Source organism: Somniosus microcephalus, chromosome 18 (assembly GCF_052327205.1).
Source record: "Somniosus microcephalus isolate GS21.2 chromosome 18, FLI_Smic_1.0, whole genome shotgun sequence".
Lineage (NCBI taxonomy): Eukaryota > Metazoa > Chordata > Chondrichthyes > Squaliformes > Somniosidae > Somniosus > Somniosus microcephalus.
In genome coordinates, this window is record NC_141004.1 from 61588863 (window position 1) to 61660951 (window position 72089).

Here is a 72089-nt window from a genome sequence, read left to right on the forward strand (position 1 = left end):
ACGGATGTTGCCTGGCCTGCTGAGTTTTTCCAGCATTTTCTGTTGTTATTTTGGATTTCCAGCATCCACTGTATTTTGCTATCATTTACAGGCTCCATGTTGGGGGAAATTTTGTGATTTGGAGGACATAATCCTTGCTAAATATTAATTGTAGTCACATTCCCCTCTCCTCCCATTATGGCTGTGATGATGCACAGCTGGATGGTTCAGTCAACTAGCTTCCGGTGTGCTAAAAAAATCCTGTTTTAACAAGAGAATCACTACTTTGGGTTTTGCAAAACATGTCCCTTTAAGAGATACATTGAATGCAGATCTAACAGTATTACCTTATATAATTTAGAGTGTACTATCCATTGGTTAGTAGTCTGCTGCTGTAAAACAATAACCACAGTGCCAGTCGCATGGTGCCATGTACCTTCACATTGCCCTCCACACTACCCTCTCACCCACGTTAGCTTGCTTTTTAAAAATTCATTTTCTGGATTATGGGTATCACTAGCAAGGCCAGCATTTATTGCCCATCCCCAGTTGCCCTTGAGAAGGTGGTGGTGGTGAGCCACCTTCTTGAACCGTTGCAGTCCACGTGGTGAAGGTACTCCCACAATGCTGTTAGGTGGGATGTTCCAGGATTTTGACCCAGTGATGATGAAGGAATGGCAAGGAATGAATAAGTCAAAGTCAGGATAGCATGTGAGGTGGAGGTGATGGTGTTCCCATGCAACTACTGCCCTTGTCCTTCTAGATGGTGGTGGTCGCAGGTTTGGGATGTGCTGTCAAAGAAGCCTTGTGTTGAATATTAATAATAATCATCCAACCACAGCTTGAATTTAGTTTTATAATAAAATATATACACTGCAGAATATACACAATGCTGCTATGGTCAATAATTCAGTACCAATAATTTGCATAACCATTTCAGCTTTACCCCTGTGACATAGGAACCGACCAAATTACTTGAATTCATTATTGTCCTGTAACTCGCTGCCAAGCACTTACTACCCTCAATGTATCTAACTTGTTTTATCTCATAATACTGCAGCCCTGCAGTGAAAAAAACCTATTGCTAGTATCAAGTATTGTGAGATGGGAGAGCCTGCAGCACAATCCAAATATACAATGGGTAGTTACAGGGTTCAGATCGGCAGTCCTGGGATTTTTGTGGTGATGCATGAGATCTGAACTCATGGCACATTGCTTCTGGCTAAAGTCATGGCTTGAATGCTATTAAACAGATATGTATTTTCCAGTGTAAGAGAGGCCTGGAGAACTGTGGGGCAGAGTTTCAGACTTGGCTCATTAGGGAGATAGGAACATGAGTAGGCCATTCAGCTCCTCGAGCCTGTGCCACTGTGCAACTCACGCGTCCTCGATAACCACGTGTACAGGAAGTGCCTCCAGTTGCTCAAACTCTAGCTCAGAGTTTCTGAGCTTGAGGAGCAGCTGGAGTTACTACAGGGCCTAACGGAGGCTGAGAATTGGATGGAGCACACATTCCAGGAGGTGGTCACCCATAGCTACAGAGAATTCAGGAGGATAGTAAGTGGGTGGCCATCTGGCAGGGTAGGAAGAGGGAGGCAGTGCAGGAATCCTCCAAGAGTGTGGCACTCTCAAATTGGTTTTCAACACTGACGACACCTTGGTGGAGTGCAGTCTAGAGAACAGCGACTGTACTGTAGGGCAAATGACTGTACAGGGGGCCACAACAAAGTGTAGAAATGCAGTGGTCATAGGGAATTCGATAGTCAGGGGCATAGACATGCATTTCTGAAACTGTTGACATCGATCCCACAGAGTGTGTTGCCTCCCTGGTGCCAGGGTAAAGGACATCACTGAGAGGGTGCAGAACATTTTGAGGGGGGAAGGGGAACAGCCAGAAAGTGAGGTCCATGTGGGAACCAATGACGTAGGAAGGAAAAGGGTTGAGGTCCTGCAGTTAGAGTTTCAGGAGCTCGGGAGGAAATTAAAGAGCAGCACCTCAAAGTTAGTAACCTCTGGTTTACTCCCAGTGCCACACGCTAGTGAGTACAGGAATAGTAGGATAAGACAGATTAACGTGTGGCTGGAGAAATAATGCAGGAGGGAGGACTTTAGATTCAGGCGACATTGGGACCAGTTCTGGGGCAGGAGGCACCTGTTCAGGGTGGAGGCCCGGGAAACCCGACTGATAAAGCTGGACCAAAGAAAAAATCTTAGGCACACATCCTCATTAAAATATTTAAATGACGGAACCGCCTCCTGAAATCGGGTTGGTCGCCGGGTCCCGTCCCGCCTCCATTGGGCGGGTTTGAGACAGGTTGGGTGCGGGAGTCACATTTAAAAAATGTTAATTTCCCACCTGACCCAAACTCACCTGTTTTTGGGGGTTAAAATTACTCCCATAGAGTACAAAAGCAAGAAAGTTATCTTAAACTTCTACATCAGGCGTGGCTCAGTGGGTAGCACTCTCGCCTCGGAGTCAGGCGGTTGTGGGTTCATAGTCCCACTCCAGAGACTTGAGCACAAAAATCTAAGCTGATACTCCAGTGCAGTGCTGAGGGAGCGCTGCATTGTCAAAGGTGCCGTCTTTCGGATGAGATGCTCTCTCAGGTGGACGTAAAAGATCCCATGACTCTATTTGGAAGAAGAGCAGGGGAGTTATCCCCGGTGTCCTGACCAATATTTATCCCTCAATCAACATCACTAAAGTGATTAAGACATAAAATATTAAAATATAAGATAGTCACTATTAAATCCAATAAGGAATTCAGGTGGAATGTCTTTACCCGGAGAGTGGTCAGAATGTAGAACTTGTTACCACATGGAGTAGTTGAGGTGAATAGCACAGATACATTTAAGGGGAAGCTAGATAAGTACATGAGGAGAAAGGAATGGAAGGATATGCTGATAAGGTGAGATGAAGTAGGGTGGGTGGAGGCTCGTGTGGAGCATAAACACCAACGTAGACCAGTTGGGCCGAATGGCCTGTTTCTGTGCTTTAGATTTGATGTCATTCTATGATTCATCACCTTCCATCCAACCACTCAGCTCATTGGCATTAGTCACTATCTATAATATGGCGTAGATGCACCAGTACTTTCTGAGCTCTTTAAATATCGTTAAAGTTCTAAATATTCCTACTGTAAATAAGAAACCATAGCTATCTCAATACAAAAGAATGATATTACAGTCCCTGGCAATTAATTGCAGGTGCTTAATCACACAACCCACTAATTGCATTAACATCCAATGTTCTCTTTTCTCACCAATTATTTCCTATGTAACTTTGATTTGCATAATTATTCAATTTATATTGAAACTGTCTATTTGCCCAATAGTTTTGGATTTGATGATATATGCAAATGTATGCAAATGAGCACGGTCACCAATTGCAGCCCGCGTGGATCAAAATTCTCAATGACCTCACGGAAAGGTCAGCTAGCAGAATCCTCCAGCACGGTGAGACAGCAGAACTAAAACTAACAGGATGTTTTGAATCATTTCTCCCATTGTTCCTTACATTCTATTCAAACAAGCAGTCCAAAGGCAGCACGGTGACACCATATGGGGGCCAAAGTTCCGATGGTCCTGCTCCGTCAGCAGAAATGAAGCGGAGCCAAAGTACACTCATGCCTGAAGTCTCTGCCCTGTCCTTACAGCATGCTAGGTTTGGGCCATCAGCCCCTGCAAGGGCACTTCAGCCCATATTTGCCCTTGAAAGGCAGAGCAGCCCAGACTCACTGTGCTCGAGATGCCCAAGGCTGAAATAAAAGCATGTGTTAGCAGTCTTCCGCTCCAAAAGGAGTTGTTTTGGTACTTCAAGAAGGTAATCGATCCTCTCCGGAATTGATTACTTTTCCCCTCTAAAAGTATCGGGCCTTTTCTCAGGCCTTAGCAGACTGAGAGTTCTACTGAGGCCTTTTAACCGTGTAAGGGTTGGAACCCCTGGTAACTCCCCCAGAAAAGTCCCTTTGATCTGGTGGAGGAGGCAGGCGGAAGATCTGCCCTTGGCCCTCCCCCACTGGAAAATGACAGGACCAAAAATGCACCAGGTACAACCTGCTTCTGCCCCCTTTTACTGATGCCTGATTGGGCAATTCGCCCAGGGCCCAATCGAAATTTCCGGCTCTGTATGTTGATGCCCAGTGTTCTGGGTCAGGGTGTGGTCGGACACTGCTCCATAGCCACCATTTTCTACATACTTAGTTACTTACCTCAGCTTTACCATAGTGGAAAGGCGTTGTGAAAAGAACAAGCATGTCACACCAAGAGGGAAGAGAAAGGTTATCAGGATTGCAGCAGCTATGGCAATGATGGAAGCCTGTAGGAGATCAATCACCTGCTCTCTAAGCTGGGAACAGCATATGTCATGTAAAGAATCAAGATAGATCAAAATATCAGATGGAAAATATTTTTAGACAACCAAAAAAAAAGCCCTACAAAATAACAACTCATAGGCAGATTGGCCCTGATTTTAACTCCAGGTGGATTCCCCACTCAGACCTGAGTTAAAATTACAGTCGGGTCTCAATGATGTCATCGGGCCGCAACATGCATCGGTAAAGAAGGACCCCGTTGGCTCTGGGCGCCTGTCCTTGCTGCCCGCTCAGGAGAGCGGGTTAAAACTGCAGATGTTGCGATCATGGAGGCTTTTGGATGGGTAAGAGCCAGGGCAATTTTACCTGCCCACCCGCCAGGTTTCTGCTGAGCGAGTTGGGTTAAAACCATCCCCATTTAATGTAGGATCACAGTGGGAGAACTAACCCCCATTCATTTATAGCAAAATTGTTTCCGGTCTTCTGCTTCAGCATCTTTGTGAGCTACACTAGATTTAAAACACCATTTTATTACTAAATTGCTTGAGGGGACTACAATGTAATTGCAAGACCATGAGGTTTAACTGAGCCACCGGACCATACAAGATGTGCAGCAACAGTCCTTTCAAAATAAGAGGAGCGGACCTCAGTACAGGTTATAGCAGAGTATATCTGTCAGATTCTGAAGAGGATTCCTCCATCATCTTTCCTCAGAGGAGAGACAGCCGCGTGCAAGAGAGTAAATCAGAACTGATGTGAAATATGAAGTCGCAAGTCAGATCAGATAACTTCTCAGAGATGAACAGTTTGGAAGTGGCAAGAATCAAGCCATCCATTGGGAAAAAAATTGGCAATATCCAACAGACGTGGGCAGCACGGTGGCATAGTGGTTAGCACTGTTGCCTCACAGGGCCAGGGACCCGGGTTCGAATCCGGCCTCGGGTGACTGTCTGTGTGGAGTTTGCACATTCTCCCCGTGTTTGCGTGGGTTTTCTCCGGGTGCTCCAGTTTCCTCCCACAGTCCAAAGATGTGCGGGTTAGGTTGATTGGCTATGATAAATTGACCCTTAGTGTTAGGGGGATTAAAATATGTGGGGTTACGGGGATAGGGTGGGATATGTGTCGGTGCAGGCTCGATGGGCCGAAATGGCCTCTATCTGCACTGTGGGGTTTCTGTGATTCTGTGATTCAGCAGATACAATCAAATTGGAAAGCAGACAGACTTGTAGCACCTTATCAAAGCTCACAAGCATCTCAAACATTCAACTGCAATGAATTGCAGTGAAATAGATCAATAACATCATAAGAACAGCAATGAGGTGAATGACCAGCCAACCTGTTTTTGATGGTATTGGTTGAGGAAGGAATCTTGGCCAGGATATCAGGAGAACTCCTGCCTTCCTTTGGATCTTTAAACATCCACTTAAATCATTGGAACAGGCAGCAGGAGGCTAGGTTTGACATCTAATCTAAAGGATGGCACCTCCAAATCTTTCAGTACTGTGCTGAAGAGTCAGCCTAGATTCAATTTGGACACAACTTTGTGTACCATCAGGATCCAGCTGACTGATGTTTGGCCAGAATCTTCAGATGATTCTGTCCAAGTTAAATCAGTTTATTAATTATTACCAACACTACAGAGCCACTGATTATGGGCTGCTTCTCTTCACTACTCCACTGTAGATTCATTCTACACTGGGCTGTTGCACAATGGGAAGATCATTTGATAGATAAGAAAGAAATTGGCAATGGACTTGGACTGTGGGGGTAATATCTGATTGGTGTAAATGAACCATCGCCACAAGAACCAGCCAAGCTGGCATCTCTTTGCAGAAGGCTGAAGGAAAGCCAAAAGATAATGTGTAACTGTTCATTTACTTCAACTGCGAATCTCCTTTAAGCAACTGCATGTCTATTAAACTTAGATTGAATGGAAAAGCTGCAGAGCTTTTCAATAAATTAAACAACAATATCAACCTCCATGTATCACTGACAGCTCTGAGAGCCTTGAAAAAAGGAAGGTTATAATTGCTTAGGAGATAAATGTGAACCTAATCAAGCACCAGAGAACTGTGATGAAAGATTGCATTACCATCAGTTTCAACCATCAGAGTGGACTAACTCCTCACATTTAATCTTATTTGCTCTTTTAAAGGGGCATTGTCTTCAATGCCACATTTTAAAATCCATATCCGAGGAACTGTTTCCATTGGTTACACAGTTCCCCCTTATCCACGATTTGAATGGGGAGTAGCAAATGTTGTACCTGCCCCCCAAGAATGGTTTAAAGAAAGGCATTGAAAATGACATGCCATTGCCCCAACTGCCAGCCATGTTAAAAGTCATGGGAAACCAAAGTGAATGAGAAGCATTTGCACCATTTCAATGGGAACAATCAGCTTTCTGCTCACTGATCTGGCTTCAGAGCAAGACAGCCAATTTTAACGTTATCAGACTCTATGGTCACCTGGTGCAGAGGGCAAGTAGGATTAGCTCTGATCCTGGTGTTGGCTAAATCAGTCGTCCACAAGTCCAGAATGCGAAAGATTATCTGGCAGGGTCTTTCCACCGCTTGCCAATGTCTAGAGCTTTATCAGACACCTTGGTGACTGTGGTATATGGCCAGTGTTCCATGGTTCTCGAGAAGGTTTCCATGATCAGTGGGCACGGCATAGGTTTCGCTGTATTATTGCCCCAAATTAGGTGATTATCATCTGACATTATTAATATTGATTTTAGTTTGGACGAGCCACTTATTTTGTGAAATTAGTGGGACCTTCCTTTTGGGGGTGGGGGGGTGGGAAGGGAGACTTCACACTTACAAATGGGTGGGATCAAGCTTTGGCCAATACCACTAATTTCTGATTTGCACAAAACGAAGATGTTTAAAGGATGACCGAGCCAATATCGTGCACTTTACACTATCGCCAAAGGTCAAAATTATCCCCTCAGTATCCTGGCTACTTCCCTTTTATCAAATACAAAAGCAAAATACTGCGGATGCTGAAAATCTGAAATAAAAACAGAAAATGCTGGAAATACTCAGCAGGTCAGGCAGCATCTGTGGAGAGAGAAACAGAGTTAACGTTTCAGCTCGATGACCTGAAACATTAACTCTGTTTCTCTCTCCACAGATGCTGCCTGATCTGCTGAGTATTTCCAGCATTTTCTGTTTTTATTCCCTTTTATCAAACATTGGTACATGCCGAGGTGACCCTGGAGTTCAGGCACAAATTGCCCACAGGCACCAGAAGCATTCTACGATGAGTGGGCACTGCATGGGATCGATGGCTTCCTTCACTCTGACCTGGGTTTTAATTTAAGTTACTGTATATTTACTGTATGTTTTTAGTTTGGATGGACTAGTCTGGATGTTTATGAAGTCCTCTTCCTTGTTGGGCAGGAGGGGGAAACTTGTAGACACTTACTGGCATTGGGCTTTGTCCAATATTTCTGCCGTGTTAGCAATGTCTCAGTTGGTAGCACTCTTGCCTCTGAGTCAGAAGTTTGTGGGTCCAAGTCCCACTCCAGAGACTTGAGCACATAATTTTTTTTAAATTTGTTTATGGGATGTTAGCGTCACTGGCAAAGCCAGCATTTATTGCCCATCCCTAATTGCCCTTGAGAAGGTGGTGGTGAGCCGCCTTCTTGAACCGTTGCAGTCCGTGTGGTGAAGGTACTCCCACTGTGCTGTTAGGTAGGGAGTTCCAGGATTTTGACCCAGCGACGATGAAGGATCAGCAAAATACTTCCAAGTCAGGATGGTGTGTGACTTGGAGGGGAATTTGGAGGGGTGGTGTTCCCATACACCTGCTGCCCCTGTCCTTCTAGGTGGAAGAGGTCGCGGGTTTGTGAGGTGCTGCTGAAGAAGCCTTGGCGAGTTGCTGCAGTGCATCTTGTAGATGGTACACACTGCAGCCACGGTGTGCCAGTGGTGGAGGGAGTGGATGTTTAAGGTGGTGGATGGGGTGCCAATCAATCGGGCTGCTTTGTCCTGGATGGTGTCGAGCTTCTTGAGTGTTGTTGGAGCTGCAATCATCCAGGCAAGTGGAGAGTATTCCATCAGAATCCTTACTTGTGCCTTGTAGATGGTGGAAAGGCTTTGGGGAGTCAGAAGGTGAGACACTCGCCGCAGAATACCTAGCTTCTGACCTGCTCTTGTTGCCACAGTATTTATGTGGCTGGTCCAGTTAAGTTTGTGGTCAATGGTGATCCCCAGGATGTTGATGGTGGGGGGTTCAGCGATGGTAATGCCATTGAAGGTCATGGGTTAGTGGTTAGACACTCGCTTGTCGGAAATAGTCATTGCCTGGCACTTCTGTGGTGTGAATGTTACCTGCCACTTATGAGCCCAAGCCTGAATGCTGTCCAGGTCTTGTTACACGTGGGCATAGACTGCTTCATTATCTGAGTAGTTGTGAATGGCACTGAACACTGTGCAGTCATCAGCGAACATCCCCATTTCTGACCTTATGTTGGAGGGAAGGACATTGATGAAGCAGCTGAAGATGGTTGGGCCTAGGACTGACACTAATCTAGGCTGACACTCCAGAGCAGTACTGAGGGAGTGCTGCACTGTCGGCGGTGCCGTCTTTCAGATGAGACTTTAAACCGAGGCCCCATCTGCTCTCTCAGGTGGACGTGAAAGATCCCATGGCACTATTCTGACGATGAGCAGGGGAGTTATCCCCGGTGTCCTGGCCAATATTTATCTCTGAATCAACTTCACCAAAAACAAATTATTTGGTCATTATCACATTGCTGTTTGTGGGACCTTGCTGTGAACAAACTGGCTGCCGTGTTCCTTACATTACAACAGTGACTACACTCCAAAAGTACTTCATTGGCTTTAAAGCACTTTGGGACATCCTGACTTCATGAAAGGCACTATATAAATGCAAGTCTTTCTTTCTTTTCTTTTAATTACAGCTCTGTGTAAAACAGGATAATCAATCTCAGTGCCCAGAAATACAGACACTCCTCAATATTTATCACAGTCATAGTAGTAATCAATACCATGTCTAAATATTGCAAAATTATAAAGCTGGCTTTTTGTGAAGTGTTGTTGGATTGGACAGATAAACTCTCTGGAGGATACAAAGATTGGGCCTAGATCAGTGGCTTTTTTTAATCCTGTTGCAACATCCATTCAGTAAATGTGTTTTATTCCATTTTTGTTACTTTTTTTCATCAGTGAACCCGAGAATGTCATGAAAATCGATGTTCTTCTCCTGATTATATTTCCTTCTGTAGTGCAGTCAACTCCACATCTGAAAGACAAGCAGTGACCAAAATACTGCGAGCAAAGTATATATATACTAAACTGGGGAGAGAGATTATCCGTCACCTTCATCATAGAATCAAAGAAGTTTATGACACAGAAGGAGGCCATTCGGCCCATTGTGTCTGTGCCGGAAAATAAAAACACTGTGAAGATAAAAATCACTGAAGATAAAAATGCCTTTGTGGCCAGTATGTCGCTCACCCTCCTTGATATTTTAAGGGTATACGGAGGAAGTACTGCACTGCTGGAGGTGCCATCTTTCGGATGAGATGTTAAACTGAGGTCCCGTCTGCCCTCTCAGGTGGACGTAAAAGATCACACGGCACTATTTCGAAGAAGAACAGGGGGATTCTACCAATATTTATCCCTCAAACAACACTTAAAAACTGATGATCTAGTCATTATCTCATTGCTATTCGTGGGAAGGCCTGAGGTTGTGAAAGGTGCTATATAAATGCAAATCTTTTTTTTAATATAAAGCTGACCTCAGTTACAAATGGTTACATCCTATTTACTACAGTTTAGCAACTTCATTGGTGTACAAGCTCTGTGCCTGATGCAATGGTGTTTGGCACCAACTCCTGGTACTGGAATCATGAGAGTAAAAATTCAATTAAGATCAGTAAACTGGATGAGGTTAGATTACCATAGGATGCATTAGAAGACTATCTTCTGTGATACGGGCAGCCTGTCAGCCCTCCGGAAGATGCATGATAAGAGCAGCATCGCCACATTCACTAGTGCTTAGGCCAGACCTCTACTTTGCAACACAAGAATGACAACAGCTGCTCCTCAAGGTTCTCTATCCATTTAAAAAGCCTGCAGGAAATTGCAGTAGTGAAGCTTTGCGCATTGTTTTTCTCTGTCTGCATTATTCTCGGAGACGGTGCAGATATTCTGGAACGCTGACCTTTCTGTGAAAAGTACAGAACTAATCTAATGAACTCACATCAGTGAAACAGCATCAGGCCATCAGTTGGCTCTGGGCTTGTTTTCTGCTACTCAGGTTCAAACTCTCCAGATGCTAATGCACTCCCAGCAAACACTGGGGTCCATTTTATGGACAACTGTTTTACAGTTGCATCTGATTATTACAGACAGCGCTCAAACTTCCTTGTGAGAAAGCCCATCAGACCACCAGAGTACGGACACTACACAAAATTGTGCAGCAGCAACTGTGACGACGTTCTTGGGAGAATAGTACAGACTTTAAACAATCGCCTTTATCAATATTAAAATACTATTGATAGGACAAGCAAAGCAAGGAAAGATTAAAATGCAGATGTCAGATCAGCTTATACTTCACTGCTGGGGCTGATTTCCAACAGTGATCAGTCTTAGGTTTGTGCACCAGGAGAGTACTTTGGAGCCTGGATGAAACACATCAAGGAATAGGAGGGGCCAGACTCCACCTCACCACTGAGTTCTGAGGCTCAGATGTGCCACAACAGGAAGATGTCAAGGGGAGACCAGATGGCTGCCTAAAGAGAGAGCTATCCACGGGGTTCTCTTGCACAACATCGCGCAGCCTGCTAGCAGGTCGTCTGCCTGTTCCCTCAGTCATAGGGGGTAATGCCCCAAGGAGACCATTAGAGCAGAAAAGTTAAATAGCAACTTTTTTTTTTAACAATTCCACATCAGGGACATTGTAAAATTGAAGACCATCAATGGGAGTAGACCATAGTGAATAAAATGTTCCCAGAAGCACTGTACGTTATGAATTGGTACCAGGGCAATGATTCTCATTAAGATGGTTTCACTTAGCCTAACTATAGAAACTCTTTTCCAGCTTCATTAAATAGATTCTTAAGATATGGCTGCTCAGTTGCTGAAACTGTGTTATTTACGCACAAAAGCAAACATGGCGCCAAATATAATGGCGAGGTCTCTCACAGCTACATGCAAAATGGCACTTCATAGCAATAGTAAGTGTTGAAGGGGACTTCTTTATCTCACGACAAGGCCTACTTGTTCACTGAAGTTTTATTTAACAGAATAAACTGTGACCCTGACCGAAAACTAACCTCACGCAGTTCTTCAGACAAGGACTGCAGTCCTGGAACTGAAGGTTTCCATTAGCTGAATTGGAATTCATATTTTTTTAAATAAAGGTTCACCTAGTTAAGGCACTGGTTCCCATTACACGCTCTTTAACTTAGTAAAGGGTCGGTGTCAACATTTTTCTACTCAGTTGGATGATCTGTGAAAGAGGACATCATTTTTTCACACTGTAACTGGAGTTTAGTATCACGAAACGTTCAGTGCATGCGAGCTACACTTTAGTTTGTTATTATTGCAAATGGTTGGTTTCTAGTTAACAAATAACCCCATCTTCAACTTTTAAGTGGTAAAAGAAATGCAACAAATGTTTGAGAAGGTTGGAGGTTTACAATTTCAGTAAGAATAATTTTCATGGAGGAACTGCAGATTGTTTTAATGCTGTTTTCTGCACTTCAGAGTTCTATTTCAAAGGTAAGCTCTTTAACTTTGTGAAAATCAAAGTGTCTGGTTTTAGCATCAAAACTGGATCTAAAATGGAAGTCTGGCACCTGTTGTTTCTAAAAAAATTGTTTTTTGGCTTTTTTATTGGCGAGGAATAGTTGTCTAATTAAGACTAACATAGACCAAATAACAACTAGTGCGTGCTCCGTAGTAACAGCAATGCAAAGCAGTCAGATGAAGGGTTACATCGGAACCTAGGAACAGGAGTCGGACATTCAGCCCCTCGAGCCTGTTCCGCCATTCAATTAGATCATGGCTGATCGATAAGCTTATAACTGAACTTTACTACAAGACTGTAGTTTTATTTCAGGAGTCACAGGATACTGCGAACCGAGGCTGCTTTGTATTGGTTTAGTGCTGCAGTCATGCAGCCAGCCCCCCGACATACGGGACTTGCACTGCCGGCTGTAACACCAAGCTAAGCTTGCCAATTGGCCAAGAGTGGTGACTGGGAGGACCCCAAAAGGCATTGTCATGGCAGTAATAACAGCTGAACAAAAAGCGTTCAAAATAGTTGTGAATTACCTGAACTACCACTCCCCATATGCTCCCCAAAAAGAGGGTTGAAGCTTTCGAACTCCTGTCCATTTATATTTTTGTAATCCATGTGGAAACATGTGTTTTCTATAATACTGTTAGAACTTTGTTTTCAGATGGAAGTAGGGAAACCCTGGCTGTTTCCTTCCCACCAGCAGATGTTGATTTGATTGATAGTTGCATGCTGTGTACTAAAAATAACAGATCAATACAAATCACATGTCTTGAAGCTCTGCTGCCTTTTCTGGTCTGTGCCTGACTGAATTTCATAACAAAAGTCACAATTTTGCTGACACACCGGTCAATACCGGAATACAACCCTTCAAGATACAAACACTGAAGCATTACAGCACCACATGACAGAAGGGTATTACAGGTTTTCCTCAGCCATTTATCAGGCGACTGATAACATGGCATTTATTGGAAATGTTATTCTAAGGCGCTCAACGTGCCTGTCCGTTTTCTGAACTTCACCCTACAAAGGCTCCTGATAATGATTGCAAAGCAAACATGTTTTAATCAATGCCAAAACTTATTGCCACACAAGTATCGTACAGCCTCCAATACAGCGAGGATAATTTTAGTGTTTCTGCCAAGCGACATTATAATTTAATGTCTCTTGCACATATAACAAGTGCTACATTAAGATTAAACTGTTAACTATAGCAATAATTTGCATTGATGGTTTAGCAAAAACCTCCCTCATGGCTCAATGGATAAATGCACCATAAGATTTGGTACTGAGCCTCGCTGAATTAACTGACTTCAATTGGACAGCAATAGCGGTGATACAATTGAGTTCAGTAAGCCTGGGAAAGAGGTGTGGAAAAGGAAGAGGTCTGGGGAAGCACAGGGGTGGTGGGGGTGTGAAGTTAGCTTGGTTCTTCCTCCAGACCATTATCTAGCGACACCTGCTGCAAAGAATGCATGGGTGTCCGGCGAGACCAAGATTGGTGGAGGACGCCCCTTCCTTGGCTTACCAACACCCACCGACCAGGACACTTGGTCACTTAGGCAAGGTACAAGAGGGCTAGGGAATCATTACCCTGACATCAGTCACCACCTTAACGGCAGGAGAGCAGAAAATTGAGCAAAACCCCATTGAGATAGAATGTTCCATCATTTGACAGGGTCGATCACCATGTGAGATCCTATTTCTGAGAGGGAGATTCAAATTACTAGGGTGAATTTTATCCTCATGCAGATGAGGGATGCAAACACTTCCCCAGTTTAACTTCCTGTATCAACAGCAAACATTTCCACGTCATGTATAGTCCGGGCAAGATGCACTGCCTTATGTCAGCACTGCACCTAAACCTCCAAATCAACACCCTCTACTGCTCCACTATCACATTTCCATTTCCTACACCAGTTAAATGTCATAATCCGAAGCAACTGAATTTAGCAGCAAATTAGTACCCAATTATAGATGCTTTAGCGCTGCAGAGATGTTGTCCACAAAGAATTAGATCAAGCCTGCCCAGACGCATTCTACATGCAGACAAGAGATTTTATTCCCAGCAGTCTATGCTAGATTGTAACTCATGCCCCAGAGATGAAAGGACAGTGTTCTAACTTGCTCTAGCTGCACTACATAGATCCTGTGTGATTTGTTTAATGTTATGGATGAATGTCAAAACTCAAGGGATATAAACCTGGAAATTAAGCATTCGTATACCAACATGACACAGCATAATATATTCATATTTAACACCTTAATTATTTTGATAACTCATTTAAAATAAATGGACTAACACCTCAGTTGAAGCAGTGGCCGAACGCACGATACGAATGCATTAAACATTTGTACAATAATATCACAGAGTGTAATTCCCAAGCTATGGTAACCACATCACTAAGCACATTGTACTTTGCGTAAGCCAGAAATTCGCACAGGGATCATGCCCTGAAGACATTCATTGGTGAGGTACTCAAATTATCAGCAATAAGATGTCAGTCATGGTCATTATTATTAGTGTGAGTCTAGGCAATGACCCGTCTGGTTTTTTACTGGGTGAGGTGAGATGGGCCATCATTTGGATGCAGAGTGAAAACACTCCCAAAGAGGGAGCTACTTGTACGTGAAACAGATGAAGATCTTTCATAAGAGTTACCTGAAATAGGTCACTTTTGGTCACAACTTTCACATCAGGTGTATTCGTTTGTTTTATTATCCATCTTACCTCTGCACAACATTCACAGATTCCTAAATCTGCATATAATATGCAAGCGTACATGAGCTGAATGTATCTCAAAGTATTTTTAAAAAAACTTTCCCATAGAGCCTACCAAAGCCCTTTAAAAGAAGGTACTGAAACAAGACTGGTAATGGGATATGACAAGTCACTTATGATAATGAATTCATCAGGGAATGCTAATTAGCACATAAATAAATAACACACTACCTTCCTGTTGTATTTACTTTGGGAAGGAGACAGTGACAACATTGTTTGAAACTGAAATCAGAGGAGTCTGGAATCTGCTCTCTCGGGTGATGTAAAAGATCCCATGGCACTATTCAAACAAGAGCGGGGGGGGGGGGGGGGAGTTCTCCCCAGTGTCCTGGCCAATATTTATCCCTCAACCAACATTACTGAAAACTGATTATCTGGTCATTTATCGCATTGCTGTTTGTGGGACCTTGCTGTGCACAAATTGGCTGCCGCATTTCCTACATTACAACAGTGACTATGCTTCAATAGTACTTCATTGGCTGTAAAGCGCTTTGGGATGTCTTGACGTTGTGAAAGGCGCTATATAAATGCAAGTCTTTCTTTTCTTTTTCTGTCGCTGATGGTGGAGTGAAGGGAGAGGGAAACAAAAACAGTGGACCAGAGGATGCACACTGGAGTTTAAGGCGGGGAAAGATTGTAGAGGTGTGGTCAAGTGAAACCAATGAGGGATCTGAAAGTGAGCATGGTGACTGGGCAAAATCAATGCTCTGGGAAAAAGGGACCCAGCAGAGGTCACCACGGACTGGGTAAACAGTGTGTGTGTGTGGGGGGGGGGGGGGGGGGGAGCGGGGAGCAGAATATTGGCAAGGAGTTTGATTTGTGCAGGGAGATAAATTTTCACTTTGGGCGGACTTCAGGCGGGTGGCAGCAGGAGCGCTCGAGTTGCCCGCTTGAAGTCCCTGCGGTGAAGACTAGGCATCATTTCCCAGCAAGATCCTAGCGCCAATTGGGGGCAGGAATTCCGGCATCTCCAACACATAGCCGAGCTGGAAACTTTCTTCTTCTGAGGTGCTAGGAGGAGCAGTCATGCTCTTCCTAGCCCAATGAAAATCTTAATTTAAAAAAGAACAGAAACTTGCCTGGTATTGGAGTGGCCTGCAGAGATCTCTTTAAGGACAGCTGGTTGTGCTTGATACACTCTGCCCATTGATACCTCAATTGGTGCTTCAGGACCCGACAGCTGGCGTAGGACCTCCATTGGATTATTGAAGGTGGGCTCCCACCTCGAGCAGGTGGGCACCTTAACCACACTGCTGAAGGCCCTGAAGAAAATGGTGGCAGCCATACTGGCAGCGGAAACAGGGAAGTAGGTGGCACACTGCCATTTCCAGCTGGTACCCGCCTTGCTTGATCTTGCTGGGCAGTGGCAGTTGAAATCAGCCCCGTGCTCTTCTTTGCCCCATAAAAAAAAAAGAAAATGGGATGATTTGCAAAAATAAGATCCCTCAAATCCATTAATCTGATGTAACAGAAACAGAACTTGGTGGAGTCACCCTAAAACAGTCGTGCTGGATGTCAGAGGCAGAGTTGGGGATGAGTTGACATTTTTGTAGGGTGGAGGTGGATAGAGACTTGTGAAGAGAGTGTTGGAGAAATTGAGCCTTGAAGCGGCAAAAGCGTGGGGCTCAACCGTAGGGCAGGGCTGAGGGAGGGACATAGATAGGCCAATGTGCCTGACTGGAATTAGATTTGTATCAGCTTCCATTCAAAAAGCATATCCAGTATTAAACGGTAGAGAACGGATTTTATCTAAACTGAACCACTCAGGGCTTTTGTGACTAATATATTGTAATTTTGTAATACATACATTATGTAACTAGATAATGACTTCACTTACTAGAATATGCACACCAGAAATTATTACATTCCACAAGCAAAAAGCAATTAACACACATTTCTTTTACTTTTTACAGAGCCAGAATCTTATTAATTTTTTTAATAGCCCACCCCATCTGAATTCAGTGGTGACACACACTGAGAAATGCGTCTGTGAGGATTTATTGAGGACACTTAATTATTATACAGCCCATTTCTCTTGCCAGATATAGGCTGAAACATAAATAATTAATATGGTAGATTTAAGCCCAATTGACGTAAATAATCTGAAGCCACCCACATCTAGAACTCTACAAATCCAGTAATCCTCCAAATATTTTTAAAGAGGGAGAAACAGAGTGAATTATTAAGAGGCAGGGAATCTGTATCACTGTTCCGCTTTTTTATGTTGAATGTTTTTGTCAAATAATGAGTACTCGGAGAATGGGCGACACATTAGCACATTTCCCTTTACCTCCAGGAGCCTGGTTTGAATCAAGCTCAAACTGATAGGCACATACTCCAACCCATCCATTACCTCGGTCGGAATCTTCCCCTAAATAAAACGGGTGGGTTTGGAGTGTGAGGGCAGATAAATTGTTAAAAATGGGATTCTCGACCTGATCCCGCCTCCAACCTGCCCACTTCCAGTTTTGCCAGAGGCAGGATGGGTTTGGGATGGGGAGCGGGTGACCAACCCGCTCCCAGGGGGTGTTACCTTAATTTAAATATTGTAATGTGGCTGGAAGCCTCTTTTTTCACCTCCATTTTGTGTTTAACTGCCTGGGGACGGGTTTCACACAATTCGTGAAACACAGCAGTTAAACCGAGGCGGGGGCTGCTGCATCCAGAAGGTAAGTGGCTTTATACCGACCGCCTGGATCCAGAAACTCAACCATACCCACCCCCCGCGATCGAAGATCCCGCCCCAGGGTCACTGACCGCCATCCCATGCCTCCGCCCCTCCCAAGGCTTCCGATCACACCCCCAGGCCTCCCTTCCCAACGATGGTGCTGAGGCCGGCCACGATCTTCTGGTGGCTGGTCCAGATCCTCCAGCGCCCCACCCCCCGCGATCCCTGGCTGACCCCCCACCGCAATCCCCGATCCCCCCTGCAATCCCTGCATGCCTGTCGATCCCTGACCTCCCTGATTCCCAGCCGATTTAGCAACCCTCCCCCGCCGATCCTCTCTCCTGCTTCTTAATTCCCTCCACTCTCCTGCCTCCCGATTCGCGATGCAGCCCCCCCCCCGCCAATTGCCAACCCACCCACCCCACTGATTCCCCCCCACCCCCGCGATCCCTCCCCTGGACCGACCCCTCACAACTGAGGCTTACCCACCCGCAGCCAGCCAGCCTCCCGAGTCTCCCGCCCGCCTCAGATCCCCCCAGCCCCCAACCCACTTCCCCAAAGAAAATTCCATCCCCCATCTCTCATATCTAATGCCACTGTTCTATGGTGACTGAGTAAGTCAAGTTTGTGTTTTTATTACATTGGATTACAGGAGTGTTTACCAGAATCTTCTACATGAAAGCAATCTCATACCTGCTGCCTGATGAACATCAAGGAGCTCAATATAGCGCCACTGTGTACGTTTACATGCGATGATGTAGCAGGGAATTAAGTACAGTTTGGTCGAGTGGGACAAGACCACGACATTGTCTTATCCTGGATACATTAGTATGATGCACGTACATAACATTGCAAAGATTCCACAATTTTTAGAGAAGTGTTTTCAACGGCAGGTTGACGCCAGTGACACCATTAACATCAGAGCACGGGCCTGCCCTATTCTTGGTCTGACATGAATAATAACAACAACTACTTGCATTTATATTCCACCTTTAACGTAGTAAAATGTCACAAGGCGCTTCACAGGAGCGTTAGCAGAAAAAATTTGACACCGAGCCACATGAAGAGATATTAGGACAGGTGGCTGAAAGCTTGGTCAAAGAGGTAGGTTTTAAGGAGCAACTTAAAAGAAGGAAAGAGAGGCGGACAAGTGTAGGGAGGGAGTTTGCTATTTCCAGCAAAATTGTAAATGGATTTAAAATAACAAGTTTACAATTTTATAAGCAAGACTAACCAAAGAAAATCATCCTGCTGTGTTTACATTGTAGCCAACATATAGCAGTCAGAGAAAATCTTCTTCCAACCTCGCATCCATCATATTGGAATGTTTTCCACGGCACTCTCTTTAGGCCTCCCCTACTGCACTTTGATTGCTAAAGTATTACTGAAAGGGCGGCAACAAAATCAGAGCCTGCATGTCTCAATACTAAACATCCATGTTCTTCAGGCCATATGCGAACAGCTACTCTGCCTAACCAACTCTGAAAGCCCTTGGCAACTATCTCGCCAAGCTCTCATGTTAATTCCTCTAATTGACACGAAGCAGCAAAACAGATCACAACACAAGGGTAGGGTGAAGAGACCAAATTAGTCCTTCTTCATTCCAACTTATGTTCAGAAAATTATCAAAGAAACGCGTTGAATGAAGTGGCAGATTTTCTGAATTCAGCCTTATTAGATGTTTCTTTCCACACACAAAAACACCCAACTAAACATTGGCTAATATGTAATGTCAGGGTAACTGCCCGGCAAATATAGGATACATGCAGAGACACAAAACCTTATCAGCGGGATAAATCATACCAATATAACCTCATATAATTACATATACAGGTAGACTATCCTTTATCCGAAAACCTCGGGACCAGCCGTGTTTCGGTTTTCGGAAAATTTCGGATTTCAGAAGGTATTTTATAAGACTGGGAAATTTGTCGGGGGTGGGGGTCGGCCGGGGGGTCGGCGTCGGCGGGGGGTATGGGGGCGGGGGTCGGCGGGGGGTCGGGGCGGGGGTCGGCGGGGGGTTGAGGCGGGGGTCGGCGTCGGCGGGGGGGTCGGCGGGGGGTCGGGGGTGGGGGTCGGCGTCGGCGGGGGGTCGGGGGTGGGGGTCGGCGTTGGCGGCGGGGGTCGGCGTCGGCGGGGGGGTCGGCGGGGGGTCAGCGGGGGGGGTCGGCGTCGTGCGCACGACTTACGCTGAACGAAAAAACTTTCGGTTTTTAGAGGTTTTCGGTTTTCGGAAGTTCGGATAAAGGATAGTCTACCTGTACCTGGAAATTGCCCAAAATTGGCTAAAACAACGCAAAGGATTGCGTAATTGGAAGCGCACGTTACATCCAGTGCAACTCGGGGTTCCGCGATCTTTTGTGGTGGTTTAAAAAACGTCGCACTGGAAGCCGGTCCCGCCCACAAAACTGGCCACACCCCCAGATCAAATCAATCAGCATGCCGAGTTTCCGCTAATTGCACCCGTTTGTAGCCCTTCAAAGAGGCTCTTAAAAATAAGCCGGTTGTTTAGGCGCAAGGGCGCGAATGGACGCCTTTTGAAAGTTTAAGTATTAAAAGGTGACGTAAGAAAACTACTAGGCACTTGGTCTAAGCGTTAAACAAAGCTTTAATCAACTGTTTTACAACATGGAGGTCTGGTTGTGTCCTTCACTAGTTCCTGTTAAAGAATGTCCTGCGCAAGCTGGGCCCGTGCCCGAGTATTTATACTCTCCCTGGACAGCGCTACCCGCAGGCCACTCAGTATTATTTCATAAGTCTTTCTTTCATGAATGACTGATTCATGTCAAAAGGTATTTAATTTACTAAGAAACTGACTACTGTACACCAATGAAACTAATAAATAGTTCTGTATAGTTTTCTAAAGTCATTTTCAGAGATACGCCATGAGCTGCAAATCGCCACCAGTTGCTGGATGATCTGCGCCACTCCGCCATTAGCGTCGCACAAACAGCAGCTCGCCGTGATTCTCCCCGTGAGTGTCAGGAAATTACTGCATTAGCACTGTCATTACAAAAGAATCTGGCCGCAGCCATTTAGGGCTAGTCTTTCATGTTGTAGGGACCCTGTTCATGGCATGATTTATGGTCCTGACATGAAACTCAGCCTTGGAGGCCCAGGAAGGGAACAATGAAACTGTGGAGGGAGCAATGAAACTCCCGCAGGTAATAAATTGTTGCTAGAGGTCTTTTTAATAAATTTAAAATGATAACATTTAATTTTTACTTTTCCTTTGTCTCTTTTTCTCTCTCTCTCTCTCTCTCTTAAGCCAATCTTTCTTTCCCTCTTTATTTCTCTTTCTGTATCTAATTTGACTCTAATTCGCCCTATTTCCTTCTCTGTCGCTTGCTCTGTTTCTTTCTCCATCCCTAAATTTCAAGGGTTAAGGAGCTAGACCATTGGGCCCATCATTCACCGAGGTCCCAGAGGCCCCGTTGATCTCGCTGCACCATTATTGATTCGCATTTCCAGCAATTTGAGGCACAAAAATAATACGATCTGAAAAAACGTTGAATTCATGGCGCTCACCGCGAGATGCCCCACTTCAGAAATTTCTGAGCCATGATGTTTGGAATGTGGCATCTAGGCAATTGAACCAAGATCCCCAGTCTGAGTCCCAGTTACAGGTCACATGGCCCACAATACTGGAGGGAGCAAAGGGTGGTGGTGAGATAGAAAGGGATCACAACACAGGGGGGGAAATAGGAAAAAGTACTACAATAAAAAACAGGGGCAAAACAAAAGTTAAAGCTGAAAATGTAAGACAATTTCAGTCTCCTCAGCTTCAATTGACCTCCAGTGCTCATGAGCAGCTTCAATCCCACAAGGAATAGCTGAACAATGGTCTTTAAGAGATACGCCGCACTGAAGATTAAACACAACTCCACCTTAACAGCTAAATATTACCATTGTGCTGCAGACCTCCGACTACTCATGAGCAACACTGCAGGAGATTAACTAGTGTTCATTAAAAAAAATACTATAGCATTATGTGCTGTCTTGAATACAAGGCCATTGGACTGGGATCTGGTCAATTTTAGGCTATATTTTACTCTCTATCAGAGGCCATTCCTTACAACACGTTCCTCACTATACCACATCTGTGGTCCATAAGAAAATACCAAATTATTTACAGCCCACCCACTGAGGGGGGAATTTTAACTCCAAAAAAACAGGTGGGTTGGAGTCGGGTGGGAGGTTAAAATGTTAAAAATCTGAATCCCGACCCCAACCCGCCTACCTCCAGTTTTAATGGTGACAGCATGGGGGTGGCAGGCAACTAACCCGCTCCCAGGAGGCGGGTTGGCTCTGTAATATGATAATGAGGCTGGAAGCCTCGGATTTAACCTGCTGTGCAGGTTTAACAGTGGCCGGCCGTGGTTCCTGGGCCTCAAGATTCCCGGCAGCTGCAGTGAGCAAGGACAGCTTCGGGGAGCAATCCTTCTGGGCCGGGAGGAGCAGGAGTGCTTCCTCCCAGCCCCCCAAGCTCGTCCACCATCAGCCTCCCTCCGGATCGGACCCCCCCCCCCACCCCGGGATCGGGAATCAAACCCCTCCGAGGTTAGCCTCCCTCCTCCCGTCCCCCGGTCAGTGATCGGAACCCCCCCCGCGCCCCGGGGTCAGGGTTCGGACCACCCCCGCCCGACTGGAAGCCAGCCTGCCAATCCAGGCTGAGAGCCAGGCTGGAAACCTGCCCGTGACGTAACACGCACACACGCACGCTGTGTTAAAGTTTCCCGCACTCTACCAGGCATACCCTCAGATAACCATACTTATCTGAGGAAGGATGTTCTTGCCATGGAGGGAGTGCAGCAAAGATTCGCCAGATTGATACTTGGGATGGCAGGAATGACGTATGAGGAGAGATTGGGTTGATTGGGCATATACTCGCTGGAGTTTAGAAGAATGAGAAGGGATCTCATTGAAAATTCTAACAGGACTGGACAGACTAGATGCAGGAAGGATGTTCCTGATGGCAGGGGAGTCCAGAACCAGGGGTCACAGTATAAAGATAAGGGGTAAGCCATTTAGGACAGAGATGAGGAGGAATTTCTTCACCCAGAGAGTGGTGAACCTGTGGAATTCTCTACCACAGAAGGCAGTAGAGGCCAATTCATTAAATATATTCAAGAAGGAGTTAGATATATTTCTTAAGGCTAAAGGGATCAAGGGATATGGGGAGAAAGCAGGGACAGGGTACTGAGTTTGGCTGATCAGCCATGATCTCATTGAATGGCGGAGCAGGCTCAAGGGGCCGAATGGCCTACTCCTGCTCCTATCTTCTATGTTTCTATGTTTCACCCATCCCCTCCCATCCCTGCCCCTGCCCCTGCCCCTGCCCCCGCCCCCAGTGGATCTAAATATCTAAATGGCAAAATTCCGATCTTAGAATCTGATCTACGCATGGAGCATGTTGTTCCAGGTGCATTTGGTCAACGTACAAGGAGAAACATTTAGCTGAACGGGTCCGTTCAATTTCAAGACTATCACAGTTTGCGATTTACTGAGCACTGCTACAGGGGCTTGGGCCTCAGTGCAGGCTGTGAGAATGAAACATTTTCTGGTAGAAAGGAATGAGAATCCCAGCTCCCCATTAACCTGCAGAGAGAACAGCCCAAGAGATGAATCTTCTAAGGTCACACAAGGAATAAGCACCCCACACAGCTCAATAAACACGAGCCTTTGAAATGCTTGATTTAAAAAAAAACTCATATTTCATCTTGGATTTCAAGACTGTATCAAGCAAAAAGGTTTTTTGCTGCCCTCCTAGCCGTGACTCTCTGCAGGTTACTGACCAGAGAGGGGTCATGAACAATGTACTAGAACAATGAGCAGTACAGCAATACATTCGTGTTTGAGAGAGAACATTAGGTCTGCTAAAAGAAGATTCCCAATAACTCTGTCCCATTTTGTCAAGTGAGGAAAATGATAGGTTTTATTTTGTTGTGAAGCTACTTTTTCCTCTCCTGTAATATGGAACTCAGGAGGCTTTGAAAGGCGAGTGGCAGCAATAAAAGGCAAGTGGCAGCAGCAAGCACAAACATGAACTTGATTGAGGGAACTAATTGGAGAAGAGACTAAAATATTCTTAATAGTTGGGTAGGTACTGAAATTGCTGGTATAACAATCTAATCTACTTCAATCTCACTCTTTCAGTTAGTCATTAAAACTCTGACAAAACACTCTAGCATGAAGCACTCTCACCCATCTCCTAGTCTCTATACAAGGGTACTCACAATGTTTGGCTGAGGGCCACAATCCCAAGAAATGACTAACTCCAGTGCCGCTCTCACAGATCCACTATAAGGAAACACGATGGTGTTTAATAAAAGCATTGTATATACTCAAGCCAATCAAAGCCTAAAACCATTAAGACATTAAGTACAGAATATGGAATATGTTTAACTACTATTCTGGACTAGATAATGAACATTTATTTCCATTAACCATTTGATTTTACAGCAAATATTGCAAGTCTCACCATCCCTGCATAATATACCATGAAAATAAAATATAAACCATGCCTTAGTACGGCAAATAAAATATCTAGTGCAATATAAACTCTCCATGTTGACCAACTGTTTTCAGTGACAGGCGGGTCAGTAAACAGAGGACACAGATTGAAGGTAATTGGCAAAAGAACTAGAGGAGTCATGAGGAAAAAACATTTACGCAGCGAGTTGTTATGATCTGAAATGCACTGCCTGAAAGGATGGTAGATTCAATAGTAACTTTCAAAAGGGATTTGGATAAATACTTGAAGCGGAAAAATTTGCATGGCTGTGGGGAAAGAGCAGGGGAGTGGGACTAATTGGAGAGCTCTTTCAAAGAGCTAGCACAGGCACGATGGGCTGAATGACCTCCTTCTGTGTTGTATCAATCTATGATTCTATGAAATGGAATTAGAAGAGTAAACAACAACAACATCAATAACTTACATTTATATAGCACATTTAACTTGGCACTTAATAAGAACGATATCAATAAAAAAAAAATTGACACCAAGCCACAGAAGGCGATATCTGGACAGATGACCAAAGGCTTGGTCAAAGAGGTATGTTTTAAGAAGCATCTTAAAGGAGGAGAGAGAGGTAGAGAGGCGGAGAGGTTTAGGGAGGGAATTCCAGAGCTTAGGCCAAGGTAGCTGAAAGCACGACTGCTTAAAATTGGAGATGCGCAAGAGGCCAGGATTGGTCGACCACAGAGATCTCAAAGGCTTGTTGGACTGGAGGAGGTTACATAGACAGGGAGGGGTGAGGCCATGGAGGGATTTGAAAACAGGGTGAGGATTTTAAAATTGAGGTGTTGCTGGACCGGGAGCCAATGTAGGTCAGTGAGCACAGGGGTGATGGGTGAACGGGACTTGGTGCGAGTAGGACACGGGCAGCAGAGTTTTGGATGAACACAAGTTTATGGAGGGTGGAAGATGAGAGGCCGGCCAGGAGTGTGTTGGAATAGTCAAGTCTAGAAGCGGCAAAGGCATGGATGAGGGTTTCAGCAGTTGATGAGCTGAGGCAAGGTCAAGTCAGATGATTATACGGAGGTGGAAGTAGGCAGTTTCAGTGATGGAACAGATATGTGGTCGGAAACTCAACTCAGAGTGAAACACAACACCAAGGTTGCGAATGGACTGGCTCAGCTTCTGTAATGCAAACTCTTGAAAACCTTTTCACCCTAGCAACAGAACAAAATTGTTGGCTTTACTTCTTATTAACTGCAGGACATGTGTTACAGATCCCCCCCCCCTTTGAAATGCTTTATTTTGCTTTCAGTCTCTCACAGTAGTTGAGCTGTTACAACCATCTCTCTGCATTGCTAAACCCAGATTCTCCGTCCTTGCCAACTGTAGACTTACAACCCAAGGCCCCCTACTGGAAGAACCCATAGATGGAGTATCCCAGCCTTATCTTTCAAAAAAGAACAACGTTCATTGACTAATTAACTTTATGCACACGTCATTCCCTCAATGCAAATTATTATCCCTCAAATTAGTCAACATTTATGCACCCTTTTACAAGTATGGATACACACACACTTCCTGTTGTCTGTAATAGATCTTTCATCAAAATTCCATCCAATTCCCTCCTTAATAGGATATTTTTCAAATCACCAAAAAGATAGCAACACAGTCTTCCAGGAAGATTGTTGTGCAATTGCCAGAAGAAAATCTTCTGTTAAATCTATCGCAATAATATTTGCAAATATAGCCAAAGATGTATTATTAGAACAAATTCATTATCATTGATGAAGTAATTGGCTGCGGTCTTCATTTTCACCAATTATTTAATCATATAAATTTTGCTGGGGAAAAATACACACTTACTGAGATCGACAGAAACCGAACTCCAGCTAGGTGTGAGAAGCACCAGGTGCAAATCCTTAACAAAGCAAATCTATTTCAAACTTGAAAACATTGTTTTCTGGTCAAAAACATTGTATTATTTAAATTCTGACCTAAAATATTTCATTTGAAAATCAGAAAATAGGGTGGTCATTATGAAGGCTAATAACTTGCGGCCTGGAAATTCCTCTCGGGCGGTGGTGCAAACCGGGCGGTATCACATGGGCTGCCCGTTATATGCAGCGCCCGGTATTCAGTTCCATTGCAATCAATCCGATCTGATACCACCCATTTTGTGCCATGCCCGAGAGGAATTTCTAGCCCTACATCTCTAACTGTGATCAACCGTCTATTGTAATACATGTCAAACATAGAGCTGGGGTATTTCATTTGATAATTTAGGAGGTAAAAGTATCTAGCTATGTATTTACCAAAACAATAGGAGAACAAACTTAACAGACCACCGGTCAGATTACAGATAACTCCCGATTAACAGAACTGGATTGATCTACCAATTAGTCTGTTCTTGTACAAAGCCAAACACTAGGGGCCCACAGGCAATCTAATAGATTGGACTCTTCCAGACTCAATATTGATTTCAACAATTTCAGACCATAGCCACTGCCCCCATTTTTCCGGAGAGCAGGTGCTGGTAATGGTTTTGCTGTTGCCATTGACAGCTTCTCTAGACCCATTTTTTTGTTTCTTCCCTTGTCCCATTTCCACCCACTTTTGCCTTGCACCATCATCCCTTTTGTTATTTAATCACTCCTGTCTTCCACCCTATCACAGACCTTCCCTTCTGTTCTTTCCTCCCCTCATCCCCTCCCCCTGCCCCTGTACTTGCTTGAAATCTGTTACATCTCTAACACTTTTCAGTTCTGATGAAAGTTCATTGACCTGAAACGTTAGCTCTGTTTCTCTCTCCACGGATGTTGCCTGATCTGCTGAGTATTTCCAGCATTTTGTGTTTATATTTCAGATTTCCAGCATCCACAGCATGTTGCCTTTGTGCTACGTTTGACTCTTGTTTGCTCTGCAATAAGGATCAATTATTGCACAGAACACTGCCCCAATCTTACTGAATTAATGCACTATCTTGGAGAAATAGCACCAATACCCCTTAACGTCTAAAGCATGCAATTCATCGATCTCACAACATTGGGTTTTGCAAAGTGAATCTATTGCTCTAACCCAGATATTGGGGATCTACATATCTGGTCCGTCTTGTGACTATTCTAAAAAAAAAACACAATATGTATGAAAAACCTTCCTTTAAAAAGAAACAAGGATATTTTCTAATTCATTGACTTTCGTAGTGCACTTAATTAGGGAAAACACAATGATCTATGGAGTTTTAAAGAATTGTCTTCATAATTTTAAAAGGTGAAGTAGAACGGAACACATTACTGCCCCAACATAACGAAATTGTGAAATAAGATGTCCATTAACCCTTTAATTGCCCCATCCACTGCTCTTCAGGCTTGTTTGGTTCTCTCCAACCCCATCTAGCCTCACGTTACAAAGCCTTGCTATTTTAACTCTTACACTTAAAGGAAAACATATTGGTGCTGTTGAGGACCATTTCACAGTGAGTAATGTTGAAGCACCTCTGTCTATTCCCCACACGCGTGACCTGCACACGAATCTCGCGGAACGCGCTCTCACTTCAAGAGAGCCGCATCCCCTGGGACAGGTCGGTGTGTGCGCGGGAAGCGTGGAGTATCTCACCGTGAACACGACAAGGGATTACTTCACACACAAAAAAACACTTCATGTTAAAGCTCGCAGGTGAGGGGTAAGAATAATTATCTGCCAAATATAGTGGTGAGAACATTCAATGAGAAATCAAAAAACAAAATTCAGAAGCGATTAAAGTGGCAGGTAGATTGATGGCTATGAGGACAGATGAATGCGTCAGTCACTATACACAGGGATCTACTGGCGGGAATACACACCAGGCAAAGTCAACGAGAAGACGGGAAAGTGAAGAAAGACCAAACAGGTCGCAATTGCTATTTTCCGCCAATGCTTGTTACGCCAAATTGGAAGGGTTTGCAGAATGAAGCGATTGAACTCACCAGTGGTGTTTCAGATCTCTACACGCAGTTCAGGCCGAGCGGAGTCTCGCTGTCTCTATAGTATTTGGAATATTAATCTTGAATGAACGCCGTGCCGCCCAATTCAATTCAGCAACTCCCAATGCCATTGGCGCTCAGCACCGATCTGATGCAGGATCGGTCTCAGTTACAAAAAAAATCCTAAGGTTGGAAAATAGATTCGTTGTAACCTTTTCAGTGCGGGTTTAACACGTCCTATCATAGCCTGAGGTTTAACACCGGGCAACTCTCCCACCTGAACCCAGCCCTCACATTGCTCTCGAGAAAACATTTAACCTAATTATTCAGCTTCTGCACACATTAAAGTACATGACTAACCTGCCCCCAAGGGGCTGTGTGTTTTGGTAGTTTGGAGTATATATAGCGTCCAAAGTACTGTGTGTAGGCGGAATGTAAAGTGTTGTCAAAAAAAAGTATAATGCGTGTGAACTCCAACTTAATGCACAACTTACCTTGGATTGAAACACGCCTTTCCCATGCAATCTCGAGATTCAACACTGACTGGTTTCCTCAACCATTCTCAAAACACAGCCTCAAGCTGTTAACGACAGGGATAACTTGTAAATTAAATTTGATTCAATTTGCACAGAATAGCTCTCAAGTGTTGACTAAAAACAGAACAGACCCAAATCCAAAACAGCGTCTTATAAGCTCGTTACTATAAATTCAAATCATCCAAATAAAATAAACCAGTTTAGCATTGGCCCAGCTAACTATGTCAGGCCAGAATTAGGGATGAACAGCAGCACGATGATATTTGAAGATTATCTCCATAAACTTTAAAATGAGCCTCACAATCCGCTCAACTGAATACCGCAGATGATCAGGACTAAATAACCCAATAAATGGCTTTGTTGCAGCCGAGCCAGAGAGAGAGAAAAAAGCTCCACTATTACCGACAAATAGTAATCTGAAAAGAATACAGTTAAGTACAGCAGTGAAGGTCTCCCCACCACAAACTCAGCTCCCATAGGCTCACACTCCACGCTGAAATTCAGCACTGGACAGCTCCCGAGCACAACCGCATGGCATGGAATATGACTGCAATTCTGCCCCGGATACAACAGCTCGGAAACACAACTTGGATGCCAGGCAGAGCCTCGGAATCAACAGCTGCAGGGACCAACTTCACCAAACACAGGACCTCAGCAGCAACTTGCGAATGCAAGCTCAGCGATAACTTTAACTGTCCACCAAACGCAGCCCCGGGGGGACTCAGCCTCCTCCCCGAGTAACCCACGCACCGAGGAACCTCAAAGGGGACAAAGAGCAAGCACCGGATTAAATCTGACCCTGGTGTTCCGAACGCAACTTGTCATAATTGGAATAGAACCAAGAAATGGACAGCGATAGTGACAGGGAGATTCAATGTTCCAGTTAGTTGTTTAGTGAAATCACCTCCCAGCCTCCGGATGATATATGGACGACCTATTTTGATCGTTCATGATACTAAAATCTGGTTATAATCGTGTTCTACCAATCGATTTAAACAGCATTTATTTTTGCAAAGTCAACCCACAAACAGACCTACCATCTAAACGTTGCTCGCCGGATCTCACAATAATCTTCGGCCGGTTCTCAAAAGGAGGGAAACATTATTCTTAAACTCACACGGACCCGTCAGCATTCAGCCCTGACAGCACAGACAGAACTGGAAGTGTACTGGCTTGGCTCCTTCGCCCTGCACCGCCAATGTAAGTGAGCTGCTTGATATCCTCGTCTCCCGGAGAGCTGGCTGCTGCCCTGGGTGAAATCGGTCACTGTTTCCCTCTAGTGCCAACAGGCTGTCAGAGAACAACTTGCAATTACAGGCATTGCAAACTGATCTTGCCTCCTAATACCCGTACTGAAGAGACAAGTTTTTTTAAATTCCCTTATATTTCTTTCCAATTGCATTGGCCGGGCACTTTTGCAGACTTTGAGCGCAAAAGACACACTTTAAAATTGAATTGTCTATTTTACAATCGAGTTGTCTATTTTCTGAAAGCACTACTTCAGTTCAATACTTCACACTCTAAGTTTAACCATCTCTGTGAAATATCATATGGGTAATATTAGTGAATGCAGACGCGTATTACATTGCACAACATATTCGAATTGAATGCACATCTTCATCATTATGATATTGTTAATCTGGTTATGCCGGAATACTGAAGCTTTAGTTCATTATTTTAGTTTAATGCAAGGCGGTTAATTAATTATCCAAACTTGTTGAAACGACACAGAACACTCGTTTTCAGTAATGTTAAGTGTGGTTGTAAAGATCGCCACTCACTTTACCTGTCTCAGTTACACTGGGACTCTGACCCGAGGAGGAAAATACAAATTCCAGGCACTTTTCCTGCTCCAGAATGTTCTTGTTACACAATTCATTGACCAGTCCGATGGCCTTTTGACACAGGATCACATGGTCCTCCCGGTTGGCACTCATCTCCTAAAAGGCATCCTTCCCCCCGCGAAATAGACAAGAGAAGAGGATCTGGGAGGACTCGCTCACTCCAGCGCCTACCACATCTGCAATTGCCGGTGTGAAGCGACCCATGCGAGACCTCCCCTTGCATCCGTAGACACAACAATGTCAATGCTTGGCAGTCCAGAGGCTAATTTGTACGAGCCACTGATTTCTGTAATCCTACTGGCTTCCTGATTTCCTGGGAGTGTTTGGAGCGATCTGATATTTGTGTTGCCGATGAGGCGTGGTCTTTCCCTCAAGGATCTCCTAAATTCAATTTGTAAATCCAGGCAAGGTTTTAAATGAAGCCAGTCTGCCGGAATACGAACTTTTCACTGAATAAAACCCCCAGCTTCATTGATTTTACAATTTGGTGGCGGTGGTAGATTTCTGTGAATCGTATGTGTGTGTGTGTGTGTGTGTTATTTTTTCTTTCAGTGGTGAAGTTAAAACAGAAAATTTCCGTTCATAAAGGGGGCAGCTCCTAACTTTTACCTGCAACAGATTGAATAGAAAGATCAATTGTCACAAATAAATACAGTAATACAGAGACCAGTGCAATGCCTTGTGACTAGCACAGTCGAAACGTGTCCATAACCAAACTCTGGGTTTGACTGCAGATTGTCTTTTGCTGACCAGTGCCTCTTTTGTAAGCTCCCGATTCATTGACTGATGCTGTAAGAGCGGGTTAACTATAAACCTCCACTCCACAAAACACACACACCCGGGGGACAGTTTAATGGTGTGTTTTTTTTTAATGGATTTTACATTTTGATCCTTCCGTTGCAGCTCAGATAGTTCGAGAGAAACTGAAGGGGTTGCGTTAACTTGTGAAGCAACTGCATGAAATATTTTAATTTTGTTTATATTTTTTCAACTAGCCCCCGGAAACCGGAAAAAACAGAAGTATTTAGTATGTCAGAAACAATAGATAGTAATGTGCATTTATTGAGCAGATTTAACAAATAGTCCAATTTTAACGCAGATTCGTGATAAGAATCTGTCCTCAACGTCGGCCCTACAGTTTATGTTCTTGTTTTATACACTTTGCTCTCTAACAGGAGGAGTCTCTGTTCTGATCTGTCTCCTGTTATGGTTTCCTCTGCCCACCACGAAGACCTTTTCTCAATGCTGCTAAAGGCACTCAGGTCAGGTATCTGGGCTATGGCTGAGGTTACTTCTGGCTGTGGGGCTGCCCCAGTCTCCAGTTAACTAACTGCCCTGATTGCCGCGTCTCCATTAAAAACCCTATCTTCAACATTGGCCCAAGTCGTCCCCGCATTGTGAGGATAAATTCCTTTATCCGGCTTTCTCGTACCACTCGATACACCTGACTGTATTTGTTTCTTATACCTTGTCAATGGGCCCTTTTCCCGTCCACGTGATCTTCAAAATGGACAACAGACTGACCATTCCAACCAAGACTTAAGAATTAGGCTTCTTCATTCTGCGGTTTCAAATTGATGCTGCTCTGGAACACCGGTGTACCTCACTTACATTATCTGCCTCAATATCACTTCTAGGTTCCTCATTATTTCTTGTGGATACTAAAATACTAACGTTAGTATAGCACCTATCCTCGTATAGTGCTTCCCACATTATAAGAAGCATTCTTTATTTACTACTTCTTGGGATATGATCATCCTTAGTTGTCCTTGAGAAGGTGGTGGTGGATCATCTCCTTGAACAGTTGCAGTCCGTGTGGTGAATGTGCTTCCAGAGTGCTGTTAGGTCGGGATTCCAGGATTTTGACCCAGCAATAATAAAGGAACCGCGATATAAGTCTAAGTCGGGATAGTATGTGACTTGGAGGGGAACTTGGAGGTGATGCTGTTCCTATGCTGCCCTTGTCTCTCTAGGTGATGGAGTCACTGATTACCTCTATGGAATTGCTTTTGGAGTCACCCATCCCTTATGATCACCTCCAATCCACCCACTTTACCTACGGGACCTTTGAAATCGCGACATTGAAACTATTACATTACAATTCAGTACAGTCTCTTTTGTTTGCCTAAGCACCAATACTACCTATCGTTCCTGTTGGCCAATAACAGTTGCCCACTAATTACTTGGTTTTCCTTAGGATTACTTATTTTTACTGAACGTACCTCTGCAATCCCATTTTCCGCTATTTGTGTCTTTTTGATAGTTGGCACATGAGCAAAAGGAAATAAATGGCAGTAATATATTACCAATAATAAATTACTACTACTCCACCTGGCCTAGTGGCTTTATGTTGGTGAAACATTTTATATCCTCCCTGCTCCATCTCTTGTCCAATCTCCCTTTGCAGCCTTCTTTCTGGAATGCCAACAGTATCAGCATTTTCACTGATTGGATATTCCTCCAATTCCACTGGTTTATTTCTGATGCTACTGATGTTGAAATACTTCACTCTAAATTATCTTAAAATCAAGGTCATCCTATCCCTATTTGAGCCTTTTATGGTATTCACATATCTTTTCATCGCTCCACCATTGGCGGCCATGCATTCATCTGCCTAGGTCCTAAGCTCTGGAATTCCCTCCCTAAAGCTCTCTGCCTGTCTGCAAGACGCTCCTTAAAACCAACCTATTTGACCAAGCTTTTGCTCACCTGTCCTAATATCCCTTTATGAGGCTCGGTGTCAAATTTTCTTTGATGACGCTCTCGTGAAGTGCATTGGGATGTTTATCTACGTTAAAGACACTACATAAATGCAATTGTTGTTTATTCTGAACAGAATTGTTTTCTTGGTGAGGGAACGATGTTCCCTGTTCACTATTTGTTGCATCACCATAAACACATTTTTCATGTGCATTTATTATTGTGTTACAAGTATTACAGAAATTAATTCCATGGTTAGCAATATGCATTTCCTCATCCATATTTACCAGTCTTGGGTCCTACTTCCATAAAAGCTGCTTTAAATGAATCCCAATATGCTATTGATATGTTTTCAGCAAACAGCTTAGCTCTCTATCAGCTTTTTTGCACCAACTACACTTCCTGCATAATTTTTTCCTACACTAGAACGTTTCAGGCAATTTTTTCCTCTATAGTTGGCCCCGCACGCTGTGCAATGTTAACTCCACAGCATGCGTCTTGATTTCCCAACAGCTTCCCTGCCCGGAAGCCGGATTGATCGGCAGGCTTGGCTCCCTGTTGGGCGGGGAACACTCCGGAGGAGGCCGCAGGCCTGGGTTCAGGTAGGGAGAGTGCTGTTCTGATAGTGATGGGGGTTGGGGCGTTTCCAATCTTGGGGGGGTCTGATCCTGGGGAGGGGTCGGCAATCTTGGAGGGGGGAGTCAGCGATCTTGGGCAGGGCCCGCAATGTTCCCATTAAGTCTGGAGCTCACGTGGAGCTGGCTCACCGGCCTTTAAATGTACAGGAATTTGAATGGGCCGCGCAGCTTGTTAAAGGCACCGTGCACCCCCCAAAAAAAATTAGAGGGAACATTGGTGGGGGGTGAGGTCAGCGATCCTGGAGGGGTATTGGGACTCCTGGATGGGGGGGTTGGCAATCCTGGAGGGGGGAAGCAGGTTTTCTTGGGCGGGGGAGAGTGGTGGGGGGAGGTACCACGAGGAAGCACTCCTGCTCCTCCTGGCCCACAAGCAGTGCTGGAAAGGCACTTACCTCTTCCACGCAGCAGTCCTCAGCTCCCTTCAGCTGCCGGGTTTCCCGAAGGTTAACCTTGGAAGACAGCTAAAATCTGAGGCATGCAGCCTCATTATCATATTTAAATGACCAACGCACCTCTTGGGAGCAGGTTGGTTGCCCAACCCCCCATCCCACCTCCATTAAAAAACGGAAGTGGGCGGGTTGGGTTCGAGATTTTTTTTAAATTTTGACATCCACCCAACTCAAACCTGTAGTGTCCGCATATCAATAATACACGGACTGCAGGAGAACAATAATAACAGGTATTTACTGAACAGAGGGTAAGCTTAAACTGAAAGTACAGAAGCCTGCTATGGCTTTATATACAGGTGTGGTCACTGCCGGTACTACAGTATAAAATCAGTTCTCTCTTAAAGGTACATACACAACAATTCCTCCCCTTTTAGATAAACAGTACATAACATTCATTTAACAATTAAATAATAACTAATTACAATTACAATTTTCTCTGTACTATATACATCAATTGAAATAATCATTTATAAGTTCAGTCTTTGAGGAGGCTTCCTGATCCTGACTGGATAGTGCCTTTCTCGAGTATCCTGTTCTTGCGGCGGAGTCGATTCTGGCTCATTGTCATTGGTTGGTTCGTCAGCTTCCAATACCACTGATTCTGAGGTAGACGCAATCTGTACTTCGGGTTCATTACCAGGTGCACATGCTCGTGGTATGGGTTTGGCTTGTTCCTGTAACTCTAGAATCTGGTCAGCATGGCGTCTCATGATGCTCTCTCCAACATCCACTGTGTACATTAGTGGTCCCTGCTGTGTGCATATCGTTCCTGGCTGCCATTTTTCTGTTCGGTAGTCGCGGGCCAAGACTGGTTGCCCTATCTTGAAGCTCCTGGTTGGCTTCTCATTGATGTGCTGGAATTGCTTATCCTCAGCATCTTGTCTTATGTTTGGTTTGAGCAAATCCAGGCGACATCTTAGCCTTCGGTTGAAGAACATTATGGCTGGAGCTTGGTTGGCAACGGTGTTGCATTCTGGTAAGCAAACAAGAAATTATCCACCTTGTGTTGTAGTGGTATGTCGTCGTTCTACATCGCATTTATTGCCTTTTTAAAGGTCTGAACAAACCTCTCAGCCAATCCATTTGTGGCTGGATGATATGGGGCAGATGTGTAATGTTTCACCCCATTATTCCTCAGAAACCTCCGGAAATCCTTGGACACAAACTGTGGTCCATTGTCGGAGCAAATCTGTTCTGGCAAGCCATTCCTGGTGAAGATGGTCCGTAGGACTGCAATAGTTTTCTCCCTGGTGGTGGAGGACATTTTGATGACCTCTGGCCATTTCGAATGGGCATCCACGGCGATTAAAAACATTGAGTCCATAAATGGACCAGCAAAATCAATGTGTACCCGTTGCCATGGAGATGAGGGCCACTCCCATGGGTGTAGCAGGGCCTGTGGTGGAACGTTTTGGACCTGCTGGCATCCTGTGCATCTCTTGGTCATATCCTCAATTTCTTTATCGATTCCCGGCCACCACACAAACGCCCTGGCTAGGCTCTTCATTTTTACCCCTCCCAGATGACCCCCATGAAGCTCATTGAACACTCTATCTCTCAACTTGGGTGGAATTACCACTCGGGATCCACACATCAAGGTCCCCCGGCACACTGACAGCTGTTCTCTCCTTGGCGAGAATGCTGGCAACAGTGAGTCGCCATGTGCTGGCCATCCCTTCACCGTCAAATCATAGACCCGAGAGAGTGTCGGGTCATTTCGGGTTTCCTTCTCTATACTTGAGTTTGTAACAGGTAGACATTTGACTATGGTCGAATGGAATATCTCAACAGGGTCCACTGCAGGTGCTTCCTCCACCATAGGCAATGGTAGGCGCGACAGCCCATCAGCGTTTCCATGCTGTTTCGTACCCTTGTACTCTATGTCGTACTGATGTGCCCCTAGAAAAAGTGACCATCTTTGCAGTCGTTGCGCCGCCATCACCGGAACGCCCTTCTTTGGGTTTAAAATGGAGACCAGAGGCTGATGATCAGTCAGTAGGGTGAATTTCTGCCCGTGCAGATAGTGATTGAACTTCTTCACCCCCCACACCAGGCTGAGGGCCTCCCTGTCAATCTGGGCGTAGTTACGCTCGGCTGAGGTTAACGAGCGCGACGTAAAGGCTATTGGCCTCTCTGAACCGTCAAGGAATTTGTGTGACAGCACCGCTCCAATGCCGTAGGGAGATGCATCACATGCCAACCGAATCAGTAGTGTTGGATTGTAGTGGGCCAATACATCTTTTGAAGTGATTAGGCATATACATTTCTGAAAGGCACGCTTACACTCATCACTCCATTTCCATGTTACTCCAGTTTGCAGCAGGTCATTCAGTGGGTGCAGAATTGTAGATAAATTCGGCAAGAACTTATGGTAGTAGTTCACCAACCCGAGGAACGACCTCAGTTGCGACACATTTTCCGGTGCTGGAGCCTTGACTACTGCCTCAATCTTGTCTGGAGACTTATGCAACCCTTACTCATCAATCATGTGGCCACAATACGAGATTTGTCTCCTGAAGGACTCGCATTTGGGGCGGTTGGCTCGTAGCCCATATTCTTGTAATCTCGTGAGCACCTGCTCCAGGTTGGCAAGGTGTTCACTGTCATTTTCGCTCATAACCAGGATGTCGTCCAAATAACACTGGGTCCCAGGGATCCCTTGCAGGACTTGTTCCATCGCCCTCTGTCAAATAGCCGGGGCTGATGCTACCCCGAATACCAGTCGGTTGTACTGGTAAAGACCTTTGTGAGTGTTTATCGTGACGTATTTCCTAGATGCTTCTTCCACCTCCATTTGTAGATACGCTTGGGCCAGATCAATCTTCGTAAAGCGTTTCCCTCCAGATAGTGAGGCAAAAATATCTTCTATCCATGGAAGTGGATATTGTACTGTGTGCAGGACTGGGTTCACCGTTACCTCGAAGTCCCCACAGATGCGAACCTTCTTCGGCTCCCCAGGCGTGCTGCTCAATGATTTCTTAATTACAGGAACAATGGGTGTGGCCCACTCGCTCCAGTCCACCTTGGACAGCACACCCAAATGCACAAGACTCTCCAGCTCTGCTTCAACGGCTGGGCGGATCGCGTACGGTGCCAGTCTGGCCTTAAAAAAATTTGGGTTTGTGTTATCTTCGATTTTTATCATTGCCGTTACTCCTTTTAGAGTCCCAAGTCCTTGTTGGAACACCTCTTTCGTGTCAGTTAGAATTTTTGACAGTCGTCCAGGTGTGACGTCGTCATCCTTTTTGTCAGTCACAGTTAGCGCCTGAATGGAATGCCAATCCAATTGTATTTTTCGGATCCATTCACGTCCCAATAATGGTGGTCCTCCATCTTGTAGTATATATAGATGCAGTTTCTGTGTTTCCTTGCCGTTGTATTTAACTGGCACCCTTATTTTTCCTCTGGGGTAGACTTTTTGCCCCATGTATGTCTTCAATACAATGGACGTGTCCTTCAAGGGTATGTGTGAGAATAGCCGCTCATAGTCTCATCGATTCATGACAGTTAGGGCTGATCCTGTGTCCAATTCCATCTTTACTTGGGACCCTGCTATCATGAGGGTGACCCAAATGGTTCGGTGATCCTCCTTTGCGATCATGTTGTGTAACTTTAGACAACTTAGTCTCCTGCTCCCGGAGTCATTATCACTCTCCTGATCTTCTGAACTACTGTCTGTCATTTTTTTTTCTTTCTTGTACTTTTCCTTAGTAGTTCTTTTAGTGTTGGTTTTCTTTCCCGACCTGCAGACTCTTGCTATGTGTCCCATTTTCCCACATTGCCTGCATACTTTGTCCTTATACCAGCAGTCCTTCTGATCATGGGTTGTTCTGCCGCAGCGATAGCACTGTCCTGCTCCATATGCCATTTCATTAGCGCTGTATTCTTGTGTTTTCTGTTGTATTTCTGCAGCTCCCCGTGCTGCTGTTTTGTAGGATACTGCCACGCTGAAAGCCTGTTCTAGCATCAGGTCCTTTTCCGAAAGTAGTCGTTTCTGGGTTCCTTCACTCTGGAGCCTGCAGACAAACTTATCCCTTAAGGTGTCTGCCAGTCCTGCTCCGAACTGGCAGTGCTTCGATAACTTGCATAGTTCCGTAAGATAGTCAGCATTGCTCTCATCTTTGTGCTGGTTTCTTTTATGGAACTTGAATCTTTCTGCTATCAGCAGTGGTGTAGGGTTTAGGTGTTCCTGTAAGATATTAACAATCTCTTCAAAACTTTTCTCCATTGGTTTAGCTGGGGTAATTAAATTCCGCAATAGGCCGTACATTCTTGCGCCCATCAAATTTAATAATACCGACGCCTTCTTTCCATTGGCCACCTCATTTGCCTTGCAGTACACTTCAATTCTTTCCACATACGTGGTCCAGTCTTCTACCTCGTTGTCGAAAGCAGTGATACTGCCACTCTTCGGCATCTTGGGTGGTTTAAAATGGTGCCTCCCATGCTTTTTCTACTTCCCCAATGGATTAAAATGGCGCCTCCCGCACTTTTCCTTCTTCCCCAATGGAATAAAATGGCGCCTCCTGCGTTTTTCCTTCTTCCCCTTGCTGCCACACTGCTCCAAGCGTTCTACAGGGTAATGGCGGCGACCCGCGGCTTCGGCGCGTCTCACTTTTCCTTCCCCTCGTTTTATTTTCTCTACGCTGCCCGGTTCTTGAGCACCGACCGCGCCCTGTGCGCTCCACCCTCTCTCTCTCTCTTTTCCTCCTGACGACACTGCACGGCTCCTTTTGCAGAGCCGCTCAATCGAGCTCGAGCCCGCTGCAGTCTGGAAGGGTCAGCGCACTACCTGCTACCAGCACGATTTGCTGGAACACCTTGACTGGGGAGCCAAGCCCAGCTCTCCACAGCCTCCCCTGCAATTCTCCGAACTCCGATGGATCACTGGCCGGTTGCCCGCGGTCGACGCCCGTTGCTCTGACTTCGACCTCCAAGAAGCTTCTTTTCAGGGAAAGATCCCCGTGAGGTGATGCAGTACTGCAGGTGAGTTCGAACCTGCTCGTCACCAGTGTAGTGTCCGCGTATCAATAATACACGGACTGCAGGAGAACAATAATAACAGGTATTTACTGAACAGAGGGTAAGCTTAAACTGAAAGTACAGAAGCCTGCTATAGCTTTATATACAGGTGTGGTCACTGCCGGTACTACAGTATAAAATCAGTTCTCTCTTAAAGGTACATACACAACAAAACCAACCTGTTTTTGGGGGTTAAAATTTTCCCTATGATGTCAATTATCCTCAGTCTCTCTGTGCCACCAAATAACACTGAAAGCAACCCACCTAGTTTAAGCTTGTGCACCATACCTATTCCTAGTTACTCTAGTCTTCTGTCCATGGTATAAGTTCTCCATAAGTAATACTGCTACTGGTTCAATAACCCCTTGGCTCTATCTATATCCTTTACCAGCTCTAGTTTAGTTATCCTGGTGTACAGCCCACTCTCCATACATCTACTACTGAGTGACCTATTTCAATGTGACCAAAATTACAACAGTGACTTCGGGGGTGATTTTGCCAATAGGGACGTGTTGGAGGCGGGACTGCTGCTTGTCTGGTTTTAGTCCCGCCTCCATTGACGTCTGGCCAACCCACACTAGTTTCCCTTGATTGACCTTGTTAAGCCCGCCCAGCTGGTTGCTTCAGTGAAGCACAGTGCGCTGAGCTTCAACTGACTGAAACAGCAGCTAATGTTCTACTAGTCAGTACTGGACCAGAGGCAGTGAAAAGCAGGTTAGTGCAATGTTGAAGCTTAAAAAGTAACAAGTAGTGTATCAGTTAGAAAATAGTCTAAAATTAATGTTAAAGTAGGAGAGATAGGGAGAGTGAAAGAGCAAGGCAGTGAGGATGGGTGAAAAAAGAAGAAAGGGAAAGCAAAAGGTTTTTAAAAACCCATATTTTATTTAAGTTTTAAGTAAAATATTGTAATAACATTAATGTAATATTAATGGATTTTGCACGTGTCGCTGCACAAAATTCCTAGGCATCTAAGGGTTAACTCTTTTTCTCATTTAATTCCTTTGCATAGATCTCCCTTAAATGTTCTGACTGAGTTCCATAATTATGGAACCTTCTTCATTTATTATTGAATTCTTTTCTTTTATTGTGGAATTCTTTGAATCATAAGTTGATTAAAATTGCATGCAATTCATTAAAACAAAATGACTGGAGGCCCTTATCTTTGTTGCCCATTCTATTCTTTCAGCCTCAGCTTGTGCGAAGGAACTGGCCAGTCAATGCCTCAAACATCTATAGTGTAGCAGCAGAACGCAAGAGTATTAGATATAGAACCTCAAGAAGCACTAATAAACTTATTAAACCAACTATTGTGGGAGTCTTCTAAGCACCATAGGCTCTGAGTTGCCTTATAGCTAATAATAATAACTTGAGACGTGCATAAGATTGTGTTACACGATTGCCCTTTGATCCCTGAGACATAGGTTTGAATCCATTCCTGACTGATGGGGTGAAAGTTTCTTCTCTTTGCTGGCTGTAAGGAGCTGCTGTGTAAAATGTGTTTGCTGTAATCTCATACCATTTCCGACGTAGCGTAGTTCACAGCATAAAACTGTCCAGAATTTGACTCTATTTCTCACTTTGTGACCACTCAACACGTCCATGAAGAGCCACAAAAAAGTCTGCTGTGGCAAATGGAAAAGTATCACACTGGTAGGGAGTGCTTTTCTGAAGTTGGGGCTGGGCCACATCATTGGGGCAAAGTTGAGGGAGATCTTAATGGTATGGCCTTATTTAAATAAATACGTGCCGACTCCCGCCCAACAGCCGGCCAGATCAGCAGCCTGGCCAGAGGAGGCCCAGGAAAGTTTTTAAGATCCTTGTGGGCCAGAATGAGCAGAAGAGCTCCCCTCCAGGCCTCATATGGAAGCCTTTGGGAGTGGGAATTTAGCGGTAGGAGGCTGCAGCCAGGGGGCTTGTGGACTCAGACCCCAGCAGTCAGAGAGGGGGGAGGAAGGCTCCGGGCACTTTCTGAAGGGAGGGGAGAGGAATGGGAGGGGGCGAAGCCTGGGCTGGGGAGGCCAAAGGCTTCCATATGAGGCCTGGAGGGGAGCTCTCCTGCTCATTCTCGTCCACAAGTATCTTAAAAACGTTCCGGGGCTTCTTCTGGCCATTCGGTTCCTCCCGCCACTTTGCTGCTGCCGGTCAACAGACAGCGCGAGATTCCCCCCGTGGGGAGGTTAAAAACACGTCTGAATCTTAAGTAGATCCACGCCTGCTTGTAACGAAGCCTCGTCCAGGGCTTAAATCACCACCAGGAATGCGGCAGATTCCAATATTAAATCTCCATCTATGTCACATTCCATATTACAGTATAGCTGGCCTGTAAACACCAGTGCATCTGGTTTCGCTCCGCTATACACTGTGATAGAGCTAACACCAAAACCAGGGGACGCAGCACCAGGTTTGCAATAGCAGCGACTGCAATAACGTCACATTTGGTTGTGCCCACTCCTCGTGCGTGTCATAAATACACATAACACAATTATGAGCTTGGGCTGAACAATTTGTAAAGAACATAAGGGGCTGAATTTTGCTAGCCCCGAGGAGGCGGGTATGGAGGCGGGACTGCCGGTAAAGTTGCAAGATTTGGGGGTGGCTGGCAAACCCGCCCCCATTCCACCTCCATGCCCTCTTGCCAGGAGGCGGGAAGCCGTCCTGCCCCGGGTCCCGTCTCATGAGGCGGGAATGGGATTAAAGCCTATTAACTGCCTGTTAACAGGTAGTTAATAGGCAGAAAATAGGATTATCCCTATTTGTATCTCCGAAGTACAGGCTTCCTGACTTCAGAGAACCCCGCCAGGGTGTAGGAGACAAGAAGGAGGTCTGCAGGGGGTTGGAGGGGTCTGAAAGTGAAATGTAGAGGTGAGTGACGGGTGCAAGTGTGGAGTGGTAAGTGTGTAAGGTGAGTGTTAAGGGTTATAAAATGTTCACTTACCTTTGTTTTTGCCTACAGCCTTCAACCGCTGTGGATCCAGAGTCCCAACATCTTCATTGTAGATTTCACAGACTGGCTGTTGGATCCTCCGACCCAACAGCCAGGTGATTTCTGCAAAGCTGAAAGGTTTGATGAGTCCTGAACACAAGTGCTCATCAAACTACACAGAATGTCAGTGTTTGACAGCTTCACAGAGCTGTCCAACGCTGACATTTCTTCTTTCAAGAAATCCTGATGTGCTCTGTCAATGACTTCCCCCTAATTGGCCTGCTGAGCCCGCTGGGCGGGCTTAACAATGTCAATCAGGGGAAAATCCCTCTGGTTGGCCAGAAGCTGATGGAGGCAGGATTGAAAGCCGGCAAGCAACAGTCCCACCTCCAAAAGCTTCCCATTGACAAAATCGAGCCCTTAGAAATAAGAGCAGAAGTAGGCCATACAGCCTCTCGAGCCTGCGCCGCCATTCAATAAGATCATGGCTGATCATTGACCTCAACTCCACTTTCCTGTTGCCCTTTAAAGCTGGCAGATGGGAACATCGCCACGCGGGAGCGAGCAGTTTTTGCAATATCTGTTTCTGGTGCACACCACAAGTCGGAACTTTGACCCCAACGTGGATCTTCAGAGTTGCAATTACATAGAAACATAGAGATAGGAACAGGAGTAGGCCATTCGGCCCTTCGCGCCTGCTCCGCCATTCAATGAGATCATGGCTGATCTTCGTCTGAGATCATAGCTGATCTTACCAGTTCAGTACCCCGTCCCCGCCTTTTCTCCGTAACCCTTAATCCCCTTAGCCTTCAGAAATATATCCAATTCTCTCTTGAAAATATTTATTGAATTAGCCTTCACAGCCCTCTGTGGCAGGGAATTCCACAGGCTCACCACTCTTTGAGTGAAGAAATTCTTCCTCATCTCTGTTTTAAATGATTTGCCCGCTATTTTTAGACTGTGGCCCCTGGTTCTGTGCTCCCCTGCCATTGGAAACATTCTCTCTGAATTCAGCCTGTCCAGGCCTGCCATAATTTTATATGTTTCGATGAGATCCCCTCTCAATCTTCTAAACTCCAGTGAGTACAAGCCCAAACTATTCAATCTCTCCTCGTAGGTCATTCCCGCCATTCCAGGCATCAGCCTGGTGAATCGCCGCTGCACTCTTTCCATGGCAAGAACATCCTTCCGCAGATGGGGCGACCAAAACTGTACACAATACTCCAGATGCGGTCTCACCAGCACCTTGTACAGCTGTAGTAAGGTATCCCTATTCCTATACTCGAACCCCCTTGATATGAAGGCCAACATACCATTTGCCTTCTTAATCGCCTGTTGCACCTGCATGCTCTCCTTCAGTGACTGGTGCACAAGAACACCCAGGTCCCTCTGCACTTCCCCATCTCCCAATCTATTGCCATTTAGATAATAATCCACCCTCCTGTTTTTACCCCCAAAGTGGATAACCTCGCATTTATCCACATTATAGTGCATCTGCCACGTATCCGCCCATTCCCCCAACCTGTCCAAATCGCACTGTAGCCTCCTGACATCCTCATCAGAGCCCACCCCTCCTCCTAGTTTAGTGTCGTCAGCGAATTTGGAAATATTGCATCCAATTCCCTGATCCAGATCATTTATATATATTGTGAACAGCTGGGGTCCCAGGACAGATCCTTGCGGCACCCCGCTGGTCACTGCCTGCCACTCCGAAAACGAGCCGTTTATTCCAACTTTCTGTTTTCTATCCGCCAGCCAGTTCTCTATCCACGTTAATACTTTGCCCCCAATCCCATGAGCCTTAATTTTGCATGATAATCTTTTGTGTGGAACCTTATTGAAGGCTTTCTGGAAGTCAAGGTACACCACATCCACTGGCTCTCCCCCATCTATTTTACCAGTTACTTCAATTACTACAATTAAAATGATGTATTCTGGTCATATTAAAGTTCCACTGTTCAGAGACCTTATACTGTGCCTGATCTCACTGTACGTTGTGATTTGTGAGACAGCCCCAATTAGTCCCGTGAACTTCCACACTTACTGAAGGTAGCGCAATTTTCTGCCCCGAGTGTTGCAATTTTGCATAAAAAGTCCCAGAGGTGGTGGAAATGCCAGTTTCCGAATGAATCTGAGTGAAAACTAACCAGTTGCTGCTACCAACCGCTTGCCCTATTCATGCCATTAATAATAAGGCTTACCATGTGTTTTTTAATGAATATTGCTGTGGTATGCGCAAATCTTTCTTTTATGTGGACTTTAAAGTTGTAATGGGATGGTGTGAAATCAAACGGGCCTTCTTTGTGCAGGTTGAGAAACATCACCACAATAGTCTCCCAGCGGATATGATTTTCATGTAAGGATCCACCTTAAACCTTGGGTGCAGTTTGACCCGGTTACTTCTGCTGAAACGTGTGTGGGCTGACGACAGGATATTACCACTGTGAGTAATTTCATATCGCGCTTTGGATGGGCTAAATCCTGACAGGAAATGAAAGATCTGTCATGTCGCCGTGACAGATAACTGACAAATCACAAAAGTGCCCCTCAGTTAAGCTCAGGCTCCCGAGTAAAGCTGATTTATCATATCGCACTCCTACCCTTGGCATATTGTAACCATGTTACTTTAAATACATTTTTATGACATTTTACGTGGAAGGAGTTGGAGGAGGCAAATCTAATTTGAGAAAATGGCGGTTTGTTGCATGAAGTGTTTAATTCGAGGGGGACGTAGAACGTGAGTTGTATACAGCCAGTTTTAGCATCGAATTCAAAAGAAAAGTGCTAAGAAGATAAAAGCAGAAGAGTTATCATCTTGATATTTCACTACACTTGCAGACAAGTGTCTTTGGCAGAAGCAAATAAAAAGCCGCTAGAGTGGTCTTAAAACGCAGCAAATGCAGGGCTGTCAAAACAGCAACAAGGGTAATGGATTTCATCTTGGTATAGAACATAAACATTGCTTAGGTAACATCAGTGTTCTAATAGAGCATTAACAGGCACAAGCTGTTAATTGGCCAAAACACCAGTAGTTTAGCTTCCATCCAGCTGTTTTGGACAGGCATTGTGATTAAATAACTGTTGCTGATTTCAGGTGCATGGATCAGAAAAGAAAGAAAGACTTGCATTTATATAGCGCCTTTTATGACCTCAAAATGTCCCAAAATGCTTTACAGCTGATGAAGTACTTTTGAAGAGTAGTCACTGTTGTAATGTAGGAAACGCGGCAGCCAATTTGTAAGATCCCACAAACAGCAATGTGATAATGACCAGATTATCTGTAGTTTCCTTAGTGATGTTGGTTGAGGGATAAATATTTCCAGGACACCGGGGAGAACTATTTTGTACCATCTACATGATGCACTGCAGCAACTTGCCAAGGCTTCTTCGGCAGCACCTCCCAAACCCGCGACCTCTACCACCTAGAAGGACAAGGGCAGCAGCCGCATGGGAACACCACCACCTGCACGTTCCCCTCCAAGTCACACACCATCCTGACTTGGGAGTATATCGTCGCTGGGTCAAAATCCTGGAACTCCCTCCCTAACAGCACTGTGGGAGTACCTTCACCACACGGACTGCAGCGGTTCAAAAAGGCAGCTCACCACCCCCTTCTCGAGGGCAATTAGGGGTTGGACAGTAAATGCTGGCCTTGCCAACGACGCCCACATTCCATGAATGAATAAACAAAACTCCCCCGCTCTTCAAATTGTGCCGTGAGATCTTTTACGTCCACCTGAAAGAGCAGACGGGGCCTCGGTTTAATGCCTCATCTGAAAGAAAGCACCTCCCAACAGTGCAGCATTCTCTCTGTACTGCCATGGAGGGGCTGTAGAACGAAACACACATTGTGGCACTATGTGAAGTGGCTCAAAGCTGAACAAAGAAACTGAAAAAAATGAAGTCTGAATTCTAAATATATAAATATTTCCCAAGCCAAATATAATGCATAAAGGAAACAAACGTGAGTGCATGATTCATGAAAACTTAATCAGCTATTTGGTGAGAAATTCCTGGCAGGAGTGACTCACTAGAGGTATAAACTGCAGAAATCAACAAACCAGAATAAACCAAATACATTCAATGTACATATAAATCCCTTCACAGTCCCCAGAAATCTTTAGAATAAACATTCCAGAACTGATAACCAGCTTGTTAAGTCCACTCAGATTTTTAAGGGAATAGAAAGATTTTCCAGCCTCGAGGCGGGAATAAATCTTATTAATTAATCAGACTTTAACATACATGTTATCTTTTCATGTCCAGACATCTCGAGGTGCTACACACAGTGAATTATTTGAAGTGCATTGACTGCAGTCCAATGTGGCAGCCGTGCTCCATCAATAAGGTCCCACAAACAGCACGGAGATGAATGATCGTAAGGGCTGGATTTCACTAACCTTGGCGGGTCCGTAGTGGGCGACCTCGATGGTGGGTCCCGACCCCACTGCTGTCTCTATCCCGGCCTCTCAAATGAATTTACATTGATAGGGCTTGTTAAGCCAACCCAACGTGTTTTCCGTCCAATTAGAGGAAACGGGTCTGGTGATGTCATTTGATGACGCGTCATCAGCCTGTTTCCTTAAAGGGACCATGGCCAACTTTATTTTGACATTTGTGCTGTCAGTGTTCTACAGCATTGAGGTGCTGCAAACAATGACAAGCACCGTACAGAGGTGCAGGGCTGCACCCAGACTCTCCCATTACTCCCTCCATATACTTATGGAGGGAGTCCGGCACACAGGGAGGTCCTCTTCCCTTCGCATGGGCAGAAGAGACTTCCCCAGGAGAATAGCACAGCCTGGTTGCACATTGCAGAGGAGGGCACAAGCAGGGATGTGGTCAGGAGGACCTGGGTGCAGTGCCGCAAATATTTTGATGATCTCAGTAGATCACAAAACGTTAGTACAAAGCCACACTCTACCTCATCCTGCTGTGCCGCCCATCACATCCCCTTCACTCTGCCTTCCCTACTCTACCCCTGCACATCCTTACTTACACCAACTTACCTTGCACCTCCACCCAGCCCTCTCGCTCTACATTATCACTTCCCCATCTCACTAGCCACCCCTCACACTCACCCTCATTCTAGTGCAATCATAACAATTAACAACACACAAGGGTAGGCACTTGGGTGTTTTATCCAATGTTCATGTAAAGTTTCTGTTAATGTGGTGTCAAACATTGAAACCTTTATCTTCAACACTTTGCGTTCTTGGACAGATTTGTGTGCACCTTTGGAAGCGGTTTCGTGAGTTGCAGTGAATGGTGAGACATAACGGTACCTCCCGCAATGGTGATGAGTGTGAAAGGAATGGCTTGGGCATTGTAGGGATGCATTATGGTGTTGGTGTGGGGTGGTGCCAACCTGGCGCATCATGTGGCAGCCAGGGTATACAGTGTCAAGTGAAGTAAATCTGGCCATGGTGAGGCCATTCCTGGCCTCCCAGGCAGCAATGTGGTCAGGTGCTGATGCCCTGTGTCCTGTTGATTGTGGAGAAGGTTGGTGTTGCTGTTGGTGCTGCTGGTGTGCCTGGTGCTGCTGTTGTGCCTGGTGATGCTGGTGTTCGGGCTGATCGTGGTGCAATTCTGAGGACTAAGGTGAGAGAGTTTCAAGGGCACCCATGCTGATGGAATAAATGGCAGGTGAAGTAGAGATGACAGAAGCGATCTGTCAATGGTGGGAGAGGTAATGAGGTTAGACTGGTTGGAGAGTTGTGTAAAGACTTACAGCATCCTGAATCTGTAGTGGAAATGCAGTTTAGAGAAGCTAGTGGTTAAGGGACCATATCTCAATCAGCTGGGAGCTTTGACTTGACATTTGAAGCTGTCAACTCATCAGCTGATTCAATGGCCACTGACCTCACGCCTCAGCTTCACAGACGAGGTCTAGGCACAGCGGGAAACCGGTGAGCGACCTGTCAAATTCAAAAATCTGGGAAAAAACCCTTTATAAGTGGCTGTAAATAAGCCACTAATGATTTTAATTGCCTCCCCCACCGCTGTGTGTCGGGTCTGCTCAGCGCTGACAGACCTGACATTTGGTAAAGGCGCGTGGCACCAGGTTGACAGTGGGGTCCCAACCCGTTGGGGGAAAAAAAACACTTTCCCACCAACTCGCCACCGATCGTGCCCGCTGACCCCCCACAAAATCCAGCCCTTACTGTTTACTTTTGGTGGAGTTGTTTGAAGGAGGAATGTTGGCTAATACACCTGGACAAGATTTGCTTCTCTTCCAAAAGCACCATGGGATATTTAACATCCACTTGAACAAGCAGCTAGAACCTTAGGTTAACACTTAATTTAAAGGACGGCACCTCTGACAATACAGCATTCCCTCAGTACTGCGCTGCAATGTCACCCTTGACTGTCCACTTACCTCCTGACGCATAGGGCTTGAACCCATAAAAAGCAAACCAACCACTAGGGTTTATTTCTAGATAAATAGAATTGAAAAATAGGGAAGTTATACTAAATCTGTATCAAACCTTGGTTAAACCATACTTGGAGTATTGCGTACAGTTCTGGTCGCCATATTGGCCCAGAAATTTGGGTCGGAGGCTTCCCGCGGGTGTAAGCCTGCACTCACCTAATGTGCCGGCCGTTGAGCTGTGGGCCCGCGTAGGATTCTGATCCTGGGCCTGCTCCAGCTGCCGGCGTGCAGTGCTTGCGTATCCCAGGGGCGCAGTTAGTTCGAAGCGTCCCCTGGGATCACGTGGGCCATGGAGAGCCAATGGTAGCAGGGAATCTGTATTCATAGATTTGACAGGGAGAGCTGTCAAATCTATGAATACAATTCAGCCCCAAAACATAACTAAAACTTCAAATACATTTAAAAAAAATCATATTTTTAAAATAACTATAAATTACATAAAATAACTATTTTAAACTAATTTAAATTTTTGAAAAAATTAATTACAGTTTCTGACGGGGCTAAAAATAAATTTACTTTCCTTTAAAATATTTAAAAATAATAAACCTGTGGCAAAAATGTTTTAATTTTACTTAATTCACCACTTACCTTGTTAAAAGCAGGCCTTGCGACTGCTTTTTAAAAGCGTAGCTCCTGGAGACTTACCCTCCCGGAAAAACCTGCAAAAAAAAGCAAGTTCCAGGCGTACGCGCTGCCTCTCCGGCGCACGCGTCCGACCTGTGAACCCCTTCCTTTAAGGGAACGGAAGTTCCGGTTTCCCGCGCATGCGCAGTGCACGCACGAAACCGGCACTTTCGTTGGGCCTACGTGTGAGTACCCAGCGTGTACTCACCCGTGGGGACCCGAAGTTTTGGCCCATTATAAAAAGGATATAGAGGCACTGGAGAGGATGCAGAGAAGATTTACAAGGATGATACCAGAAATGCGAGGGTATACCTATCAGGAAAGGATGAAGAGGCTAGGTCTCTTTTCTCCTGAAAAGAGAAGGATGAGGGTGACCTAATAGAGGTCTTTAAAATTATGAAAGGTTTTGATAGAGTGGATACAGAGAGAGTGTTTCCACTTGTGGGGAAGAGCAAAACTGAGACCATTAATATAAGACAGTCACCAAGATATCCAATAGAGAATTCAGAAGAAACTTCTTTACCCAAAGAGTGGTGAGAATGTGGAACTCGCTCCCACAGGGAGTGGTTGAAGCGAATAGTATAGATGCATTTAAGGGGAGGCTAGACAAGCATATGAGGGAGATGGGAATAGAGGGTTACGCTGATAGATTTAGATGAAGAAAGATGGGAGGAGGCTCGAGTGGAGCAAAGAAGCCGGTATGGACTGGATGGGCCGAATGGTCTGTTTCTGTGCTGTTTAATCTATGTAATTCTGACTCAGAGACCAGAATGTTACCAATTGAGCTATGCTGAGCCCATTTCTGATCTCTGCCCTGCCGGTAAACTTGCGCCTTCACTGGATCAATCTAACTCTTGCCTAGAACTGAACAATCTGCTTTAATTATAGGCTTTCAGTGACCGGTACTTGCCTCCATGTTGAGTGTATCATCAGGAGACTCCTTTATCCCAGAAGTATGAGGGTGCACTCAATGGAATGCTAAACATATGAGAAACACTGATAGAAATCAGCTCAGAGAATCTGAAAGGAGAAATGCTACGGAAATGGATTGCAATATGGAGAGACCAGGCAATGACCTGGAGCTTCTTCTGAGAGTTAGAATGTGCAGCCTTTCATTTTTAATCTTGCATAGAGTGACCTAAGTATTGTTTTGGCTTGTCAGAAATAGTTTTCCATAGAAAGCAGAAGTTAATGCACTGTGCTTTATTATTTTACTGATTTTGCTGTCTGCACTTTAAGGATTTAATAGGTACTACAGCACGGTTGTACTTATGGGAGTAAAAGCAAGCCTACCACAGATAAAAATAGACTGATGCTTCATACTGTCATTCGTTATTCATGAGCACTAATCCTTGCAGCTGCACAGAAGGTGAGGTAAAATCTCTAGCCTTGTGTGATTTTCAGTTGGGCTGCATGAATTTTAATGTATTGAAGCTGGATGCTAAATCTCTTGTTTGGATCGATAACTGATTATTCAATTAACCCCCAAAAAAAGATTCAGAAACCAGAGGTTACCTGCGTACAAGCCTGACACTCGTGTGAAGGATGTGCATTGTGCTGTCCCTTCATTCTTTTCTGCAGCGTGTGTTGGGCTATTAAGTCCCTGTCCAGGCATTAAAGTGTATGTGTCCTTATGTGTCCACAATGTACAGAAATATGAGTAATAATGGTGGGCAGCATGGAATGACCAAAGGCCATTTGGTCCCTCGAGCTCACTTCTTGGTAGATCAGATAGAATCTAATCTATCATGGAATCTACTCCACCCGTTTAACCTCTTGAGGGAGAGTTCTGCAGAAGAACTCCCTGATCATGCAAAACTCCAAAATATGCATTTATCCTCACATCTCCACTGTCCATCCCTGACCTGTCATCCTTCAGACACCAGTCCTCCATCACACAGCACTAGAACAACTGTATTATATTAGTTTCTGATGGTGTCAGTCTAATCCAGTCCTATAACTAGCAGTTCAATTCCCAAACAGACTCAATATTTGCCCAGCCCCTTTTTAAAGGAGTCAATTATTATCTCTCTCTATATATATATATATATATATATACGTGTGCATATTAAGGCTTCATTATATTCGAAAGTAGGAGATTTGAGGAGGTAGCAAGATGTTTCACATGTGCAAGACATTTCCTGAAATTCCACACTGACTAATTATTTATTGTGAGAACAAATTTCTAGTGTGACTTGTCATTATGACGTTCCACTTTATTTAGAAACATTTGTACATATTTAAACCAACATTTTCCCCTTTCTGCCTCTATATTTACTCCCATTCTGTATCCAACGAATGCACACACATTCTCCAACAGACACATATTATGACCTCCCTGTCAGCTGTGGCTCAGTAGGTGGCACACTTGCCTCTGAGTCAGAAGGTTGTGGGTTCCAGTCCCATTTCATGAGACTTGAGCACATAAAGCTAGGCTGATGCTCCAGTGCAGTGCTGAGGGAGTGCTGCCCTATCGGAGGTGCCGTCTTTCAGATGAGATGTGAAACCGAGGCCCCGTCTGCTCTCTCAGGTGGACGTAAAAGATCCCACGGCACTATTTCGAAGAAGAGCAGGGGAGTTATCCCCGGTGTCCTGGCCAATATTTATCCCTCAACTAATATAACAAAAGCAGATTATCTGGTCATTATCACATTGCTGTTTGTGGGACCTTGTGGTGCGCAAAATGGCTGCCACGTTTCCCACATTACAACAATGACTCCATTTTAAAATAGTACTTCATTGGCTGTAAAGCGCATTGAGACATCCGGTGGTCATGAAAGGCGCTATAGAAATGCAAGTCTTTCTTTCTATAGGTAATACTCTTCAAACGACAGCAACGATGTCCATGACACAGCTCACAAGCATTGTTGATCCAGACCAAAAGCTCCTGATGTTTCCCTTCATCTTTGTTCTCCTGCACAAAGTTGACTTCAGCACCTTCAAGCTGTTTAAAGTTCCCAGGAAAACTGTAAAATGCTGCTCCCTGATTGCTCAAAAGTAACCGGGCAGGGAGCAGCTTTTACAGCTCTCCAGATCAGGCAATTTGAAATGGCTGAAGCATTCGCTCCTGCTTTAGTGATCCAGCCAGATCTCTCCCGCTGTCTTTATTAATAAAGAAAATGTCTTTTTTGATGGGGATTATATTCTTGAAGATAATGGAACCTGTCTAACGATACACTATGATCTAAAAGAAAGAGAGAGAGAGATCAAACACACACATACAGAGAGAGTGAACCGCAATAAGAGATAGAGCGGACCAGAGAACGAATGAGAGCAGCAAAACAATGACTTTGGGGGAGGAGAAAGGATGGGTGAAGGGAGGGGGATGAAAAGGAAAGGAAAATGAGGGATTTGTTGTTCTTGTTTTCTTGTGTCTGGGGTGGTCTTGCTTTTTGTTTATGAGAGGGTCTCTCTTTTATGTTTGGGAGGGTCTTATTTTCTTGGAAGTTGAGTGCTTAGTTCTTCATATATGGGGGCTTGAATTATTGTGTAATTATATGTGGCCAAATAGTTTGGTCACGTATTTCCAGCTCCAAGCTCCAAAAGGTTGGATATACCTGCCCTGCACAATTCTGTTCACTTCCAAGAGTGTATTATTAAACAAAGAGTAAAATAGAAACAAGAATAGAGAAATGCAGGTCATAGAGTCATACAGCACAGAAAGAGGCCCTTCGGCCCATCGCGTCCACGCCGGCCATCAAGCCCTGTCTAATCTAATCCCATTTTCCAGCATTTGGTCCATAGCCTTGTATGCTATGGCGTTTCAAGTGCTCACCCAAATGCTTCTTGAATGTTGTGAGGGTTCCTGCCTCTACCACCCTTTCAGGCAGTGAGTTCCAGATTCCAACCACCCTCTGGGTGAAAAAGTTCTTCCTCAAATCCCCTCTAAACCTCCTGCCCCTTACCTTGAAACTATGTCCCCTTGTTATTGACCCCTCTACTAAGGGAAAAGTTCCTTTCTATCTACCCTATCTATGCCCCTCATAATTTTGTACACCTCAATCAGGTCCCACCTCAGCCTTCTCTGCTCCAAGGAAAACAACCCCAGCCTGTCCAGTCTTTCTTCATAGCTGAAGCGCTCCAGCCCAGGTAACATCCTGGTGAATCTCCTCTGCAACCCCTCCAAAGCAATTACATCCTTCCTATAGTGTGGCGACCAGAACTGCACACAGTATTCCAGCTGTGGCCTAACCAGCATTTTGTACAGCTCCATCATAACCTCCCTGCTCTTATATTCTATGCCTCGGCTAATGAAGGCAAGTATCCCATATGCCTTTTTAACCACCTTATCCACCTGTTCTGCTGCCTTCAGGGATCTATGTACATGCACACCAAGGTCCCTCTGATTCTCTGTCTTTCCTAGGGTCTTACCATTCATTGTGTATTCCCTTGCCTTGTTAGTCCCTCCAAAATGCATCACCTCACACTTTTCAGGGTTAAATTCCATTTGCCACTGTTCCGCCCATCTGACCAACCCATCTATATCGTCCTGCAGCCTGAGGCTACCCTCCTCGCTATTTACCACCCCACCAATTTTTGTGTCATCTGCGAACTTACTGACCATACCTTTTACATTCACATCCAAATCATTGATGTAGACCACAAACAGCAAGGGACCCAGCACCGATCCCTGCGGTACCCCACTGGACACAGGCTTCCAGTCACCAAAACAACCTTCGACCATCACCCTCTGCCTTCTGCCACTAAGCCAGTTTTGGATCCAATGTGCCAAGGCACACTGGATGCCCATGGGCTCTTACCTTCTTGACAAGTTTCCTATGCAGGACTTTATCGAAAGCCTGACTGAAATCCATGTATACCACATCCACTGCACTACCCTCATCCACACACCTAGTCACCCCCTCGAAAAATTCAATCAAATTAGTCAGACATGATCTTCCCTTGACAAAGCCATGCTGACTATCCCTGATTAATCCTTGCCTCTCCAAGTGGAGACAAATTCTGTCCCTCAGAATTTTTTCCAATAATTTCCCTACCACTGATGTTAGGCTCACTGGCCTGTAATTCCCTGGTTTATCCCTACTACCTTTCTTGAATAATGGTACTACGTTAGCTGTTCTCCAGTCCTCTGGCACATCCCCTGTGGCCAGAGAGGTTCTGAAAATTTGTGTCAGAGCCCCTGCAATCTCCTCTTTTGCCTCACACAGCAGCCTGGGATACATCTCGTCCGGGCCTGGGGATTTATCCACTTTTAAGCCTGCTAAAACCGCTAGTACCTCCTCCCTCTCGATGCTAATATGTTCAAGTATATCACAGTCCCCCTGCCCAATTTCTATGTCTACATCGTCCTTCTCCATAGTGAACACAGATGCAAAAAATTCATTTAAAACCCCACCTACATCTTCTGGCTCCACACACAGTTTGCCACTTTGGTCCCTAATGGGCCCTACTCTTTCCCTAGTTATCCTCTTGCCCTTAATATACTTATAAAACACCTTAGGATTTTCCTTTATTTTGCTCGTCAGTGTTATTTCATGGCCCCTCCTCGCTCTCCTAATTTCTTTTTTAAGTATCTCCCTGCACTTTTTATACTCCTCTAGGGCTTCCTCTGTCTTTAGTCCTTTGTATCTGCCAAAAGCCCACCTTTTTTTCCTAATCCATTCTCGTATATCCCTTGACATCCAAGGTTCCCTGGGCTTGTTGGTCCCACCCTTGACCTTTACGGGAACATGTTGCCATTGTACACGCTCAATTTCCTTTCTGAAAGACTCCCATTGCTCCGATGTGGATTTTCCTACAAGTAGCTGATCCCAGTCCACTTTGGCCAGATCCTGCCTTATCATATTAAAATCGGCCTTCCCCCAATTTAGAGCCTTTATTTCCGGTCCATCTCTGTCCTTTTCCATGACTACCTTAAATCTCACCGAATTATGGTCACTGTCACCAAAGCGCTCACCTACTAACACTTCTACCACTTGCCCGCCCACATTCCCTAGAATTAGGTCCAGTACCGCCCCCTCTCTTATAGGACTTTCTACATGCTGGCTCAAAAAGCTCTCCTGGATGCACTTTAAGAATTCTACACCCTCTAAGCCTTTCACACTCTGACTATCCCAGTTAATATTGGCGAAGTTGAAATCCCCCACTATTATTACCCTATTATTTGCACATTTCTCTGAGATTTGCCTACATATCTGTTCCTCTATCTCCCCCTGACTGTTTGGGGGCCTATAGTACACTCCCAGCAAAGTGCTTGCCCCCTTTTTGTTTTTAAGTTCTACCCATATGGCCTCATTAGAGCAACCTGTTAATATATCATCCCTTCTTACAGCAGTAATTGACTCCTTAATTAATATTGCGACACCCCCTCCTCTTTTACCACCCCTCTGTCTCGCCTGAAGATTCTATACCCCGGAATATTGAGCTGCCAGTCTTGCCCCTCCCTCAACCATGCCTCCGTGATAGCAACAATATCATACTCCCATGTTTTCATCAACACCTTCAGTTCATCCACCTTATTCGCAAGACTCCTTGCATTAAAATAAATGCCATCCAGCCTTGCCCTACTCCCTTGTGCCGTTACATATTTGCTCTGCCTTCCAAGCTGACTTGTTCTTTCCTCTATATTTGGCTGTACATCACCCCCTATTATAGCTCCACTCTGTATCCCATCCCCCTGCCAAGTTAGTTTAAACCCCCCCAACAGTGCTAGCAAACCTCCCCGCAAGGATATTTGTCCCATTCTGGTTCAGGTCCCAGTTTGCACTTTCCTATTGTGCATTGCCCACTTCCTGCACTTCACCATCCGGGGCCGAGCTCTAAGCTGTCATGGCCCTTCGATCGGGAATTCTCTGCTTCAGGTCCACCACCTTGCTGCATCTTTTCTACCTTCAGAAGCCTTCTCAAACTCTGTACGTTGATGTTTGGGATCTTCAACCATAGCTTTAGTCATCTCACCTAACTCTTATCCCAACTCCTACTCGATGCCCATTTACCTATTCTTTATGAAGCACTTTAGGCTGTATTGCTAAACTGAAGGCACTAAAAAGCAACGAGAGGCTGTTGAAGATACTGCTCGGTTCAGAATGTATTCACACCGACCATGACCCTGGATGAATCACGTTGCAGATAAGGTTTTGCAGCACTCAATGCCACATAGATTTAATATCTCCAGTCATCTCGTGTCACATGTACAGTCACACAATACTGACAAATACAAAGCGGCAGATATGGAAATGGTTGTGTATTGTCAGCATTCAGCATAGACAGGGGGCTGCAGGCTGAATGAGGAGGGTGCAGGATTGAGAATAAGGGAGCCAGTGAAATATTCAATAAAATTAATTCTTAGTCAAGAAATAACATTGTAAAATTTGCCATCTATCAAACCAAAGGGATATCAATTTAAGCTGGTAGAGCGTGTTCTACTTCTCCTGGAATACAGGCCAGTATAGTCAATTAGCCTGTGCAGCGCAAGGTGTAGTAAATTTCCCTCCGGAGTGGCCCCTTTTCCTAAAACTACAGGGCAGCCACCATGCAAATCATTTAACAATGATCTCCCTTGCTGCCTTTCTTTCCCTCTGCTGGTTGTATTATTACAGCACACAAGACACGCTTTGGCCCGGACTCCAGAGACATCTGTACACTGCTCTGAATGACTGAACTGTGCTGCCGAGAGCTCAAGAATAAAAACGCGCCCACCTACACAGAGACTTTAACAAATGGACCCTGATCCCTAGGTGAGACAAAGGAACTTTTGGCGCAGGCTGGAAGTTTACATAGGAGGCCAACGTGATGAGCTGGTGGATCTTTCAGGTATTGCTAATCAAAATTCCGAGCACTGGCAACGTTACTCTTGCAACATTCACAATACAACGCCTCTGGTTCAGAGTGCTTAGCCTTCCATGTCATCCTTCTTGTCAGCCTTGTTTTGGGAGTGAAAAGTTCAAATGCCATTGACAGCTGTGGCCTCTGGCAGAAAGCCACAAGAGAGATCAAATGTGCTGCACTTACTAAGCAGCTCAATTTAAGGCTGGTGGTTAGTGGTTCAAGAGTGGATTTAACTTTGCTCGCCTGGCAAGTACAGGTTGGGCAGGCGGTTAAAATCGCTGTAGAGGACCGACTTCAGCGTTGCCGCCGACCGCCATTTTAACCGCACAATTTTTTCAGTTGGCGGAGGCGCCCGCATGAGACAGGCAGAGGCTTCATGAGTGCATGCAAATCAGGCTCCCATGACACAATTCGGCCCCCAACACCATTTTAACGTCAAACCGCGGAAGTCCCGGTCAGCGCCCAACCCGCCAGTAAAACCTCGTGGGATTGGCCTCAATGCCTTTGTTCACATAGTTTAATAACGAACCTCTTTTAATGAAGTTCCAGATTTCAGATTGTACCTGTAATTACCAAAGGATTTTTTTTTGTAATAAGTCTTTCAGTGACAGATTAGCAGAATAATTGAAGCATGTTAAAGTTGAAATTGAAAGCTGCTGTATATGGATCGGTATAGCCCAGGTTTAATATCTAGTCCCAAAGTAGGGGTAACTTGTTTTCGGGAGAATACATGGCATGCCATCACCTCAGAAGGCAGACACATAACAGGCTGTCAGACCACCACTTATACACTAAACTACTTAGAGTTAAAAGAAAATATTTAATAAAACTAACTCTTAGCCAAGAAATCACATTATAAAAATTTGCTGGCTATCGAACAAAAAAAAGCAATGTAAAATGCTAAAACAGTACAATACCCAAATTTACATGATATATAAACTGGTTTTACTGCTTAAAACAATTAAAAGACTCGAATCTGAAATTCATGCAGCTGTTCTTGGTAAATCCACAGACTCTGTTTTTGATTGACGTGAGATGATTGCTTCTGCGAACCTATTTCAAATTACTTTTCTTCTTTTTAGGCAGTCCCTTGGAACCGAGGATGACTTGCTTTCACATTAAAAATGAGTTCTCAGGTGACTGATGAGTCCACTGCGGGACCTACAGGGCTCGATTTTGTCATTGGGGCGGGCTGTGGGCGTGTCAGCCCCTTTTTGTGTTATCCACCCGACTCCACTTTGATGTGGGGAAAAATGTGATTTTCCCCAATTGGCCACTTGATTCCCAGCATGTGGGAAGCCCTGGCCCAATTAGTCTTTCCATCCTGAAAGTCGCCTCCGATGATGTCATCAATGCTGCTGGATTTAAGGCCTACAAGCAGCCTTGCTTCTTCTGGAGACTACAAACTTCATGCCCATTGCTGTAAGCCCTTATTTCAGCCACGATGTTCAGCAGCAGCCCAAAGTCTGCTCCTCGCTTTGAGGAAGCCGCCCTGCAAGCTCTGGTGGAGGGAGACAGATCCAATAAGGAGGTGCTCTTGCTCTTCCCTTCCTCGGGGAGGAAAAAGCCTCCTCAGCAGACTAAAGCCGTGTGAATGCAAGTGGCCCAGGAGGTCAATTCAATGTCTATGTGCCACAGAACCTGGCTGCAGTGCAGGAAGAGGTTTCATGACCTTCTGTGCACTGGAAAAGTGAGTATGACTTTCCCATCACCCTCAATCTGATCCCCATCTCCTCTCCTCACCAGCACTCTGCTTTGACAACCTCTTCCTCCACATCCCACTTGACACTGACATCCCTGCACCCTTACCCATTCCCTATCTCTCTATGGTCACATTCAACTAACTATTTGACCATGCAGCCCTCACACTCCCTATCGCTGTGATGCTATGAAAACAACTTACAACACACAGGGAGGTCTCTTGGTCTTGCACCCCACTCCATCTTTGTCTCCTTCTAACCATCATTGATATGCATTCTCTACACTCACTCCTTCATTCTCACTCAAACTCCACTTGTCTCCCTCATTGCAGGAAAAGAGAGCTCACAATAAGAGGGAAAGAGCGAGGATAGGAGGAGGGCCACCCTCAGTAGCCCAGCTCACCCCCTGGGAGGAGGCGGCCCTGGAGATCGTGGGAGTGGAGGAGGATGTGCAAGTGGGGGATGGACAGATGGGTGCATCAGAGCAAGCTGGTGACAGAATAGTTTATCATCTCTCTCATTGACATTGCAGGAGTCACTGATAATGATTCTGATGCTCTAACAGATTGACTTTTGATCATCTGCAATATTCAATGTGCATCTAACCTTGGCCTCACATCTCTGACTCTTTCCTTTACTCCCCCACAGGACCATCGAGAGCCCCCGTCCCCACTGTCCAGGAGGAAGAGCCTGAGCTTCCAGACTCCTCAGAGGAAGCTCCAACCTCTGAGGGCGCAGCGTCAGCAGAATTCAGGCACCCAGCACCAGCGTAGACACTCACACCTCGGTGGGACCCTCGCGAGATAGAGTAGTTTTGTCACCTGGTGTATCACAGCTCACAAGTGAGCATCAGCAGATGGTGGAGACAGGGACAGCAGTGGAGAGTCCTCGTCGGAGGGCGCAGGACTCTGCCAGTTCGGCTCAGCTGCATGTCGACCCTGTGCCTACGGGTCCATCCAGAGGAAGAGCGGTGCTGGAACTCCAGGAACAGGTGCAGGAGTCCCTGGCAGGTTTTGTTTCCAGGGTAGCTGCGAGTGTGAAGCAAATGGAGGAGTCCCTCGCTAACATGAGCAGAGCCTTTGTGGAGGCGTTGGCGCATGAAGGCAGCACCAGGGAAAGGATGGCAACCTCCATGGAAAGGCTGGCTACAGCCATGGAGGCAGTAAGTCGCCGGAGTGAGGAAAACATGGTGATTGTTCAGAATAGACTGACATCTCTGCAAGAGCGATGGTCAGCTATTGAACAGAGAAACCAGAGCTTCATGGAAGTCTTTCTGAGTAGGACTGCCAGTGCAGATACGGGTCCGCATGGCTCCCCTGATGTGCAGCAAGGTGCTCTCAAGCCACTTGCAAGCGCTGAGGGTGACCTGACCCATGAGAGGGAAGTTGGTGGCAAACATCAAGGAAGTGGGGGCTCCTCTCCAAGTGCTCACACTTCCATGCCACTGCAGAGCCTTCGGTCAGAGCCCCACGAGAGTCCCCACCCAACTGAGATCGGCGTCTCAACCCCTGCACAGCCGTAGGAGCAGCAGACTGTTGATGAGCCCTCACAGACTCGCAACCCCAGAGGACGCCCGCCAAAGGTGTCGAGGCAGGAGCAACAACAAAGTGAGCAAGGGGCCTCCACATCTGCTGAAGCCACAGGGGAAGCACCACATAGGAGCACGCGTAAAAGAAAGATAATGCACAAGTAGTCACAAGGGTAGTTACTTGGGTGTAATTTTGTGTTTATTTTTAACATGCCATCAATTGCATATTGTCATAAAAAATACTGATGGGAAACTGTTGCAGTTGTGGCATCTGTCATTTCGCAAATGGGACTTCCACATTGAGGGCTTAGGGTGACTTGCAATTGTCAGTATGGTGGTCAGGGTGATAGGAATCCGCAGGCTCTTGGCCATTGTCGATGGTCTGATAAGTGTTTGATTGTGCAGGCTAAGCAAATCTGGCCAAGTGCCTCCCTTGCATCCCGGGCAGCAATGTGGTCACACGCTGGCGCCTTCTGGCCTGTGCAGCTTCAGGTGGGTGAGCAGCAGCTTGGCACTCCTGTTGATGCTGCTGCTGTTGGTGGTGCTGTTGTTCATGGTTCTGCTGCTGCCACGGCTTGTCTTCATCTGAATCTGATGTCCAGGAGGAAAGGAAATAAATGGTTCCCATGCTTCTGGTATATGCCTCAGTTGAGGAAGCGCTCAGTCAAGGTGGCGAGAGGGTTTTCCCAGGAGGTCACACTGGAGATGGATGTCAGGCTCCAAACTTCCACAACAATGAGTAGGCCTGTTAAAAGTTCCTCCAGACCTGAGACAACAAAGTTCTGCCACCTGCAAATGAAGATTGGTGAAAACTCCTTTTTAATGGTGGAGCTGCAGCTGTTAGTAAGCATTCCACTTGTGCTGCCGCCAGGATTCACTGGCGTGTTCCAGAGGAGGCATGCAGCACGTGGGAAAACTGTTAAAATCAGAAAGTCCTCTCAAAATGGGATAAAAGAGGCACTTAACTGGTTGTTAAGGGCCTTAAGGGCCTATCCCGCTTCTTGGAGGCGGGTTGGAGACAGCGTCAGAAAACTCGCATGTGGGAAAATTGCTCGGAGACGGGATGGAGGCGGGATTGGGCCCGCCCGCCAGTTTTTGCGATTTTACCGCCTCACGCCTCCAAACCCGCCTCCTCCTGCCTGGCAAAATTGAGCCCACAGTCTCTGTCACAGGTGGGGCAGACGGTGGTTGAAGGGACGGGTGGGTGGGGTGCTTGGGTTGATGTGCGCTCCTTGCGCTGCTTGTGCTTGGCTTCCGCTTGCTCCCGGCGAAGAGACTCCAGGAGGGTGATTTTCATTCAGAAGTCGGGAAGGAGGTGGGACTACAACTTTCGGGTTTGTAGTCCCGACTCCATCGAGATGCGGCCAATCCACGCGATTTTAACTTGATTGACCTTGTTGAGCCCGCCCAGCGGGCTCAGCAGGCCAATTAAGGGCCACCCGGCAACAGGTGACGTCACAGACTGAAATTTCATCTGTCAAGACGTTTTGACAGATGAAATATCAATGTTTCACAGCTGTTTGAAGCTATCAAACACTGACAGTCTTACTTCTAACCTGAGTCCTTCTACACAGACTCAGTTAGAAATCTCACTGGCACAGAAAGCTGAAGGCTGTCACTTTTGACAGTTCACAGCCATTCTGCTTTCTGTGCCAGTTAGATGATGGACTCCCAAAACCTAGAGGAAGGAAGGCTGTAAAGGCAAGTACAGGTAATTTAAAGATCTTTACACACTTTAGACACACCAAACACACTTACCTTTGCACTCATGCACCCATCACTAACCTGAACACTGACATCTCAACCCCTCCAAGTCCTTCAACCCGACGGCCCAACTCCTCTAACTTGGTGTGGTTTGGAGCCGTTGGGAATCCCACACTTCAAGCTTTAAAATAGGGATTAGGCTAAAAACTGCCTGTTAACTACCTGTTAACAGGCAGTTAATTGGCACTAATCCCTTCCTGCCTTGGGTAGGCGGGTCCCAGTGAGGGGCGGGTACCCGCCTCCTTTGAAACTTACATGGAGGCGGGTTGGGGGCGGGATGGTGTCAGGACCCCCGAATTTGGGACTTTAACCCCCCCGCAAGCCTCCAATCCCGACTCCACGTGTCAATGAAAATCGGCCCCAAGGTGTTCGGCGCCTTCCCAAATGCTTCTCCTCCACTTTGTGCAGTCTTGGGCCAGGGATTCCCAGGTGTCAGTGGGGATGTTGCACTTTTTCAAGGAGGCTTTGAGGGTGTCCTTGAAGCATTTCCTCTGCCCACCTGGGGCTCTCTTGCCGTGTCGGAGCTCCGAGTAGTGAGCTTGTTTTGGGAGTCTCGTATCGGGCATGCGGACGATGTGGCCCGTCCATCTGAGCTGATCGAGCATGGTCAAAGCTTCGATGCTGGGGATGTTGGCCTGAGTGAGAACACTGACGTTGGTGCGCCTATCCTGCCAATGAATTTTCAAATTACTTTTAAGGGCTAGGCGCTTAGCAGTAAAGAGCACAGGAGGTTCCCTGGATTATAGGGGTGGCCTTTGCTTTGATGTACAAACAGAGCTGTGGAGAATGACATTGTCCATCAGCTTTGATTGAAACAATGGTGTCTTACCTCAGAACAATGAGATAGCCATCATGGACACCCTTAATTACTATCTTCATGACATTGCTCATGCAAAGCCATGTCTTTTCAATTAGTCAATATTTTAATTGTTTTATCCAAAGTGTTTTGTGCTTCGAAATCACATTTCTGCCTGGCCCATTACACCTGGAGGAATTCAAGTAACAAGTACTAATCGGCCAAAGAGACTTCTGTAGCTGTGAGTCAAACTAAGTGTTCCTGAGAAAAGTCCTTTTTAAAAAAAATGCATTGCTTGCAATTTATCTCCCAGAGCTTGTTCTAGAAGTGATCAATTGGGCCGAATGTGGCCTGAGAGGAGCAAACGGTATAGAGCCTGGACTGGGAGGCTCCATTATCCTGGGCTGGATGATCATCTGGAGCTGCAGGCTCCGATCAGTATTGGCACATTCCGGAATTATTGCAGCATAGCTAGGAGAACGAGGTATGGGAATGCGTGGGAACTGCAGCTGGGTGGAGAGGTAGCAGGGTTTAAAACTGGGAAGGGGTGGTGTGAAGTCCTAAACTGCAGCAGGAGTGAGTGTATTAGGCCTGGTAGCCTTAAGTGGAGGGAATATGACATTTGAAATAACAACAGAAAGTGCTGGAAACACTCAGCAGGTCAGGTAGCATCGAGGAGAGAGAAACAGAGCCAACGTTTTGGGTCGAACCCTTCGTCAGAACTGGAAAAGGTGAGGGAGGAGAGATTTTTAAGCAGGGGCAGGGAGGAGGAGAGGGAAGAACAAAGGGAAGGTCGGTGATAGGATGGAAGGCAGGAGAGATTGACTGACAAAAGAGATGATAGTGTAAGGCAAAAGGAGAGGTAATGGGACAAGTTAAGAAACAAAAGATGGTTCTTGATGATGTGCGGACGATGATCGCAGCAACATTAACAGCTACCATGTGAGGAAACAAGAGAAAAAAATATATAAAGAAATACAGGGGCCAATTTATAGTCTGAAATTGTTGAACTCGATGTTAAGTCCAGAAGGCTGTAAAGTGTCCGATAGAAAGATGAGGTGCGCACCTACTGAGTGTTTCCAGCACTTTCTGTTGTTATTTCAGATTTCCAGCATCCGCAGTATTTTGCTATTGGAATATAACAGTTGTTGGTTTGATGGTATCTTTAGTTTTTAGGGGCCAGAGCAATAAACTGATGCAGAAGAAAAACTTGATGTGAAATCTGAGACCGAGACCACCTCTAAACAATAATGCCGTCCTTCTATTTGCCATATTTTACGTGTTGTGACTAAAACATGAATTAAATTGATCCGCAAGCAGGAGTGGGAATTTTAAGGGGTAAAAATTGCTTCTGCATTCCGGGAGCACACATTGGGAAATTGCAGATTCTCAGCCCATGAATTTCTGTCCATTAATTAATCCATTTCCTGAGTGGTGATCGTCTCTTCTGAAAAACAATATGAAGCAGCGGCGGGGCTAGCATCAATCCCAGGATTAGCATGAGTCTATGCGTCTGGTTAAACGTCATGCTTCTGGCAGGCGTCTAGCAGTAGCACCCGACTGTGTCCTTGACAAGCAACAGGCCCAGTACTGCGGCTGACTGGCTCAGAGGTCAAGGTAGTGGAATATGTAGCACTGAGGTTGGGAGAGCGGTAGCAGCAAATACTCTGCCTGTGCCAAACCTTGTGCCACAACTGGCAGGAGGATGTAATTACACTGTGACCAGTTTACATAGGCAGTTTTCATTATAAATATGGACAATGCCCTAGCAATTGGAGGCTCGATACAGAGGTGTACACTATCTTTTGCAGTCCAGGCCGAGAGTCCTGGATGCTTTAATGGCTTCCACGTTGCGAGGATAGAGTCAGGCTGAGTGTTAGCCTTGGCTCCGTGGTCGCACACGCACCTCTGAGTCAGAGGTCATTGGTTCAGAGCCCACTCCAGAGACTAGACTGGCACTTCAGTGTTGTACCGAGGGAGTTCTGCATTGTTAGAGGTACCTTCTTTCGGATGACACATTAAACTGAGGTCTCATATACCCTCTGAAGTGAACTTAAAAGGTCCCATGATGCTATTTGAAAAAGAGCAGAGGTGCTTGTCTGGTGTCTTGTTCAACATTTATCCTTAACCAACATTAGATTATCTGGTCGTTTATCTCATTTATTGGGACTTGCTATGCACAAATTAGCTTCCGTGTTTGCCTACGTTACAACAGTGACTATACTTTAAAAGGACTTTATTGGCTGTGAAACGCTGTGGGACGTCCCGAGGAGCTGAGAGACGCTCTATAGGAAGGTGGAGAAAAGCCCAGTGAGCAGATATAGTTGTTTGTGTGAAGGTGGGCTCAGCCAGAACGGAGGATCCATGTAGGCAGATAACCCCACCATTGAAGGGGTCTACAACTCAATGCTCCAGAAACTGATTCCTGCATCCCAGAGAAGGAAGCAGATCGACTCAATCATGCCACTCATAAGGACAAGGTCATGTAAGCGCTGATCATTGCTAATCACCAGCATCTAGACATTAATCTATCCAATAAACTGGATTTAACCCTAATTTAACCTCACCAGTTTTTAAAGTCTCAATGCTGATTTCAACAATAATGTAAAATCCAGCGATTCCATTAGTGCTGAATTACAGTGAGACTACTGATTTAATTTACAACCTCTCTTATTCAGTTTGTTAAGCAACTGTCCATTAAAGATTTGTAATTCAAATTGCTAGGTAATCCTGATTACATCTACTCATATCTATTAATTGCTTGTATACTCAATGTTTAACTTTAAGTTATAATTTTGTAGTCAATAAATGGTTTGTTAACGCATGACTTCTTGTCTGACTTCTTTGATGATTTTGGCAAGAAAGGGCTTATTCATTTACTCAGTAGCTAGGAATGTGAGTAAGCCTCAAGCCTGCTCCACCATTCAATTAGATCATGGCTGATCTGTACCTCAACTCCATATACCCACCTTAGCTCCAAATCCCTTGATACTCTTACCGAACAAAAATCTATCGGTCTTGGTCTTGAAAGCTCCAATTGTCTCAGCATCCACAACCATTTATGAAGGAAGGTTGAGCAGGTTGGGCCTATACTCATTGGCGTTTAGAAGAATGAGAGGGGATCTTTATTGAAACATATAAGATTCTGAAAGGGGCTTGACAGGGTAGATGCAGAGAGGATGTTTCCCCTCATGGGGGAATCTAGAATTAGGGGGCATAATTTCAGAATAAGGGGGCACCCATTTAAATCGGAAATGAGGAGGAATTTCTTCTCTCAGAGGGTTATGAATCTTTAGAATTCTCTCTGTCTTCAAAAAGGAGGACACAAATAACCTCCCAGAGATGTTGGGGAACATAGGGTCTGATGAAAGGGAGGAACTGAAAGAAATCAGTATTTGTAGGGAAACGGTGTTAAGGAAATTGATGGGATTGAAGGCCGATAAATCCCCAGGGCCTGATAATCTACATCCTAGGGTACTTAAGGCAGTGGCCTCAGAAATAGTAGATGCATTGCTGGTCATCTTCCAACATTCGATGGAATCTGGAACAGTACCCATGGATTGGCAGGTAGCTAATGTTACCCCACTATTCAAAAAAGGCGGTAGAGAGAAAATGGGGAATTACAGACCGGTAAGCCTGACATCGGTAGTGGGGGAAATGCTGGAGTCCATTATAAAAGATGTAATAGCAGAGCACTTGGAAAACAGTGACAGGATCGGACAAAGTCAACATGGATTTACAAAAGGTAAATCGTGCTTGACTAATTTACTGGAATTTTTTGAGGATGTAATTGGTAAAATAGATAAGGGAGAACCAGTGGATGTGGTATATTTGGACTTTCAGAAGGCTTTCGATAAGGTCCCGCATAAGAGATTAGCGTGTAAAGTTAAGGCACATGGGATTGGGGGCAAGGTACTGACTTGTATAGAGAATTGGTTGGCAGACAGGAAGCAAAGAGTTGGAATAAATGGGTCTTTTTCCAAGTGGTGGGCAGTGACTAGTAGGGTACCGCAGGGATCGGTCCTAGGACCCTAGCTATTCACAATATATATTAATGATCTAGACAAGGGAACTAGATGTAATATCTCCAAGTTTGCAGATGACACAAAGCTGGGTGGGTGTGTGTGCTGTGAGGAGGATGCTGAGAAACTCCAGTATGATTTGGACAGGTTGGGTGATTGGGCAGATGCATGGCAGATGCAGTATAATGTGGATAAATGCGAGGTTATCCATTTTGGTGGCAAAAACAGGAAAGCAGATTATTATCTGAACGGCAATAGATTGGGAGAAGGGGAAGTGCAACGAGACCTGGGTGTCCTTGTGCACCAGTCGCTGAAGGTAAGCATGCAGGTGCAGCAGGTGGTTAAGAAGGCAAATGGTATGTTGGCCTTCGCAGCGAGAGGGTTCGAGTACAGGAATAAGGATGTCTTGCTGCAGTTGTACAGGGCCTTGATGAAACCACATCTTGAGTATTGTGTGCAGTTTTGGTCATCTTATCTGAGGAAGGATGTTCTTGCCATGGAGGGAGTGCAGCGAAGATTCACCAGACTGATACCTGGGATGGCAGGAATGACGTGTGAGGAGAGATTGGGTCGATTGGGCTTATACTCGCTGGAGTTTAGAAGAATGAGAGGGGATCTCATTGAAACTTATAAAATTCTAACAGGACTAGACAGACTTGATGCAGGAAGAATGTTCCCGATGGTCAGGGAGTCCAGAATCAGGGGTCACAGTCTAAGGATAAGGGGTAAGCCATTTAGGACAGAGATGAGGAGGAGTTTCTTCACCCAGAGAGTGGTGAACCTGTGGAATTCTCTACCACAGAAGGCAGTTGAGGCCAATTCATTAAATATATTCAAGAAGGAGTTAGATATATTTCTTAAGGCTAAAAGGATCAAGAGATATGGCGAGAAGGCAGGGACAGGGTACTGAGTTTGGATGATCAGCCATGATCTCATTGAATGGCGGAGCAGGCTCGAGGGGCCGAATGGCCTACTCCTGATCCTATCTTCTATGTTTCTATGTCTATGTTTCCTCAGGGGAACCTGCAACCTTTGAGGACGCAGTGTGTAAGCGGTTTTGATCCTAGCCCAATTGCTAGACGGACGGTTCGAATCGCCTCCGCCTTATGAAAGTTCTATATCCGGGAATTATTATTCACAGTGTAACTGGAATAAGTCACGGACAGGAATGCTTCGGTGAAAAGTCATACTTACATTTATTTGGTCTAACATACACTGGCTAAAACATGCACTAGTAAACAAAATCACTGTCTCTGTGGAGAATAAGATACAAACAACATACATACAGTACACAACTGGGGACTATAACAAGCAATAATTCCCTTGTTGCTATGGTGGACTCTAACTCCACCCCTACCAACGAATTATCCAGTCACATAAACCCCTTCGCCTGGCTGAACCAAACGAAGCACCCACCCTCGGAATAGCCCAAAAACTTCACTTCTGAGTAAAACCCTGAGCCCTTACACCTCACCCAGCTCAATTGGGATATCTGGTTTACCGGCTTGGGACACTCGAGACCATGCTTACCACCACACACAGTCGGTCTCGATCGCTCCGCACAGCTGTGGGAAGTCACTGCCCGGAGGCCGTTCCCTGTGAGGGGTATGCGGTTCTCAGTCTCAGCGGCTTCATCCTCTGGTGCTTCTTGTTAGGTCGATCTTGGTGGAGCGAGAGCAAGAGAGAGAGAGAATGGTGGAAAAGGATCTATCTTTATAGGAGTCTTGCTACCCCTATCTTTCCCGCCAATCTTTAAAATCCTTTTGTTTCTAAGCACTCCGGTGCTTAGTCAGTGATGGGCTATCATCAGACCTGTTACGTCCGTGTATAAGAAGACACAGACTGCGGAGAACAGTACAATAGGTGTTTACTCAACGTGGCTCAGATTGCAACTGAACTGTACAGATTACTACTCAGTGTTATATACAGGTGTGGTCACTGCCGGTACTACAGTACACATGAGCTGTACAAAGTAGTTCCCCCCTTAAAGGTACATACTTTACAATTCCTCCCCTTTTAGATTAACAGTACCATAACACTCATTTAACAATTAAATATCAAACTAATTACAATTAACACTTTTAACATGCAACATTAGCTGAAAATAGTCTATTTATAAATTCAGTCTTTGGGGAGGCTTCCTGATCCTTTCTGGATAGCACCTTTCCTGAGTGTCTTGCTCTTGGTGCGGAGGCGATTCTGGCCCCCTGTCGTCGGTTGGTTCATCAGCTTCCGATGCTACTGTTTCTGGGGTAGATGCGACCTGTACGTCGGGTTCATCACCAGGTACATATGGGTGAGGCATGGGGTTGACTTGTTCCTGTGACTCTAGGACCTGGTCAGCATGGCGTCTCACGATGCTCTCCCCAACGTCCACTGTGTACATTAGTGGGCCCTGCCATGTGCATATCATTCCTGGCTGCCATTTTTCTGTTCGGTAGTCGCGGGCCAAGACTGGTTGCCCTACATTGAAGCTCCTTGTTGGCTTCTCATGGATGTGCTGGAATTGCTTACTCTCAACATCTCTTCGTACGTTTGGTCTGAGCAAATCCAGGCGAGATCTTAACCTTCGGTTAAAGAACATCATGGCTGGGGCCTGGTTGGTGACTGCATGTGTCGCATTCCGGTAGGCGAACAGGAAATTATCCACCTTGTGCTGCAGCGGAATGTTGTCATTGTACATAGCCTTTATTGCCTCCTTAAAGGTTTGTACGAACCTCTCAGCCAATCCATTTGTGGCTGGATGATACGGGGCGGATGTGTAATGCCTTACCCCATTCTTTTTCAAGAACCTCCGGAACTCTTCGGACACATACTGTGGTCCGTTGTTGGAGCAAATCTGTTCTGGCAAGCCATTCCTGGCAAAAATGGTCCGTAGGACTGCAATAGTTTTCTCCGTGGTGGTGGAGGACATTTTGAGTACCCATCCACGGCTATTAAAAACATTGAGTCCATGAATGGACCAGCAAAATCAATATGCACCCGTTGCCATGGAGATGAGGGCCAATCCCATGGGTGTAGAGGGGCCTGTGGTGGTGCATTTTGGACTTTCTGGCATCCTGAGCAGCTCTTGGTCAGGTCCTCGATTTGTTTTTCGATTCCCGGCCACCACACATAAGCCCTGGCTAGGCTTTTCATTTTTACCCCTCCCAGATGACCCTCATGAAGCTCATTGAGCACTCTATCCCTTAACTTGGGTGGAATTACCACTCGGGATCCACATATCAAGGTCCCCCGGCACACTGACAGCTGTTCTCTCCTTGTCAAGAATGCTGGCAACAGTGAGTCGCCATGTGCTGGCCATCCCTTCACCAACAAATCATATACCCGAGACAGTGCCGGGTCATTTCGGGTTTCCTTTTCGATACAAGCGTTAGTTACCGGTAGGTATTCAACTATAGTCGAATGGAATATTTCGACAGGATCCACTGCTGGTGCTTCCTCCGCAGTAGGCAGTGGCAGGCGTGATAGCCCATCAGCATTTCCATGCTGTTTCGTGCCCTTATATTCAATCTCATAGTGGTGCGCCCCTAGAAAAAGTGACCATCTTTGTAGTCGTTGCGCAGTCATCACCGGAACGCCCTTCTTCGGATTAAAAATGGAGACAAGAGGCTGGTGATCAGTCAGCAAGGTGAATTTCTGCCTGTGCAGATAGTGATTGAACTTTTTCACTCCCCACACTAGGCTGAGGGCCTCCCTCTCAATCTGGGCATAGTTACGCTCGGCTGAGGTTAGTGATCGTGATGCAAAGGCTATTGGCCTCTCTGAGCCGTCCGAGAATTTGTGCGACAGCACCGCTCCAATGCCGTAGGGTGACGCATCACATGCCAACCGAATTGGTAATGCTGGGTTGTAATGGGCCAATACCTCTTTCAATGTGATTAGTGTTTTGCTCTTCTGGAAAGCTCATCTACATTCGTCATTCCACTTCCATGGCACCCCAGTTTGCAGTAGGGTGTTCAGTGGGTGTAATATTGTAGACAAATTTGGCAAGAACTTATGGTAGTAGTTTACCAGCCCGAGGAACGACCTCAGTTGTGACACATTTTCCGGTGCTGGAGCCTTGACTACTGCCTCAATCTTCTCTGGGGACTTATGTAACCCCTCTTTATCGATAACGTGGCCACAATACGAGATTTGTTTTCTAAAAAACTCGCATTTGGGGCAGTTAGCTCGGAGCCCATATTCCTGCAATCTAGTGAGCACCTGCTCCAGGTTGGCAAGGTGATCACTGTCATTTTTGCCCGTGACCAGGATGTCGTCCAAATAACACTGGGTCCCTGGGATCCCTTGCAGGACTTGTTCCATTGCCCTCTGCCAAATAGCCGGAGCTGATGCTACCCCAAATACCAGCCGGTTGTATTGGTAGAGACCTTTATGGGTGTTGATTGTGAGGTATTTTTTTGATGCTTCTTCTACCTCCATTTGCAGATACGCCTGGGCCAGATCAATCTTAGTGAAGCGTTTCCCTCCAGATAGCGAGGCGAAAATATCTTCAATCCGCGGAAGTGGATATTGTACAGTGTGAAGGACTGGGTTCACTGTTACCTTAAAGTCCCCACAGATGCGAACCTTCTTTGGTTCCCCAGGCGTGCTGCTCAACGACTTTTTCATCACAGGGACGATGGGTGTAGCCCACTCGCTCCAGTCTACCTTGGACAGTACACCTGAATGTTCCAGACTCTCCAGCTCCACTTCAACGGCTGGGCGGATCGCATAAGGTACCGGTCTGGCCTTAAAAAATTTTGGGCTTGCGTTTTCTTCAATTTTAATCATCGCTGTCATGCCTTTTAGTGTTCCAAGTCCTTGCTGGAACTCTTCTTTCGCGTCAGTTAGGATCTTTGACAGTCACCCTGGTGTGATGTCGTCATCCTTTTTGTCAGCCACAGTCAGTGCCTGTATGGAATGCCAATCCAGTTGTATTTTCCAGATCCATTCATGCCCCAGTAATGGTGGTCCTCCATCTTGCAATACATACAGGTCTAGTTTTGGTGTTTCCTTACTGTTATATATAACGGTCACCCTTATTTTTCCTTTGGGGTAGACTTTTTGCCCCGTGTCGTCTTCAAAATAATTTTTGTGTCTCTCAAGGGTATGTGTGAGAATAGCCGCTCCTAGTCCCGTCGGTTTATGACTGTTAGGGCTGATCCTGTGTCCAATTCCATCTTTACCTGGACTCCTGCTAACTTGAGAGTGACCCAAATGGTTCGGTGATCCTCCATTGTGATCACAATATGTAGTTTCAGACAACTCAGTTCCCTGCTTTCGGAGTCTTTATCACTCTTTTGTTCGTCTGAACTATTCTCCGTCATCTTATGTACCTACTTGTACTTTCCTTTGGTAGGTTTCTTATTGCTGGTTTTCTTTCCCGACCTGCAGACTCGTG